The 72,089-nt window shown below is 43.7% G+C and overlaps 2 protein-coding genes across 8 annotated transcripts; both read left to right on the forward strand.

Moving 5' to 3' along the window:
* Nucleotides 1–13,748: 13,748 nt before the first annotated feature.
* PIGV (phosphatidylinositol glycan anchor biosynthesis class V) lies at nucleotides 13,749–32,336 on the forward strand. Of its 7 annotated transcripts, none has more exons than XM_063453403.1 (4): nucleotides 13,749–13,794; nucleotides 21,646–21,758; nucleotides 29,249–30,340; nucleotides 30,518–32,336. In XM_063453403.1, the coding sequence occupies exons 2-4, from the start codon at nucleotides 21,678–21,680 to the stop codon at nucleotides 30,758–30,760; spliced, it is 1,416 nt and encodes a 471-aa protein (XP_063309473.1). In that variant the 5' UTR covers nucleotides 13,749–13,794; nucleotides 21,646–21,677; the 3' UTR covers nucleotides 30,761–32,336. The 7 variants fall into 7 exon arrangements, with proteins under 7 accessions (XP_063309473.1, XP_063309488.1, XP_063309503.1 ...); XM_063453418.1 differs by lacking the exon at nucleotides 13,749–13,794 and adding an exon at nucleotides 13,795–13,823; XM_063453433.1 differs by lacking the exon at nucleotides 13,749–13,794 and adding an exon at nucleotides 13,820–13,890.
* Nucleotides 32,337–37,693: 5,357 nt separating this feature from the next.
* On the forward strand, nucleotides 37,694–40,835 carry LOC134591012 (GPI mannosyltransferase 2-like). The gene is made up of 2 exons (XM_063444439.1): nucleotides 37,694–38,839; nucleotides 39,017–40,835. Exons 1-2 carry the CDS (start codon nucleotides 37,727–37,729, stop codon nucleotides 39,257–39,259), a joined length of 1,356 nt encoding a protein of 451 aa, XP_063300509.1. The 5' UTR covers nucleotides 37,694–37,726; the 3' UTR covers nucleotides 39,260–40,835.
* The last annotated feature ends 31,254 nt before the right edge of the window (nucleotides 40,836–72,089 follow it).

Here is a 72,089-nt window from a genome sequence, read left to right on the forward strand (position 1 = left end):
CATCCCCAGGGTTACAGGGGACACACAAGATGCCGCACAAGGTGCATCGCAATATGGAACAACTTCCACACTAGTCTGCTCACGAAAATCCACCAAGTTTCACTAGCGAGCACACACAGGCATCCACTACCACATACCTGCACTAGCCTGAATTAGAATCATACCACCCACACACCTGGAGTATCCCAGGGGAGTATAAGAACACCATACCAGAATAACCACAACATTACCCACCCTGGGCGTGTCACTGTACCTAAATGCTAAAAGAAAATGTGCTTAAAAACTGAAATATGAATGCTACCGCTAACGCATGTACCTGCTTGCTCCCATATTACAACAATGTTCTGCACTGTATTATGTATTTTGTACACGTGTACTACCAAGCACAAAAAAATAAAGAATTAAAAAAAAAAAAAAAAAAGGATCAGTGAGACAGGGGTAGTAAAGGGATCGGAATCCCTTTCCACACACCAATCACTCCAGGTCGACCAGGTGGAAATATAGCATTTCTTGGTGCCGGGAGCCCATGAGTCCCATAGGAGGTCTTTAGTTGATTGTGATAGGCGGTGGACTGACCAGGATCCCCTGAAATCGTCCAGGCCACTAGCGCCAGTTGTCCTTCCAGGGCGAGGGAATGGGCTTCCCCTTGAGGTCCCGTCAGAAGTAGAGGGAAGGGAGGGAGTAGTAGGGGTTTTCGTGAGACATCTCCAGGAGATCCGGGAACCACGGTTGGCTCTCCCAGAGGGGTGTTATGAGCAGGAGCGATATCTTGTGGGTGCGTGTATTTCGAAGCACCCTTGCTATCGTGGAGAACGGCTGGGCCACGTTTGCAGGGATTCATCCACCGCTTCGCAGTTTGGATCCGGAGGAAGAGCCAAAGATCGCTTTGCCAATCCAAGCTTGTATGTGAAGTAGCCACCATCGAAATTCCATCCTCACATCTGCTGACCGTGGGATACAGTGGTCGTATGAGTGACCGGTGCGTACAGGGCCGGCCTTAGGGGTGTGCGAGCTGTGCGGCCGCACAGGGCGCCATGGCAACAGGGGCGCCGGGCGGCCGACACAGCTCGCAGTCGCTCTGTCACTGGCCGGCCCGAGATTGTGAGAACTGAGCCGCGCCCGTGGTCAGTTTCCGGAGCGTGGAGGAGGAGCTTGGGGGCGCAGATGCACAGGCGCAGCGTCCAAGTGCTGTGCCTTCACAAAGAGCCGCGGAAGGATCCGCTCAATGTGTGAGGGCGGCGCGGCGGCCGGTGCTCTGCAGACAGGGAGAGGGGGGAGCAGGCGAGCAGCAGCCTTCAAAGTAAGTACCGCTGTTCTTATTTATTTATTTCTTATTTATTCTTATTTATTTATTTTTATTAAATGGGGGCAGGGTCTAATTAAGAGGGGCAGGGGACTGGGAATGGATATGGGTGACCCTGGGCCTAATTAAGGGGGGCAGGGGACTAGGTAAGGGTGACCCTGGGTCTAATTAAGGGGGGCAGGGGACTGGGACTGGCTATGGGTGACACTGGGTATAATTAAGGGGGCAGGGGAATGGGACTGGCTATGGGTAACACTGGGTCTAATTAAGGGGGGCAGGGGACTGCGACTGGCTATGGGTGACAATGGGTCTAATTAAGGGGGGCAGGGGAATGGGACTGGCTATGGGTAACACTGGGTCTAATTAAGGGGGGCAGGGGACTGGGACTGGCTATGGGTAACACTGGGTCTAATTAAGGGGGGCAGGGGACTGGGACTGGATATGGGTGACCCTGGGTCTAATTAAGGGGGGCAGGGGACTGAGAATGGATATGGGTGACCCTGGGCCTAATTAAGGGGGGCAGGGGACTGGGAATGGATATGGGTGACCCTGGGCCTAATTAAGGGGGGCAGGGGACTAGGTAAGGGTGACCCTGGGTCTAATTAAGGGGGGCATGGGACTGGGACTGGCTATGGGTGACACTGGGTCTAAATAAGGGGGGGGGGGCAGGGGACTGGGACTGGCTATGGGTGACACTGGGTATAATTAAGGGGGGCAGGGGAATGGGACTGGCTATGGGTAACACTGGGTCTAATTAAGGGGGCAGGGGACTGCGACTGGCTATGGGTGACAATGGGTCTAATTGGGGCAGGGGAATGGGACTGGCTATGGGTAACACTGGGTCTAATTAAGGGGGGCAGGGGACTGGGACTGGATATGGGTGACCCTGGGTCTAATTAAGGGGGGCAGGGGACTAGGTAAGGGTGGGGGTGGTGGGGCGCCACAAAATTAGCTCGCACAGGGCGCCTGAACACCTAAGGCCGGCCCTGGGTGCGTAGGTATCTCGCCTTCAGTCGTTGCATGGCCCTGTAGTGTAGTGGGCCCGGGAATATCGCTTGTATGGAGGAGGAGAGGAGTCCCACAATCCGGGCGAGTATCCTGAGAGGAATCGTATCCAACCTTAGAGCGCGTCTGACATCTTTCCTTATAGAGGCGATCTTTGCAGTAGACAGACGCAGAACGCAGTTCTCCAAGTCGATGTCGAAACCGAGGAACTGGCCCGACTCGGAGGGAGAAGCGATCTTTGTCTGTGTATTACAAAACCCATGGATTCCAGAAGGTGAACAACAAATTTTGTCTGCAATCGTAGCCTGGATTCGCAAAGGATCAGCAAGTCTTCCAGGTATACGAGGCATCGCACGCCCAAATTTTCGGGTGCGTGCCCTCACTGGTTTCAGTAGCTTCATGAGCACCACAGAGTCGTAAACTGCCATGTTTGTCCTCTCTACTGAAATCGGAGGAAACGTCGGCAGTCTAGGGCAACGGATACCGACAAGCATGCGTCCTTGAGCTCCAGATGTGTAAACCAGTCGTTATCGCTTAGGTGGTCTTGTAGAAGATGAATTTCCTCCATCTTGAAGTGTTTGTATACCACGTAGGAGTTCAGTTGATGTAGTCTCCTGGCTTCTTCTTGACCAGGAAAATATTGCTGAGGAAGCCTTCCCCTCCGGTGCATATTGAATTGTGCCCTTCTTGAAGAGGGTGCGGATTTCCTTGTCCACGAGGAGTTCCTGTGCCGCCAACATGCGTGTTGGAGGTGAAGGGGCGACCTGAACGGCTGTGATAAAAAAACTCTATGACGTAGCTTTGTACTGTCTGGAGAACCCAGGCGTCTTTGGTAATTGTCTCCCAATTCTGTAAAACAGAGACAGGCTGCCGGTCATAAAATTGGAAACAGTTAGGTATGTAGGTGGACTCACTAGTAGAGAAGCAGCCGCGGCCTCGACCTCTGAAGCCTCTGGTTCTATCCGCGCCTCTGTGGGATGAGGTCCTTTGTGTAGTAGATGGGAGAAATATGAGGACAGTGTATACGATCTGGAACCTGTCGCCCAGAAGCGGCTGGTGGCTCGGTTCCGCTACCAACCAGTCCTCCCAAAAACACCTCTCCCCATAGGGGTGTGGAAGACTTGTTTTAGCGAGGATTGGGCTTAATTTAGTGTGGGAGTAGTGTTGGAGGGTCAGCACGTAGGGTTGCTAGACTCCTGGTAGAACTGGGGATCACCCAGGTTAAACGGCTTGAATTGCCTGCTTTAGATTGTCTGAGTGTATGAATACTTGTGCCAAGTGTAGAGGGGTCACCTCTATTAGTTTAATCTGGCCACTGAGAGCCGTGGTGCAGGTGTGACTGACTGGTAGTGGTGTTGGTCTGGTTAGCCGGGTTCACCACAAATGTACGCCAGAGCTGTATGCACGGTTTTTAACAATCAGGCTTATTATAGAAGCGTGTGGGGCCTGTCTCCTTAAGGTCTGAAGCCGCAGGACCCTCGTGCATTCGGCTGGGGTTCATCCCAGGTGGTGTGCCATGGTAACCCAGAGGACACCCACGTTATAATTATTGGCACCTTACAAGCATTGCATGCATATCTGGGGGTCACCCCGGGTGGTGTGCCATGAAAAATTACCCAGAGGACACCCACGTTCAATATGTACACTAGGTACAGTAAATATACATTTATGTACCCCTGTGATGGGTACTCTGCAATACACTCAGTTTCCTTAATGATCCTGCATTCAAATCATATCCAGCAAGTGGTACTGTTGCTTTAATGTAAAACTGACAGGCAGTGTTTAAACATCCATATATGTATGTGGAGATCAGTTTGAGCTGAGATGATTTACTGTGGAGGCGATCCTGAGAAAGGAAACCAATGCTAAGGTGCAGATCGGGTGGTGTGCCATGAAAAAATACCCAGAGGACACCCACGTTTAGAACGTACACTATGTACAGTAAATATATATGTATCCCTGTGCAGGGTAATCTTTAATACACTCAGTCTCCTTTAATTATTTGCATGCTCAAATATCCAGCAAGTGGATTGTTTATTAGTTCCTATATGTGAAACTGACAGGCAGTGTAAAACACTCATCAGCAGTACATGGAGCAGTTTGATATAGTGAGGGCAATCCTGAGGGAAAGTGTATTGGAAAACTGACAGATAGTATTACACATTCATCATAAGTATATTTGGTGATGTTAGATTTATAACAGTGAGTAGCAATCCTGAGGAAAAGGCAACACTACAGGTGCAGATCGAGTGATTCTCGATCTGTAAAGCAAGAGGGAAGGCGGCCGTCGTGGATCTCGCGAGACGCGAGATCCAAGATGGCCGCCGTTCGCGTGCAAATGTCCAACGGTGAAAAAAAACGCCCCGGCCTCCCTCCACCCGTCCCAACACAGTCCCAACCAGTTCTGGAAAATTAAAAACAAGGAGAACAGGTCCGCGGAGCGGGTGTGGCACGGGCAGCCGTGACGCCCGCGGACCGAGCAAGGGAAACAAAACTTCTACAGGTAATGCAACAGTATACCAGGGGACAGTGAGAAAACTGTCATGGATACAGTATAGGTCTAGGAGGGACAGGTATAGGAGAGCCAGGAGTATATTAGCAAGAAGTATGAAAGGAAAAAGAATACAAATAGTCTGTAAACATGAGGTTACACAGGAGAGGCAAAATACTCTGACCTGTTGTAGACTGGAGCAGCAAAGAAAGAGGAAGTGATGTCATAGACAGGTCCTTTTATGGGCATCATAACTTTTTTCTGATTGGTTGTTATGTTTCTATGCTGCTGGAGTTTTCAGTAAAGAAAGATATGCAAATATGAAGCCTCCTGTCATGTGGTAAAATTGTTTGTTTTTTCTCTATTTTGGCATCTACATATATGCCAAATAGAGAAATACACATTACAAAAACAAAAAGCATATGGTTTTGTAATGCGTATTTCGTAAAGCTGATATGTGCTATTCCTGCACAGAACCCCATATTGTGTTCAGCTACATCTGCTGAGTATAATCAGGACCGTACTGTCCCACCGGGAAATTTCCCGGTGGCCCACGGCACCTGGGGCTGGGCTGACAGCCCTAATCATCACTGATCATGCTCCTGTAATCCCGGCCGATCATGTACGAGTACAGGGCCCCATGGGAGTAGGAGGCCGAAACGGCCGACCGGGATTATAAAAAACAATATTGCGGAGGGGCGGACCTTAGCGTGCGATGGGGCGGGGCTTACTGTGCGACAGGGGTGAGGCTAAATGAGCAGGGTAACTGCAGCATGGGAACCAGGAAGGAGTCCCTGCTTCCTCAACAACCAGTCTCCAGGAGCTTCAAGGGATGTGGAGGTAAGAAGTGTGTGACTGTCTGCCCGTCTGCCTGTTTCTGTGTGTGTATGTCTTTGTGTGTGTGCGCATCTGCTAGTGAGTGAGCTTCTGTGTGTGTGTGTGTGTGTGTGTGTGTGTGTGTGCGCGTATCTGCTAGTGAGTGAGCTTCTGTTTGTCTGTGCACCTGCTAGTGAGGGAACTTCTGTGTGTGTTAGTGAGCTTGACTGTAGGGATCATGGGTGTGTCTGAGCCTGTCTGTGGTGAGCATGTGTGTGTGCAGTGAGCTTGTCTGTAGTGAGCATGTGTGTTAGTGAGCTCTTCTGTGGGGAGCATGTGTGTGTCAACGGGCTTGTCTGTAGGGAGTGTGTGTGCACATCAGTGAGCTTGTCTGTAGGGAGAGTGTGTGCACATCAGTGAGCTTGTCTGTAGTGAGCGTGTGTATGTGACAGTGAGCTTGTCTGTAGTAAGCTTGTGTGTATCAGAGTTTGTCTGTACTAAATTTGTATGTGTACCAGTAACCTTGTCTGTGTGTCATTGAGATTGTCTGTCTGTCTGTCTGTCTGTCAATAAGCCTATTTGTGTGCATCAGTAAGATTGTCTGTGTCTGCATGTGAGTATGCTTTACTGTATAATTTAATTACCCTTAAAGGACTAATATTTTGAATTAGAAAAAGAAATATACCAATACACTATATATATATATATATATATATACACACTACATAGCACAATGACTTATGGGGCTGGCATAGATAGTTTTTTTTTTTTTCCACGGCTGCTCCGTATCCTGATTCCAGTCCTGAGTATAATCATACCCCGATTTAAGGGGCCTTTGTCTCATTTTAGGGTATTATAGCTATTTGACTGTTCAAATAACCCCACAAAGGGATTCCATTTGATAAAGCAGACATCCCAGGGTATCTTATATGGCGTATATTGTGCCTCAACATGTCACGGCTTTTTTTTCACCAATTTATGTCAATGTTTGTGGTGGGGGGGGATGCATTATTACATATGAGCATGTTAGCCTTTTATTATTTTTCTATAGGGAAAGCATAGGGTCAGTTAATAGTTGTTGTAAATGGGCTATTTGCGGCCTCCATAGCGGAAGAGAATCCTACCTGCCTCCTCATTTGTACCTGGTCTTGAATGCTGATGGATCCTTATTCTCTCCCCCCCCCCCCATCAGTCCTATAGATCTCCTCACCCTCATCCTCTCCTTTACCACCCTCCCCCTCCAATCCATTTCTCCCGCTCTTCCTCCCTTCCGCACATCCACCACCCTGCCCACCTCCACTGCTACATCACCTGTCTGCTCCCTTACCTGCCCACCTCATCTTACTCCTTCCACCGATCCCTCCCCTTCGTCTGTCTCCCCTCCTACTGCTCCTTCTTCTCCTCCTCCCTCATCTCCTGTCCTTCCTACTCCACCTTCTTCTCCTCCTCTCTCATCTCCTGTCCTTCCTACTCCACCTTCTTCTCCTCCTCTCTCATCTCCTGTCCTTCCTACTCCACCTTCTTCTCCTCCTCTCTCATCTCCTGTCCTTCCTACTCCACCTTCTCCTCCTCCTACTCCTCCCGTCCTTCCTACTCCACCTTCTTCTCCTCCTCTCTCATCTCCTGTCCTTCCTACTCCACCTTCTCCTCCTCCTACTCCTCCCATCCTTCCTACTCCACCTTCTTCTCCTCCTCTCTCATCTCCTGTCCTTCCTACTCCACCTTCTTCTCCTCCTCTCTCATCTCCTGTCCTTCCTACTCCACCTTCTTCTCCTCCTCTCTCATCTTCTGTCCTTCCTACTCCACCTTCTCCTCCTCCTCCCTCATCTCCTGTCCTTCCTCCTCCACCTTCTTCTCCTCCTCTCTCATCTCCTGTCCTTCCTACTCCACCTTCTCCTCCTCCTACTCCTCCTGTCCTTCCTACTCCACCTTCTCCTCCTCCTCCCGTCCCTCCTACTCCACCTTCTCCTCCTCCCACTCCACCCGCTATTCATTCCTCCATCTCCCCACCACCATATCTATATCCTTTATATGCTTCCTCCCTTCTTAATCCCTACCCATCTCCTCCGCCCTTCTCCTACCCTTACCCCGCAACTCCGCCCTATTCAGCCACTTCCCATGTACCTTCCATTGCCACACCCCCTACCCCGATCACGCCTACCCTGCCTCAACCTGCTCAAGTCGTGCCCACATCCAATATGGCAGCCCCCAGTGGTGTGGCACCTCTAGTGCCGGTCCTAATAATTCTTGCTCCTCATGATATTATTTCTCTATTGTATCCAGCCAAACCACCTTACCTCTCTAAGACATTTCCGTCCACAGACAACTCTGCCTTGAAGAAATGTTACTCCGGACACTCTTTTGCCACTTCCCAGGGGGGAATACCACACTACGAAAAATAATTATTCAGACTGGTGGAGGTACACCTCATCATGACAGACCTGGTTTGGGGACTCTGGAAGTAAGACACATGTGTCATCACTGGGAGGTGGCTGTCCCTCTTTTTTTTTCTTCACTAAGTCCCCAGAAACCTAATTAAAGGAACTTGAATAGCAGCTTTCTACAGAGGGGGTGGGGGGGGGGGGAGAAGGCTAGGGGGGGGGTCAACAAGAGAACTGTGAATGGAAAGACAAATACCCTCAATCCCACACAGAAATAGGTAAGGATACCTCTCCTACTACTCCTCATGGAAACAGATGAAAGAGGAAACAAGACACCTCTCAACAGTGCATGCAGTAGCTTTGCCAGATCCTGACTCCACTCTGTTTGTGGATAGCCTTAGATTTGCGGATGAAGAGGGAAGGTACCCAACTGGATTTGCTGTTGCTACAGAAGATCAGGTACGTCAAGCATCTTCACTTTCCTCACCCACATCTGCTCAAGACACTGAATTGACGGCCTTCTCAGTGGCATACAAGATGTCTGAAGGAAGACATGCTAATATCTACACTGACTCAAGATATGCCCTGGGTGTGGCACATGATTTTGGATCAATCTGGAAGACAAGAAGATTTCACACAGCAACTGGCACGCCAGTTAAGCATAGCACGGCTATTAAGAAGTTGGTGGATGCCCTACTCCTTCCAGAAGAAGTGGCCATACTGAAGGTGAAGGCCCACGGAAAACTGAATTTAGAAGAAGCACTACTCAGCCGACCAAGCTGTCAAGCAAGCCGCAAGTGCACCAAGGGAAGTGGACAGAAGGGTGTCCGCTAAAGAAACTTCTATATTCACCATGAAGCTCCTATCTACAGATGTCAAGCTCCTGAAAGAATAACAAGCAGCTGCTGACCCTGAAGAAATACAAAGCTGGAAAACAGAAAGGGGCAACCCTTAGAGACGGGCTGTACTCCAACACTCTCAAGTTCTGTTTACCCAAAAACATGTACTGGGCAATGGTCCAGTGGGCCCATGGAGTTTTATACCTATCCAAGACCCTCATGAACTCTTTGATCTATAAATACTCTGAAGCACCTAGAATTACTCCTCTGATCAACAGTTACTGCCGATCCTGTGTCATTTGTGCCAAGGACAGCTCAGGCAGAAGAGGAGGAAAGTCCTAAGCATCTAGCTAAACTTAACTATCCCTTTCAAGAATCCAAGTGACTATATCCAGGTGCCAAAGAGTTGCCGGTTCAAATATGCAATAGTTATAATTGACATTTTGTCAGGATGACCAGAGGCCTAGCCGGTCATCAATGTGACAACCAAGACCATATACCCAGTAATTCATCGTGAAAGTTGCAGAGATCACTCAAGTGGATTCACCATTCCAGATTCAAGACTCTCTCTGCAACATGGGAAGTAACATTTGTTGATCTTGACAAACCTTTTGATTCTAAAGGAAAAGTTGCTTAAAATGATATCAACGAGTAGGTGTTTTGATGGCCATAATAACGCCTGACCACCTGCCATCGATGGAAAGCCGAGGACCCCAAAAAGGAGACCTCGTGAAGCTAAAGAGATTCAGACGCCAAGCTTTTTCAGGATTATCTGCCCATCTTGAGTTCGTGGTGATATCAATATTGACTAAATGATTTAAGTCCACCTACACTGACATAGCATGGGACAGGTTTCATACTATGATGAATAAGTAAATGTGCCCTAGCCAAGGTTATTATGTCCATACACATAATACATGACAAGGTACTCTTGACACACCACATTCATGCTTCAGAACAAAAAGGAGCACCCCTGTAAAAGACAGGTTGACCTGTACATATGTATATATTTTGATGCCATAGGTGTGCCAAGGGGGGTACCAGATGATTTCACAGTAAAAGACGAGGGTTGAGTCCACAACCATCACTGCTAATGATATTTTGTACTATATTTATTACATCCGACATCACTTTGCAATAACATCAAGTTAGCGGTCATGGGGTTTATGTGTCTTTGGGTTAACACGTCTTCTGGTATTAACAAATAAAGTTTATCTTTTAGTAACTAACATTTTAAGGGGGGACTGTTGTAGAATTATTGACTTCATAAGATTATCTTAAAAGAATGCTTTGTCAGGAGGAAATGTGCGTCAGCAGAACAATGAGTTTCTGTTGAAATGAAACATTGTAGCAACTAAGCTACATGTTGGTCTTAATAAAGCATGTGTTAGCTGAATCATAAAATGTGTATTTACTAAAAGAACCTTGAATTCTAACTTTGAAACTAATAATGCTAACTACTCAAAATTGCTGCCAAAGCCCCCCTCCCATCGAGTGGACACCTCGTGCTAACAGGATGACACCTACACCTTGTGTCTACTCTCGTGACAAGGATGTCACCACCTCTTGATGGGAGGGCATTTAACTAACCACTTAACACCTAAACCAATTATTAATGCATAAATCAATGTTATCTCTGACAATGCCTATGATGTAATTGTGCTTTATAAGGGTCTGCGCACCCACTTTTTAACAGATGCCATTAAATTTCCTGAAGTGCTTTCATTAACCTGAACCACGTGTCTCAGTGTGAATTTACTTCTGCGTGCACGCAACTTTATTATTTCTAATTTGGACAGGAACAGATAGTCATTCAAACTTATTGGTTTGCATAAAAGAATCTACTACACATGTTACATTTTTTTCTGAGTATTTCATACACTTGATATGTGCCAATGTCATAAAATTCCCCAAATTATGCTCAGTTACATCTTCTGAGTAAAACAATATGCCCAATGTATGACCTATACACTATTTTGTGAAGTTACAGTGCTCTAAAAGAGGTGTGACAAGTTCAGGTTTTTAAGTGTAATTTTTCATGGAGGGTTTTGATGCGTCCGTGTCCTACTTTGGAACACTTTAGCAGGCTACATATTCCAACTACCCCATAAAGTCATACCATTTCTTAAAGGACCACTCCACTCTTCAAACCCACCCACCCCAAAAACCCTCACAGTTTCAGGATTGAGAAGCCTCTGACTTGGTCCCCACGTGCACACACGTGACGTGCACGCACATCCCATAACTTGTGCGCTGCTGAAGTTGGTCTGTTGGGGAGGGAGGGGGAGGCAGGCACGCTCAAGTAGAAAGTCAGGGATGAGTTAATTTATCAGCACTTTTATAAACTGGGGTTAAATGAGGGTACTCGTCACTCATAAAGCACTTCAAGCTGAAGTGATTTTTGGGGTGTGGAGTGGTCCTTCAAAGAAGACATCCCAGGATATTTCAAAAGGCATATTTTGAACCTTGGCATGGGATCATTTTTTCCATCCCCAAGCCCCTAGTCACCCTCTCATCCTGTTAGGGCACTATCTACCAAAAGGCTGAAAGACCAAGATTGGTCTTTCAGCCAACTTTACTAATACTAAGTACTTAGTAATTAAGGGAGAATGCCCCTAGGGGCATGTCTACTAAACAGTGAGCATTGGTAACCTGTAAAGCTCACTATTTACCTAAATCGAGCACTCTTATTGGTTGGCTTAAACCAACCATTCAGAGTGCTCTGAGTCACATTGCAGGGTGTGGGAAGGATTTATAATTTTATATATTTATTTATTTTTCCCCTCTGGTCTTTTTTTATTTTTATATATATATATATATATATATATATATATATATATATATGTTCGATGGCTTTAATAGATTTTAATTTGGCCATTTTTGGGGCTGAAAAAAGGTTTTAGAACAAAGAAGACATCAAATGGTAATTAAAAAATAATAATAATAATTAACAGGTATTTAGTGTTATTGTACCCTTCTCACTATTTTTAGAATGAGTGGGGTAGGTAGGAGTTTATTTAATTTTTTATGGGTGAGGGGGTGACTAGTCACCTGCGGGGGTATTTTTTTATTTAGCTACCACCCTTCGCCCATGGGTGGGGGCCAGGGGGGAAACAAAAGGTCACCCCCCATTGTCTTTTAGGGTCCCCACCCGCCGCTCATGGGTGGGGGCTACGGGGCTGAGGACAATAGCTCCTCCCCTCTCATTGTCTTTTGGGGCCCCCACCGCCACTCATGGATAGGGGCAATAGCCCCCCCCCCCAATTGTTTTTTAGGGCTACCACCTGCTGCTTATGGGTGGGGGCCAGGGGGAGGACACTAGGTCCTCTCCCCATTTTCTTTTAGGGACGCTCATGGGTGGTGGCAGGGGGGAACCCTATGTCCCTCGTTTAATTAAATAGCGCCCACTTGCAGGGCACAGGTGGAGACCCGCTAGTTAATAGACGCCCCACCATGGGGCAATTTATTGGAAGAGGGGGGCTTTTTTTGTTTAATAGTGAGCAGTCACAGGTTGCTCACTGTTTAGTAGACAAGCCCCTACTCGCAGCATAGTGAGTAGGGGCAGTCTCCCTAATTTACTAATACCAAGTAATTTTTACTTAGTATTAGTAAAGTTTGCTGAAAGACCAATCTTGGTGTTTCAGCCTTTTGGTAGATAGCTCCCTAATTCCCACCGTATTAGAGAGCTATCTAATAAGATAGCTTATTAGATAAGCTATTATCTATTAGCTGCATTCAAATGAAACTTTGAACCCATCTAAAACTACCAAATGTCACCCGAACACGAATGGACAAACGGTTCTCATTCTGTTAGGCCAAAATTTGGTTTCACTGGCGTCCTGTCTAAATGACAAGACGTTCGGGAATAGTGAAAGGAGGCATCGCGAGATCACGGAGGAAAGGGTGAGTATTGTGGGAAAATGTATTTGACCCACAAGAAGTGGGTCAGCACTGGTCAAGTGTAGAAAAAATACATAAGACAAAGTAGTCCCTACTTTGTCTTATGTTTTTAAGAAAACTAGATTAGATAGGAAGAAGAAAAGAACAGAACCTAAGAGAGGGAAAGAAGAGGAAGCAATTGGAGAAAGGTAATACCGTGCCGCTTTAAGGTAGGGAAAAGGGTCCACACAACCAAATGCAAAAGAGGGAGATTAAAGCGTGTATCGCGTCTAAAACAGGCTTCCCCAAACTCCGGCCCTCCACATGTTGCTTAACTACAACTCCCATAATTTTATGGGGGAAAAAAAATAGGCTGAGAATCATGGGAGTTGTAGTTCAGCAACATCTGGAGGGCCAGAGTTTGGGAAAGCCTGGTCTAAAGTGGGATTATAGGAGCAATCCAGGTCTACACTCTGTCTGTTTCTGGCCCTCTTCTTTTGTGTTTATTGGTATAAAATGATCAACACTGATGTGGTCCGACCTCTGCCATGTGGGATTCATTTCCCATTGAATAAGTTACATTATTCAATGGAAAATAAATATCACCTTTTATATGACCTCCCTGAGTACAGTAAAAGGCTTTTAGCTTAACTCATCGACCAGTTAGTTATCTACTGGAAACTAAAATATAATCAAAACCGATATGAATTTTTTTTTTTTCTTTTCACTTTTACAAAACCGCCACGTGCCATCTCATGTAAAATGCCTATGGTATACAGAGAGTGAGCACACTGTCAGCATGGGGGGCGGGGGGAAATTACCAGGAAGCTGCACGCCGGCCACAGGATCGCCAGTTTAACCAGTGCACGGCTTGTAACCCAGGCATTAACCGCTACAATACAATTATACAGACAATGGCCGGGTTTGTATGCCAGGCGCTGGCTTGGCGCTGGGTGAGAGCGGACTAAGCGCCTGTCCCATCCAGCGCACCGAACATTGATAGTAAACAGACACACCGGAAGTCGGTGTGACCAGTATGGCATCCGGACGGATATGACGTAATGACAACAGGCCGCTCAGGTGGGTCGCTCGTCTATTATGTCTACGAGGTGGGAGTATTAAGATGGCGTCTGTTACACCGGAAATGAATGGTTACTATTATCGTGTTAGCAAAATGTATCACCCAGTGGAGGTCTTAATTAATAGTGCGATCCTGTGCTAAAGTGCGATGTTTGCAGTTTCTCTGGTTAAATAGTTGTTTATTTTTTTTGTTATTATTTAAAGGGACCCTATAGTCATCAGATCAGCTACAGCTCAATGTATTTGTTCTGGTGATTATAGTGAGTTCCTTCAGGCATTTTAATGGAAACACTGCCCTTTCAGGCAAACGGCAGGATTTACATTACTGCCTAGAAACATCTAAAATGGCAGTCACTCAGATGGCTGCTAGATTTTCAGCGTCTCCATGCGTTGCATGTAGACGCTGACCATTCCCCTTAGAGATACATTGATTCAGTGCATCTCTCTGAGGAGGTGCTGATTGGCGCAGTGTTTTGTGGTGGATACGCATTAGCCTCCTATTGCTTTCTTTTGGGAGATAAATAAAAGTAGATATCTTTTGCTGATGTGGAGTTGAACAGATATTGAGTTACTGGATGATAACACTAGAATCATATTGTGCTAATGGTATAGAAAATCATTTTATACCGATGTATTTAATTTAAACTGGTTATAGCATACAGCGCTGTGCTCCCATTATTCATTTATTTTGCTTCTCAGTGAAAGTTAAAAATTAAAATGTGATTGGCCATTTTAAAGACAGTCTTTTTAAATACACAATGGATTTACCCACATTTTGTAAACTAGGTCTTGCGTTTATATAAAGCCCCTGAAAGTCCCTCTTGCATGAAATCACTGGTCTCTCACACTCTTCATCCGTGAATTATATGTGTTTCTCCGCCATTCCTGGCTTGTCATACACAATCTACCTATTCCTAAGTAAGTAACCAGACCGGATACCCCAATCTCATACAACCCAGCTTCCCCTAGACTATATCTTTCCATTTATTTTCTCTGTAATGTAAGGTTTTCTATATTATTATTATATTATTTATATAGCGCCATCAAATTCCGCAGTGCTTTACAATTGGTGGACGAACAGACATGTAGTTGTAACCAGACAAGTTGGACACACGGAACAGAGGGGTTGAGGGCCCTGCTCAATGAGCTTTCATGCTAGAGGGAGTGGGGTAAAGTGACACAAAAGGTAAGGATAGTATTAGACTAGTGACAGTTGCAAGAGAGGAATCAGTCGGGAGCTATTAACAGTTTAATTGATACGCTTTTATGAAGAAGTCGTTTTTTAATGATTTTTTGAAGGATTGGAAACTGGGTGAGCATCTAATGGAGGAGGGAAGTGAGATCCACAAGGGTGCAGCCCTCGAGAAATCTTGAAGGCGAGCATCAGAGGTGGGAGTACGGACATTTGCAGGGTAGGCAACTTTTTTGCAGCCCTTTGCCTAAACAAGACTCTGAAGTCCCTTGGCGTGCCAGTCCTATTTTGTATTTGTAAATAAATAAATTGGAAAAATCCAGCCCTACCTTTTAGTATATGACATGATCTTTCAGCCATATGTATGCACCTTTATCCAGACAGTGTTTGAAAATGGACAGTTAGTGTCTGTGATCTTCCCTGCTTCACTCCCTGCACAGAAACAGGGAAAACCATAGACATTGTCAGATTTCAAACACTGTCTGACCCTTTGTGCATGTATATGGATCCTATCATATACTAAAATTGGGGATGTGTTTTTCCTTCTCAACCCCCTCCCCTCTCTATATTAAAGGATTGTTATATTAAAAAAAAAAATAGTTTTGATGTGAGAGTGGTCCTTTAACGTGTGTTGCTGTATGCTGCTCGCGTCATCTATTGGTGCTGCTGCTGCTTGTTGTATTTGTGCATATATCAGAACTCGACAAATCCCAGGTTGGTGACTAGGAAATTTGTCCTGGCGCCTGGGATTTGTGAACCTATTCAGCCCCTGAGGTGACCAGCTGCCTGAGATCGGAGGCGAGCAGGCAATTTATGGACAGATGAGGCGGGCAGGCAGCTGCCTGAGTGAGGAGGCGGCAAGGGAGCTGTTAGCTCCCTCATATGCCCTTGATTTATACAGGGAGCCGGTATATGACTTCACTCGGGCCACAGCATCACTAAACGGTTCACAAAAGGAGTAGAGTAGGAAGATCACTGGACCCCAGGAAAGCCGATCCACTCCAGGTAAGGAGGCTGGGTGGATTTAAATTGAGATAAAACAAATCATCCTAGGTGTATGTGAAAATGCATGTATGTTTCTGTCAATGAGTGTGTGTGTGTGTGTGTCTGTTTATGTGACCTGCCCCCTCCATTCACATGGGAAGTGTGTTATTCCCTTTTTATTTTATCAAGCTTTGCTGGTTTCACCACAGTTGACCCCTTATCCATGGCTGAGACCAGCCAATTCAATGCTTCATTATAGGAAAGCATTGGGAAACTATTGTGCATGACCCAGTCAACATCTCCTAATAGAATTGTATTTGATGTTCAAAAACCTGGCTCCTAACTTTTTTAGCTGGCTCCTAGATTCCAAGCAAATTTGTCAAGCTCTGGCATATGTGAGCATTGTTATAAAGTTTTGGTATTGGGTGCTATGTATGTATATGTGTTTTGTGTATGTACATGTTATGTGTATGAATGTGGGTAGTGTATAGGGGGCTGATTTGTGTCTGGGTATATATTGTATGTGGTAGTGCATGTGTATTTATGGGGCGGCTGCTTGTGGGGTTTTATGTAGGTTACCAGTGTTGTTTCTAGGGGCTGGATGTGAAGCTGTCTGTGTTAGCTATGGGCTGTGTGTAGTATTTTGTGTGTGCCTCCAACACACACTTCCAGACTTACACACAGAAATACATTCAAACCACACTGATGGGATACTCACAAGGACACTGATACACATTGTTAGACATACACAACCCAACACATGCTGCCAGACATACGTAGATCCCCAATACACATATCCAGAAACACACAACCCAATACACACAGCCAGATACATTGCCCACTGCCTTTGCAAACACTGGTAAGAACTTGGCCTTGATATGACTTTCGCCCAGCTCTGCTACAAATTAATTGCACCTTCAGCAATCGGGCACCAGCAGATATCTAAAGAAGTTCTACTGGGGTATTTGACCGTCCAGCTCCGCTGGAGATTCTTAATTGTCCCCAGCTTGTTTGGGTCTGGTAGCCTCATGGGCTGTGCAAAGGTACCTACCATGCCATAGGATTCTGATACTTGTTTCAGTGTGTGGTGGTGGTCTGTGTTTTTTTTTTTTCCGTCTCCTTCCTACCTTTCTGCAGGGAAGTGGGGGAGGGGGAGTTTCTATGTGACAATGTCCAAGAAAGCTGCCAGTAGGGAGTGTGGCTGGTGTAGACCATAGTGATTGCTCTTTCTGGATTGTAGATGCTGGGGAACCGGTGGCAGCGGTCCAAATAATTTGTTAAGTATCAAGATTGTGATGGAGCAACTAAGGCACTCTACACCTGCCAGAGGCTCTGACCACACTCCCCATGCCTGCTGTTTTGCAAGGGCAACACCATTACTCTTGGTGTTCTCTCCAAAGTCTTTGCTATCCCATGTATCTCCTCATGTTGTCTCCTGGTTCAATGACTTGCCCTTTCTCTTCTTGTCCTTTTTCCCCTCATATCTGTACTTTTATCTTTCCCACTCTCGCAGGCCTGAGCATGTGATTATTTGACCAAGTAGCGTCTGAGCAGGTTGCAGCTGCCTATCCAAAGGCTTTTTTTGCAGCAACTTCTACACTTGGAGGTCTCGCTATAGATGGTTTAAGGAGTGTGGAAACTTAACTTAAAGGAAAACACTCGAACAGCAAAAACAAATATATTTAATTTGAAAGGGACACTATAGGCACCGAGACCACTTCAGCTCATTGAAGTGGTCCGGGTGCCGTGTTCCATCACCCTAAAGCCTGAGAATTTAATTATTGCAGTTTTTAATAAACTGCAATAATTACCTCCTAGGGTTATCTCCTCTTAGTGGCTGTCTACCAGACAGCCACTTGAGGGACTTCTGGGTGCTTAGGTGGCTTTTGGACCTAGGTAAGTGACAGAAGGAGTTTGACAGAAGGGGAAGCTATATGTTTCCCTTTAATATTAGAGCATTCCTTAAAAGATTTAGATTGCCCCCACCCTCTCTTTAACATATAATTACCACCATTATTTTAACACTTTTTATCCAATGCCAAGCAGCTGTTACTCATTTTCTGAGATCATTGATACAGATTATCTTATAAACAAATATTGGGGACCTAATGGACATAAGTAACAATCAGCCATTTGGATACTTTTTACATAGAAGCATGCAATACAGTGCAATCACAGCATTTGGTGGCATTGTGCCAATAGGTAAGTAAGTCTTCAATGATAAAGTGCCTTTATTAGTTGAGGTGTCTTTATGGCAAAATGTACACATTACCATCTCTCTAAAGATAATTTATTAGGAGTAAGTGGTTTTGGTGCTTAGGGTCCTATTAAACTCTAGTTTCTCTTTTCAGTCACTTGAATAAGTATACAATACATGTTTGTTTACAAGGAACCTGTATCTGTTAACTTCCAAATGTAATACACTTCCTCTCCTACATGGTAAGACAAGGGCTAACTAATTGCCTAAACAGATAAAGGTGACGTTCTCATACTAACACTAATTTTAATATTTTTTTTTTTTTTACTGTTTAATATATATACTTCTGCTTGTTTTCTTTGAGAGTATATGAAAACAAAACAACGCTTGCAAAAGCTGCAAACCTGCTTTCTGAAGCTTTTGCAGTCTCTCTCCTTTTTCTGCTTCACATTCAGTCTGTGTAAGGGAATTCACCAATCAGAGGCCTCTCATTTAGAAGCCTCTGTTCTGGTTCGCATGACTGCGCATGTGTTTACAATTTAAAGGAACACTATAGTCACCAAAATTACTTTAGCTAAATAAAGCAGTTTTAGTGTATAGATCAGTGATGGTGAACCTATGGCACGCGTGCCACAGGTGGCACGCCGGGCCCTCTCTGTGGGCACGCGGCCATAGCTTTGCCATCACTGCAGAGTAGGCGCCCGCCTGCCCAAAACGGCAGGCGCCTACTCTGCTTCCGTGTCGGCAGGACCGGAAGCAGGGGGAGGGATCGAGGAAGCAGCTCTCCCGCGAGCTGTGTGGAGCGTTGCCGCGCGTTACCATGGCAACGCTCCACACAGCATCGCACGGGAGGACAGGAGAGCTGCAGGACCTGTCCTGTCCTGCATACCACCACCGGACCACCAGGGATGACTGTGTTCCCCCCCTCCCCTTCACCAAAGGTAACAAGAAGGGAAGGGAAGGGAAGGGGGGGGGGATACTGATTTAATAACCTACCCCCCTTACCCCCAGCACCCCTACTCCCATTACCCCCAGCACCCCTACTCCTTCTACTCCCACTACCCCCAGCACCCCTACTCCTTCTACTCCCACTACCCCCAGCACCCCTACTCCCACTACCCCCAGCACCCCTACTCCTACTACCCCCAGCACCCCTACTCCTTCTACTCCCAGCACCCCTACTCCCACTACCCCCAGCACCCCTACTCCCACTACCCACAGCACCCCTACTCCCAGCACCCCTACTCCCACTACCCCCAGCACCCCTACTCCCACTACCCCCAGCACCCCTACTCCCACTACCCACAGCACCCCTACTCCCACTACCCACAGCACCCCTACCCCCAGGACACCTACCCCCCCTCCACACAGCACCCCTACCCCCCCCACACACAGCACCCCTACCCCCCCACACACAGCACCCCTACCCCCCCACACACAGCACCCCTACCCCCCCCACACACAGCACCCCTACCCCCCCCACACACACAACACCCTTTCCCCCAAACACACACAGCACCCTTTCCCCCAAACACACACAGAGCACCCTTTCCCCCAAACACACACAGAGCACCCTTTCCCCCAAACACACACAGCACCCTTTCCCCCAAACACACACAGCACCCTTTCCCCCAAACACACACAGCACCCTTTCCCCCACACACACACAGCACCCTTTCCCCCACACACACACAGCACCCTACCCCCCCACACACAGCACCCTACCCCCCCACACACAGCACCCTACCCCCACACACACAGCACCCTACCCCCACACACACAGCACCCTACCCCCACACACACACACAGCACCCTACCCCCACACACACACACACAGCACCCTACCCCCCCACACACACAGCACCCTACCCCCCCACACACACAGCACCCTACCCCCCCACACACACAGCACCCTACCCCCCCACACACACAACACCCTACCCCCCCACACACACAGCACCCTACCCCCCACACACAAAGCACCCTACCCCCCACACAAAGCACCCTACCCCCCACACACTGCACCCCAACCCCCCACACACAGCACCCCACCCCCCCACACAACATTACACACAGACACATACACTGCACCCCTCAATGCAGTATATGTGTGTGTGTTCAGCAGTCTTTATGTATTCAGCAGTGTGTGTGTGTGTGTGTGTGTATTCAGCAGACTGCGTACTCAGCAGTGTGCGTGTATTTAGCGGACTGTGTGTGCATTTAGCAGTCTGTCTGTGTCTCGGTGTGTGTGTTTGTATTAAGCAGTTGGTGTGTGAATGTGTTCAGCAGTCTGTGTGTATGTATTGCATTTGTTGGAGATACTAATATAAGCTTAATTTATATCATTATTTTAAATTTTTATAATTTAACTCTCTGTTGTGTTCTTCTTTTAAAACAAAAGTTGTTAACTGTACGAGTAGTTTTTTCTAAACGTAAACCTCAGTATTCAGGTTTAATTGCCATGTTGGCACTTTGAGGGAAAAAAAGTTGGCATGTATTGCGGTTTGGGCACTCGGGCTCAAAAAGGTTCGCCATCACTGGTATAGATCATTCCCCTGCAATTGCACTGCTCAATTCACTGTCATTTAGGAGTTAAATCACTTTGTTTCTGTTTATGCAGCCCTAGCCACACCTCCCCTGGCTATGATTGACAGAGCCTGCATGGAAAAAAAAATCTGGTTTCACTTTCAAACAGATGTAATTTACCTTAAATAATTGTATCTCAATCTCTAAATTGAACTTTAATCACATACAGGAGGCTCTTGCAGGGTCTAGCAGGTTATTAACATAGCAGGGGATAAGAAAATCTTAATTAAACAGAATTTGCAATAAAGAAAGCCTAAATAGGGCTCTCTTTACAGGAAGTGTTTATGGAAGGCTGTGCAAGTCACATGCAGGGAGGTGTGACTAGGGTTGATAAACAAAGGGATTTAACTCCTAAATGGCAGAGGATTGAGCAGTGAGGCTGCAGGGGCATGTTCTATACACCAAAACTGCTTCATTAGGCTAAAGTTGTTCAGGTGACTATAGTGTCCCTTTAACAGTGTTGTAGTACAATTCCTTTAGTATTAATTTTAAATAACAGAAACTAGTGCTAGAACAAAAACATTACCCACAATACTTTGCAAGCATCAACATAACTCCCCTATGATGAACATAATTTATAGAGAAGTTAAAAACCAGAATACATTGTGGATGTGGAACTGGCACAGACAAATCACTGAGGCCTCAGCAAATTGAAAGTAAGAAACATTGTCCATATTGGCAATTGATTTTATTATTGGATTATTCACTAAAGAGAGAATTGTCAGGAATTCATAGCAAGTTTAAAATGTTAGACTAAAATAGCCAAACTGGAAACATACCTGACTAGGAGAAAATTTCCAATTTAGCTATTTTGAATTTAAATCTGAAATTCACTTTTAGTAAGTAACATTGATAGTACGCAAATTATATGCTTAATCTTGTCTCTCACCAGATTGATGTGAATTCCATTAAATCCACAGCAACATGTGGTGGACCTGGGACCCGTTCCTCAAGGAGGTATTTCACTTTTCTCTGTGTTCTCGAGGGATCACACTTGCAATGCAGGTGAGTGCTGTATTTTTTCTGTAGATTCATGTATCTTGTAAATGAATTATATATTTTTATTTGAAAGCGTGTACAGCAACATGTTGCATTTGTGAAAACATACTGAAACTACTCTGCAAAGTGCAATTACTTTACAGCGATGCACTCAATTGAAGCTGACAACTGAACTACAAATCATTTAAGCCCTCACTATCTAACAATATAAAAGATGCAATTACTATGTGATTTGCTATATATAATTGACTGTATGTGATTTGCTATATCCAATTGACTGTATATTAGTGCAGTTTTAAAGAGTTTATATAATACATTACAAAAGTAACACTGGTTTCAAGTCCAGGGTTTAAGAAAATTCCCCTAAAAGGTTACTCCAACCACCATGTCTACTTCTGCTTTTTGAAGTGGTCATGGTGGTAGGAGTCTGGTTGTGCAGGGTTTCAGCTTGAAACGCTGCACATCCAGAGGCATTGGCAATTGTGTGGCAGGAGGCTAGTTACACCCTTGGCACACGTGACTTAGGTAGTGCAGAACTGTGTTCTGGGCTGCCTATTGTCAATTCTCATTTTTTTCATCTGTTGACTGAGGCTTATCTAGGAGAATATTAAACAGGTGATTCTACTCAAAGTTCGTTAGTGTCCAGCCAGCACTAGAAGTGGCATAGGTAGGACATGACCCTTAACTAATATGGATTTGTGTGTGTGTGTAGAAAACGTTAGCCTTTTATCTACTGGGCCAGAAAGTCTAGTGAGAGTTAAGTATTAGATACACAACAAACAAAGTACAGCTGCAGATGTTCTCAAACGTTGGCATACCCTGGCAGAAATTGTGACATTTTGGCATTGGTTTTGAAAATATGACTGGTTATGCAAAACATTTTTTATTAAAGGATAGTAATCATATGAAGCCATTTATAGCTGTTTGGCTCCAATTTAAATCATGACGATAACAGAAATCAACCAAACGGCCCTGATCAAACGTTTACATACCCTTGAATGTTTGGCCTTATTACAAACACACAAGGTGACACACACAGGTTAAAATAGAAATTAAAGTTTAATTTCCCACACCTGTAGCTTTTTGAATTGCAATTTGTGTATAAATAGTCAATGAGTTTAGCTCTCACGTATATGCACTGAGCAGGCTAGATATTGAGCCATGGGGAGCAGAAAAAGAACTGTCAAAAAAACCTGCGTACCAAGGAAATGGAACTTTTATAAAGATGGAAAAGGATATAAAAAGATATCTAAAGCCTTGAAAATGCCAGTCAATACTGTTCAAATACTTAAAGGGACACTCCAGGCACCCAGACCACTTCTGCCTATTGGAGTGGTCTGGGTGCCAACTCCCACTACCCTTAACCCTGCAAGTGTAATTATTGCAGTTTTTATCAATTAGACAGCCACTAGAGGGAGGTCTGTGTTCTTAGAACATGAAAGTGTTTTAAACAACGCTGGACGTCCTCACGCTTTGTAAGGACCTCCAGAATCCCTGAAATCCCCATAGGAAAGCATTATAATGAATAATGCTTTCCTATGGGGAGGTCTAATGCGCGTGCACGGCCATTGCCGCGCATGCACATTAGGTCCCTCGGCGCTGGCTCAGGTAAGTCACTAAAGGGGTTTTAACCCGTTCAGCAACATGGGATGGGGGGTGGAGGGAAAGGGGCATTTTAAGAAGTGGAAAATTCAAAGGTCAGGTAGATCAAGAAAGATTTCAGCCTCAACGGTCAGAAGAATTGTTTGGGATACAAAGAAAAACCCACGGGTAACCTCAGGAGAAATACAAGAGGCTCTGGGAAAAGACTGTGTGGATGTTTCAAGGAGCAAAATATGATACTTGAACAAAAACGAGCTGCATGGTCGAGTTGTCAGAAAGAAGCCTTTACTGTGCCAATGCAAAAAAAAAAAATCCAGTTACAATATGCCAAACAACACCTTGAAACACCTCACAGCTTTTGGTTATTTTGAGTGACAAGATCAAAATCGAGCTTTATGGTCAACAGGTCCTATAGTGAAAAGAATACCATCCCCACTGTAAAGCATAGTGGTGGTGGCTCACTGATGTTTTGGGGGGTGGGAGCTCTAAAGGCATGGGGAATCTTGTGAAAATTGATGGCAAGATGAATGCAGCATGTTATCAGACAATTTGCATTCTTCTGCACGAAGGCTGCACATGGGATACTCTTGGTCTTTCCAGCAAGACAATGACCCCAAGGACAATGCCATGTTGACATGCCAGTGTTTACAACAGAAAAAGATGAAGGTTCTGGAGTGGCCATCACAGTCTTCTGACCTTAATATCATCGAGCCACTCTGGGGAAATCTTAAACGTGCGGTTCATGCAAGATGACCAAAGACTTTGCATGACCTGGAGGCATTTTGCCAAGACGAGTGGGCAGCTATACCACCTGCAAGAATTAGGAGCCACATAGCGTGCAGTCTTTTGTAATAGCTGTCTGTCATTGATGCTAAAGGGGGCAATACACAGTATTAAGAACTAAGGGTATGCAGACTTTTGACCAGGGGTCATTTAATTTTTTTATTTGTTTTGTTTTTTGATTGTGTCATTCTGTTATAACCTATAGTTAAATAGGAATCCCATAATAAATAAAAGAAAGGTGTTTTGCCTGCTTACTCATGTTTTCTTTAAAAATGGTACATATATTATCAATTATCCAAGGGTATGCAAACTTTCGAGCTCAACTGTATTTGCATAGTTACCATTGTAGCCAAATCCAATCCCCCTTAATAGCAGAGCCCATTAAGTCTCTAGTAACAAAAAAAAAGAATGTGGAAATAAAAGTGTATCTCCTCAAAAGCTTTATTAGTTAATTATGCTATATGAAGATCATTGGTCACCAAAAGTCTAGTTTGTTGCACTTTAAGGCAGTAAAGAATGAGGTAATATATAAAGATGTTCTACTATTCCTCCATTATTGGTAATTTGACCCCCACAGAACTGTAGTACACATTTCTATTCCTCATCATAGATTAGTAAGTAACTGAGAAATAACCAATAGAATGAAATTATAAAAGGAGCAGGGGCGGACGGTATACTAGATACCGCGGCCACTAGGGGTTAAGGCCTGGGACCTACTCTACCATACAATATTGGTTATTTAAAGAATACATAGGTTGTATTCAACTTAAACCAAATTAACTCTTGCTCTGATTATCCCTCCACAGTCTGGCCAAGGGTATCCTATAGTCCGGTAACAAAGTGTAAGAAAGGAGGGGAAAGAAATTAAAAAGTACCTAGGTCACAAGGGAATGAAGCCTGGCTCATATTTAACCCCAAAATACAAATTCTCTAGGGGAGGAACACAATCTATCACTTGCAATTACTACTTAGTCTCTGCCCCCCCCCCCCCCCCCCTCCCCTCATATTAATATCTGTCTAATAATACACCATTATAGTGCTACACAAGTGCAATAATGTGAAAAGGGGAAGAAATAAACATTCATTATGCAATCACATTTATATCGCCCCTTTAAATGTGTATAGGCCCATAGGTAGATAGATCAAATAAATTCAAATTATAAAAAACAGTTGACTTGTTCACAAGCAAATGTATTATCTTACTTGAAGAGGGTTATGTATATCTTAATATGACAAATCATCTAAACAAATTTGGACCTTATTTCTATTTCTAATAAGAATAAGTAATTGTCTTGAAATACAGGAATAATGAAAAACAAGTCTGATGCTTATATTAGGGATAGAAAAAATTACTGTGGGGTATCATATATTCAGGGAACAACATGTAAGGATGGAGGGAGAAGGGATAGAAAGTACCTAGGTCACAAGGGAATGAAACTTGGGACCAACTTAACAGCAAGGTACTAATTCATTTATTTTTATTATTTTATTTTTTTATAATTCTTTATTTTTATTGTGCAAGTATCAACATTCAAGCTTTATATGCCACAACAGCATTGTCCAACATAGTATAACAAATAAAGGGTATTATTAGTATGGCGTCAATAGAAGTTGCACATTTTTTATATTATAATGATAACAGGCGCGGAACAATAACATAACAAATGTCAAAGCAAAAGAAAAAGGACTAGAGTGAAATGGTTGTTCCACTAGAGATGGAAAAATTGGACATCCATTCCACCAAAAGATATCTCTAGATTATTAGAATAATTATTATTAGGTATAAACTTTATTAAGCCGCTTACGGACAAAACAAAATGAAGTGTAAATAACAGTGAAACACTCGTGAAAATAGTGAATTAAAAACTGGGTAGATGCAATATGGATACCCTCAGAAGGTAAAGGGAGTGGCACAAATATTCAATTTAGAGTTTAAAGTAAGCAGTACAGTATATAGTACAGTATATAATAAATCGAATGTTACACTCCTCTAGAGAGAGGTTCCCACAGACTGCGGGACTTAATAGGTATCCCGGCTATCAGAGTGAATCCACATATATTCACCTAGACTCTACTGAATTGTAGTTACAAATTAGAATAGGTAGATAGTATCCATATGTATTAGATCTGTCATATAGTATCAATCTAAATTGTTGCAAAAAAGGAGTCTAGAGTGGACAAAATGTCAGTTAGTGAGGTAAACAGTCTGGTGTGGTAAGCAATCTATATTAACTGACGTATATATTTGAGTATTTAACAAGCATGTACGTGTCTATAGCTCCTGAAGCTGTTTCAGCGCGTTTTGTGGTTATGGTATGAGAGAGCTATGGCGCCTTCTGGCGGTGTCAGTCACAGTTAAATCTGTGTGTGCCTGCCTATGTGTCTGCGATTAAGGCTAGGTTGATACCGAGGCAGCATGTGTGCATCAGTTGCTCAGTGTTTGTTTTGCTCGTGTTATCTTTTGACCCAGGTAGGTTCAGCTTGATCCACTGTAGTGGAGTAAATAAATAACAAAACATAAAGGAACTTTACATGAGAAGCGGAAAGTGCACATAGTAGCTTAAATCTTGCCGGAGGGTTTGGTCTGCATATAGGGTCTTGCCTATAAGGTCCCTTGTGATAGGTGTGGGAGTCATGTTCAAAGGGGTCTGTCCCAGCCAGGAGTGGGGGGCGTCTTGCCTCCGTGTCGGCATCAGCCGATGCCCTGTGGGGGGGTCCTCATGTCCCGAGGTGCTGTCTGTAATGTCCTCTGGGGCATATCTGGGTGGGAGTCTGCCTTTGTACGTTGCCGGCGGGCAGGGTTTGGTGCGGTCTGTTCAGGCCCCCTCAGCTGTATCCACCTTGGGGCGTTGTGCAGGCGCCGTGGAGTCGCTGTGCTTTGCCGGGTAGGTTGTTGTAATTTCGCCTGGTGATTACCGTGGCTGCTCACCGCCGACGGCCGATTCAGTCGCTTGAGTTTGTAGGCTTTTCTTCTCTGCCATTCGCTGCTTGGTTTGTGGGTTTTGGGTGCTTGTGGGGGGTGCTCTCTCCTGTCGGGAGTTTACCGGTAATTCTGCAACAGTGGTGCCTGTCCCAGTTCGTTTCTCCCTTGCTGTTATTTTCAGCCAGAACTTGGCAAATATCTCATCAAGCTTAGCCTCGAAATCAGGTTGCTTTGTGTTGCAGGCGCACATGGCGGCGGCCATGATGTCTAGCCCCGTGTTTTCCGGCTGCTCATAGGGTCTTATCTCCGGGGCACTTACAGGTAGGGTGCTTCTCCTGGTTGGACCGGGATAACCCCCGCCGGTCCTGGGAGGAGCAGGGCATCGGTGAGACCGCACCTGCAATGCGTGGGCGAGGAGAGCGGCCGCCTCTTCCATCGTCCACAGGCCGCAGTCTTCAACCAAGGGTCTCCGAACTTCCAGACTCTCGATGCGGGTAGCAGGCTTATCACCAGGTCGCCCCTGATGTAGGTGGCAGATCCCGGTATGTTTTTAATTTCGGCAAGGTACTAATTCCATAGGAGAGTAACAGTCTATCACTTACAATTTCCAATTAGAATAAGTGATTGGATTGAAATACTGGAATAATGAAAGTTGGTAAGTATGCTGCTGATATTAGGGTTAGAAATAATACTGCAATTCACACCTTACTCAAAACATGTGAAATGAGACTGATGCCTCCGCATAGAAATGTAAAGGTTTTTCTAAATGGAGGTTCTCAATTATCTCAATGGTGTCCAAGGTAGTTGTGTTGTTATTTTTTAAAACTTCTTTGATAAATGTTCAAAGATAAAATTCATCCCCAAAAGTTTAAAAATGTGTAAAGAGGAATACTTAATCAAATCGGTGGCATACAAAAAACAGATTGGAACTCCTATGGATAAAAGAAGTAAGTATCTAATTTTTTCATTTTTAGTTTACACTATTCCCACATTCTTTTTGTGTATCTAATATTCAACTCTCACCAGACGCTCTGGCACTGTAGATACATGGCTAGAATTTTCTACTCACAAATTCTGTGAGAAGCCTGTGATTGGACCACAGTGTTGCTCCTGTGATGCCAGGAGAGGGCGTGCAGAAGAGTGCCATGAGTTTTCCCTGGTGCTGAATAAAAGTAAATAAAACGTCTTTTAAAACTAACAAAACATGATACAGATACGTAAGAGATAAATCAAAGTTTTTAAACGTGAGCATATTAAAAATGTAAAATTGCTTCCTATTTACTAAACTTTTTTTTTTTTTAATAAAGCTTTTTTGCTTATGGGTATCTTCTTCCCTCATAGCAAAAAGTACAGAAAACAGAACTGTGAAATTACTATACACAATACTGCTCACTCCCTTTCATGCAGCAACTGTCTCCACAACCCTGCATAGAAGAAGTGAGAGAGTGTAATGCTGCCATGGCTTTAATAAGGCAAAGAAAATGTATTTTAAGTATAGAAACAATCTTCTATTTTAGTGATCAAGTCAAGTCTGATTAATGGGCAAGCTATACAAGTAATGGGAAACATAAGATAATTTCAAATATTGGCTAAAATGTGCAATAAAGATGACTGAGCTGCACATATGCCACATGTCAATGTTTAAGTGTAAAATTCTTAAAAAATAATAATACAGTTGTTTATTTGATCATGTGGCACTTCTACTATATCTGTCCAGACAATGGAGTGTCTTATCTTGAATAATAACATTCCAAGATCCTGAGACAAGAGGATCGCTTCCTATAATAACGTAATAACCCCAAAAAGGGTTAGCTTGGAAGCCACTCAATTGCTATACTTTTCCCTCTGTGTTCTCCCAGAATTTCTAAGCAAGGACAACAGGATAAGATGCCCTCAGATTTACACTTATCATTTAAAAAAAAGTTTATTATAATATTGAAATAGTTGCTGCTCAAAATAACTTGCCTACTACTGCAATTTCACACAGAGTAATCACTGCACCAGGCAGAAAATTCCTTGTTTGTTTAGAATTATTCAAATTTTTGTGGCAATAATTCCAGATCCCAATATGTGAATTGTACATTTTTGTTGGAGTACAAATATGGTGTTACTCAGCAATAATTAATGTAAAAACTGAAAATATACAAACAGTAATATGTAAATTGTCATGTTTCTATCTCTTCACCAGATAGTCTTCAACACTCTAATTCCAGACCATAAAGCTGATGCCTTCTCCCCTCCACATACCTCTCCAGATAGTACGGGGGATCACCTAACAGAATTTCTTCTAGGGGGGCTTGGAAGATGGGATGCTGAACATTTCCTCTTCATAGCAGAACATGGATATGTATATGAACACAATATGGCATTCTTTCCATTGCTCCCTATCTGTCTGACTGGTTTGGCCAATGGACCACTTTATCCTTTGAAATGGACGCTCACCTTACGCAGTAGACTTCTGGTATCTGCTGCTCTGCTAAACTGTTTCTGTTTCACATTAGCAGCTATTTCATTATACCTTCTGGGCTGTGTAGCTCTGCAGTCTCGCAGTACTGCCTTTTTGGCATCTCTACTCTTCTGCATGAGCCCAGCTTCAATTTTTATGACTGCTGCCTACTCAGAGAGCTTGTTTGCACTTGCCACTTTTATAGGATTGTGGCTACTGGAAAAGCACATGATCCTCCGTGGTTGTATTTTTCTATCCCTTGCTACAGCCTCTCGTTCCAATGGTATGACCAATGTGGGGTTTTTGCTGCATGCAGTGGTCCAATCAATTGTGAATGGCTCACGAAATTGCCATAGAATGGGAAGGACCTTTCTAGGGATTTTTGTGGTAATTCTTCCATTTGCACTTTTCCAGTATTTTAGTTATTCTACATTCTGCCTGGCCTCTGCAACAAAAAATAAAGTTCCTAGAGAACTAGTGAAATTAGCAATAACTAAGGAGTACCGTCTTCCAGGTGCACAATTTCCCACCTGGTGCTCAACCTACCTTCCAATGGCCTATTCCTCTATACAAAGTGAGTACTGGGGAGTTGGCTTCCTCCAGTACTTTCAGCTGCGCCAGCTTCCAAATTTTCTTCTGGCATTACCAGTGATATTATTGAGCACTAGAGCGATATGGGAGTATTTTCAGGCCAATCCATACCTATGCATAAGTTTGGGACTGAGGACAGTACAGCTGAAGTCATCCAGTGGATATTGTGGACATCGAGTTTTCCTTTATGTGGCACACATTACAGCACTTATGGTTTTTGGAGTCCTCTGTATGCATATACAGGTAAAGAAAACTTGAATAATGTATAGAGAAAATAGTAAAATAAATGTGCATTGAAGAGAATGTAAGCCAAAATGTGGATGGTGTAGGTGTGTTTAGATAGTGCTTATTATTGTGTTCAGTTTTTAAGCAAAACGTACACACTGAAAAGGTCATACATTTTGTTTCTGCTTTCCACAGGTCCTCACCCGACTGCTTTTGTCATCTTCTCCAGTACTCTTTTGGTACTGCTCTCACCAGCTCCAGAAAAATGAGCCCTGGATATGGGGTCTTGAAAGAGGGTGTGTATCATCTAACCCTGCCCTTCGTCTTCTCCGTTCATGGAAGTCACTGCAACCCCAAACACGAGTACTGCTAGGCTATTTCTTGGTATACTGGATTCTCGGGACAGCCCTGCATGTCAACTTTCTACCTTGGACATAGCCAAGAGGGAGTATCTTGTATTTACTACTCCATTTTGACTGTGGCGCAAAACATCAATAATGCATTTTGACAATTTTTTTTTTGTCATGACTGGTTTGTCTATCTGGTGCATGAAAGACCTATATTGAATTTTATTTTTATCACCTTTCATTGTATCACTGTACCATGCAAGAAAGTGGTATATTATTTGCTTTTGTGATTCAAATATACATCAATGCCATTCAAGCAAATGGGTGGGTGATGTGTTGGTGGACAGGACTACATAAAAAATACAATAGTGTTTGTGTGCGCACTGTAATCATGATGTACGTAGAAAGCTACATTGTTACAAAATTTTCATTCATTATTCACCCATTTAGAGCCAGAGTTGACTTAACAATTGTGCCCATTTAGGGACACGTTCTCTTTTCCTCTACAATACTACTTTTTTTTTTAAAGAAAATAAGAATCTACTTTTATACATGCCTAGATTGAATGATATCATCTTTGACGTTGCATTTTGTGGTTTGCAGTAAGGTGTAACTTTTTTTTTTTTGTCATTCATTTTTTTTTCCCCAGTGTTAGACAAACAAGCTTTTGATGACAGATCCACAAGAGTATAAGACACGGGAAGTTGTAAATATAAAACATGACATGTCAATATTGTTGCACGTTTTAGGAAACAAAACTAGAACAAGATGAACACCATTTCTGCAGTTATTAGGCAAAACATTTAATTTATAGTCTGAACTATGTACTGGTGTTGCTTAGATTTTAGAGCAAACACTGAAAACTGGAGCTAGCTAGATAATGGTAACTAGAAGAGCCAGTGCTCTCTAGTGATGGCTAACCTTGACACCATAAATTATTCCTGGACTACATTTCCCATGATGCTTAGCTAGCTTTTAGACCTCTGTTTTGGAGGGAAGACCCAGCTCACATTTAAAAATGGTGGATTTCCTGGACCTCATTACAGCTGACTGAGGAGACTCATGGTTTGAGTGAAATGCATTTTGGCAATTTTAAGGACCGTTTGAAGCAAGTGCAACATTCATTTTATTTTTGCTATATTTGTTTTTCATCATTGTTTTAAATTGGATTAATAAATTACACATAGCCCTTTTCTGTGGTCCTGTGGAGTTCCAGTAACCTCATTAATGGGTAAAGTGCCACCCCTCAAATTGGCTCCAAGCTTATTTACCTCAGAGCCAGGATTTTATGGCTCTAAACCGTGTGCTCAACTACTTGATTATATGGTTGAAAGTTTTAAATTATTTTTAAAATACTACACTCTTGGGTTTTCCTTTATTACCTGTGCTTTAAGTGATAGTACATTTACACCAGGAGAGGGTTATTATTTTTGTTGTTGGTATTTTTATAGCACCAACTAATTCCGCAGCACTTTGTGTTGCTACCCTGAAAGCACAGATGCGCTAATTAAGGAGCCTATAAACTTGGACTCCAGTCCGTGTGAGTGAATCAGCTTCAAGATTTTCCTAGCCTTGACCTCAGAAAATATAGATTTTATTAAAGATTTTCTTTACTTAACTCCAGCCGCAGAAACATTTCTCAAAAAAGTTTAGTAAATAAAAGACAAAAAAAATAGAGCAACTGAAATGGAACACTCGGTAGCCAATCAGCATAGTCTATATCGTGAATGATCCCCAATATTCTTCCTCTTTCGAGCTGCGAATCTAGAAGTAGTATCTAGTAGAGTGAACTCAAAGGATAAGAACGATGAAACTCCAAACAGGATTAAGCTGAAACATAAAGAACAGGGTGGGTTAATGGGAGGGATAATACTCGCCTCCTGTCTTTAATAAAATCTATATTTTCTGACGACAAGACTAGGAAAATCTTTAATTTTAGAGAAAGACAGGAGGCTCGTATTATGCATGTTGAAAGCTGAATAATCATAGAAATATATCTCAAATACATTAAGATATTACAATATTATATTTGAAACATACATGCTAGGTCTAAAATAAAACTGTTTAAATGTAGATTCGTATGACCCGAGATGAGATGCTATGAAAGGTAGTTGGCCTTGTCGTACTAGAGGATGAAGATTTCCCTCTGGATCGCGAAGAGCATCCCGATGCATCTGTATGAGTCGTGGGTAGTCTATCATAGCATGCTGAGAAGCTGAGGGAACCATGGTTGTGATGGCCAGAGAGGGGTTATTACCAGTAGGGTTGATTTCTGAGACCATGCTTTCAGAAGTACCCCGGGATATCATCGCAAATAGGGGAAATGCATAATTGACTCAGTCTTTCTAGGATTGGAGGGATGCATCCCAATCTGCTGCCTCTGGATTGGAAGTCACGTTTCCTAGTGGATTACAGCGACTGGATGTTGGTTGCCAACATCTTAAAACAACTACTTTCCTTGTGGGATCCGTTTCAATACGATCTCTTTGCATCACGACTCAATTGCCAAACTAGAAACATTGAGAATGTTTCTAGTTGGCAATTGAGTCGTGATGCAAAGAGATCGTATTGAAACGGATCCCACAAGGAAAGTAGTTGTTTTAAGATGTTGGCAACCAACATCCAGTCGCTGTAATCCACTAGGAAACGTGACTTCCAATCTTCTACTGTATTGGAAAGGCTGGGACGATATTCTGCTCGTAAAACTGTTTCGATCGAAGCAAAAGTGCCAGTTGCTTGGATTATGTACTATCCCTTATTAAGGGAGCTAAATAAATTTACATATTTATTAATGTCTTTAATAAAAGATTCTCCGAATAGGAGACCTTCAGCTGCTGGTCCAGTTTCAGAAGTGGCTAAATTCGACAACTGGGGGTCAATTTTCACTAAAATAGACCTGCGGCGTTCGCTGGTCAGAGCTGCATTAGTATTCACCAAAAAGCATACAATGTGTTGGGTCCAACCTCTCAAAATATCAATGCTGGGAGGAATTCCAGAAGCTGCAGCTTGTTCTAAAGTCTCAAACATTTTTGCCACAGGACCAGATATGTCCATTAATTTATCTTGACAAGATGTTCGTGATCTGTCAAGTCCTTTACTTGGGTTCTTCCCTGATTTTGTTAAAAATTGCACAATAGTGGGATCTAGATCGGGGTCTGTGCGACTTTCTTAGATAAAGTCGGTTTAGGGCATTCGGCTCTTAGCTTATTTCTAGCTGCTTGGTCAAGAGGCTTCCTCAACCAGCATTAAAGATATTTGGCTACATGAGCCATAGGGATACATTTGGCTGGCCTAGGGTGCTTAATATGGTCTGGGTCAAATAATGGTTTCTCATTTACATCCATTATAATATTCTCATCAGATTTAGAGAGACGCTTAGGTGCCTCTGAAACAGGTGAATAATTTGGGGCAGAATAAGATTCAGATATTTCATCTTCTGAGTTTGAAGAGGAGTCATCATTCGAGGAGGTATTATAGTAGTCACGTTTGCTCCTGTGAATGGCCTTCCGAGCTAGTCTGTCTTCCTCACAAACAGAGGGCCTTTTGAGTGATTGATTGCACTCTTCAGTTTTGCGTGAGACACGCATTTTGTTATGATCTTGGTCTTTCCCCATCTTATGTGACTTAACAGCCCGGGGATTCTAAAGGACCGTCAAAGCAGTGCTTGCGTTTCTGGGTGGCCTTCCCAGACCTCCTGAATCCTTGAGCTAAATTCCATTCTGACTCTACAGGTGACCACAACTGGTCTGAATTGAGTCTTATCACTAGGTTTTGAATTGCTTATGGTCTGAGCCACAGACTTTGCAATTGTTTCTTGCATGGAAGACATTGCAGATGAAATTGATTTGTGAACGGATAAGTCTACAATATTTTGTAAAGAATCCTCAGTGATGATTTCACAGTCATGAGTAGCACCAGGTTTTGGTGACTAAGAAGGAGTTTGTCTAATTTCTGTAGAACTCATCTTTCAATATTGCAACAAATTGTAATTACTATAGTAAATAGTAAAATAATGTTGCAAAAGATTAGGTAAAATCCTGACAGGAAAGTCATATAATTTCAAACTTATAATAATTACCAACAAAGAGCAACAAAGTTGTGGAGAAACGCGGTGCTGAGGTAAAGTGGGCAGGAAAGTTAGCTAAGAACCAACTAACTGGAGTTCCCGCCCATAATACTGTCACCGATCTATGAGGGACTAACTGAAATCGCGCGTACAGCGGTTCGCATGAAAACTGTTGAATTAAACTGAACAGTGAAATACAAGTTCGTATGCAAACGCGAGTATAATAAACGAATACAAAAACAACGAATGGCCGCTATTCGCGAGAAAACTACTGAACGCGAGTCATTCAAAATAACCGAAAAGTAACAATTCGTATGAAAATTACCGAATACTGACAAACCGCGAACTCACTTCGGATTATTTACTAAACTTTATTGAAAAAAATGTTTCTGCGGCTGGAGTTAAGTAAAGAAAGTTAATGCATAATACGAACCTCCTGTCTTGCTGTAAAATTACCATTTGTATGCACATATGTAATAATTGCAATGTGCGCTATATTGGTCTGTATTCTCTCTTTTATATATGTTTCCTACTGTGGTTGTACACTAATATAAGGGTAAGCAATTTGTTTGACTTCTATCACAATAGTGCTCCACCATTGTATACAAGATTACTACCTGTATCACTTGTAAGATAATAGATAACACACAGTGTACAGTATATATAATTTATTGTGTTTTTTGATGTAAGGATGATTTTTTTTTTATGGCCTACACAACTGCTGCTGTCTCCACTTTATTCCATCAGCAAAGGCACCAGGGTCATGAATCCTGCATAAGTGCCCGATTTATCTAAAGCTTTTAAATATTTGAATCTGATTGGTCTAATATGTATGTTGACATTCTGTAATGGGCTGTTACATGTCCTCAACCCTGTTATTTTTGTTTTTTTGCCATGCTGAATTTCAGTGTGCCGATTTTTTTTTAATTTTTTTTTTAAAAATCAAAAACAAAAAAAAAATTCAAAGAATGTGAAGATGCAAAGTGTCCCTTGTTGGTTAATTTACAGATTTTACTATTAACATGACGTAAAGTCATGATTTTATTAATGACACGGAGGCGAGTATTATGCTGCACTCTTTCTTTATTTACCTCAGCAGCAAGAAAAATAACATTAAATCAGTATAAAAGAAACCAGTAAATAACATGAGGTATATCTTCCTAGCAACAGGAACAGCCAATCAGCATCCTCTTTATAGCATAAAGACCGGTGAGACCGCACCTGCAATGCGTGGGCGAGGAGAGCGGCCGCCTCTTCCATCGTCCACAGGCCGCAGTCTTCAACCAAGGGTCTCCGAACTTCCAGACTCTCGATGCGGGTAGCAGGCTTATCACCAGGTCGCCCCTGATGTAGGTGGCAGATCCCGGTATGTTTTTAATTTCGGCAAGGTACTAATTCCATAGGAGAGTAACAGTCTATCACTTACAATTTCCAATTAGAATAAGTGATTGGATTGAAATACTGGAATAATGAAAGTTGGTAAGTATGCTGCTGATATTAGGGTTAGAAATAATACTGCAATTCACACCTTACTCAAAACATGTGAAATGAGACTGATGCCTCCGCATAGAAATGTAAAGGTTTTTCTAAATGGAGGTTCTCAATTATCTCAATGGTGTCCAAGGTAGTTGTGTTGTTATTTTTTAAAACTTCTTTGATAAATGTTCAAAGATAAAATTCATCCCCAAAAGTTTAAAAATGTGTAAAGAGGAATACTTAATCAAATCGGTGGCATACAAAAAACAGATTGGAACTCCTATGGATAAAAGAAGTAAGTATCTAATTTTTTCATTTTTAGTTTACACTATTCCCACATTCTTTTTGTGTATCTAATATTCAACTCTCACCAGACGCTCTGGCACTGTAGATACATGGCTAGAATTTTCTACTCACAAATTCTGTGAGAAGCCTGTGATTGGACCACAGTGTTGCTCCTGTGATGCCAGGAGAGGGCGTGCAGAAGAGTGCCATGAGTTTTCCCTGGTGCTGAATAAAAGTAAATAAAACGTCTTTTAAAACTAACAAAACATGATACAGATACGTAAGAGATAAATCAAAGTTTTTAAACGTGAGCATATTAAAAATGTAAAATTGCTTCCTATTTACTAAACTTTTTTTTTTTTTAATAAAGCTTTTTTGCTTATGGGTATCTTCTTCCCTCATAGCAAAAAGTACAGAAAACAGAACTGTGAAATTACTATACACAATACTGCTCACTCCCTTTCATGCAGCAACTGTCTCCACAACCCTGCATAGAAGAAGTGAGAGAGTGTAATGCTGCCATGGCTTTAATAAGGCAAAGAAAATGTATTTTAAGTATAGAAACAATCTTCTATTTTAGTGATCAAGTCAAGTCTGATTAATGGGCAAGCTATACAAGTAATGGGAAACATAAGATAATTTCAAATATTGGCTAAAATGTGCAATAAAGATGACTGAGCTGCACATATGCCACATGTCAATGTTTAAGTGTAAAATTCTTAAAAAATAATAATACAGTTGTTTATTTGATCATGTGGCACTTCTACTATATCTGTCCAGACAATGGAGTGTCTTATCTTGAATAATAACATTCCAAGATCCTGAGACAAGAGGATCGCTTCCTATAATAACGTAATAACCCCAAAAAGGGTTAGCTTGGAAGCCACTCAATTGCTATACTTTTCCCTCTGTGTTCTCCCAGAATTTCTAAGCAAGGACAACAGGATAAGATGCCCTCAGATTTACACTTATCATTTAAAAAAAAGTTTATTATAATATTGAAATAGTTGCTGCTCAAAATAACTTGCCTACTACTGCAATTTCACACAGAGTAATCACTGCACCAGGCAGAAAATTCCTTGTTTGTTTAGAATTATTCAAATTTTTGTGGCAATAATTCCAGATCCCAATATGTGAATTGTACATTTTTGTTGGAGTACAAATATGGTGTTACTCAGCAATAATTAATGTAAAAACTGAAAATATACAAACAGTAATATGTAAATTGTCATGTTTCTATCTCTTCACCAGATAGTCTTCAACACTCTAATTCCAGACCATAAAGCTGATGCCTTCTCCCCTCCACATACCTCTCCAGATAGTACGGGGGATCACCTAACAGAATTTCTTCTAGGGGGGCTTGGAAGATGGGATGCTGAACATTTCCTCTTCATAGCAGAACATGGATATGTATATGAACACAATATGGCATTCTTTCCATTGCTCCCTATCTGTCTGACTGGTTTGGCCAATGGACCACTTTATCCTTTGAAATGGACGCTCACCTTACGCAGTAGACTTCTGGTATCTGCTGCTCTGCTAAACTGTTTCTGTTTCACATTAGCAGCTATTTCATTATACCTTCTGGGCTGTGTAGCTCTGCAGTCTCGCAGTACTGCCTTTTTGGCATCTCTACTCTTCTGCATGAGCCCAGCTTCAATTTTTATGACTGCTGCCTACTCAGAGAGCTTGTTTGCACTTGCCACTTTTATAGGATTGTGGCTACTGGAAAAGCACATGATCCTCCGTGGTTGTATTTTTCTATCCCTTGCTACAGCCTCTCGTTCCAATGGTATGACCAATGTGGGGTTTTTGCTGCATGCAGTGGTCCAATCAATTGTGAATGGCTCACGAAATTGCCATAGAATGGGAAGGACCTTTCTAGGGATTTTTGTGGTAATTCTTCCATTTGCACTTTTCCAGTATTTTAGTTATTCTACATTCTGCCTGGCCTCTGCAACAAAAAATAAAGTTCCTAGAGAACTAGTGAAATTAGCAATAACTAAGGAGTACCGTCTTCCAGGTGCACAATTTCCCACCTGGTGCTCAACCTACCTTCCAATGGCCTATTCCTCTATACAAAGTGAGTACTGGGGAGTTGGCTTCCTCCAGTACTTTCAGCTGCGCCAGCTTCCAAATTTTCTTCTGGCATTACCAGTGATATTATTGAGCACTAGAGCGATATGGGAGTATTTTCAGGCCAATCCATACCTATGCATAAGTTTGGGACTGAGGACAGTACAGCTGAAGTCATCCAGTGGATATTGTGGACATCGAGTTTTCCTTTATGTGGCACACATTACAGCACTTATGGTTTTTGGAGTCCTCTGTATGCATATACAGGTAAAGAAAACTTGAATAATGTATAGAGAAAATAGTAAAATAAATGTGCATTGAAGAGAATGTAAGCCAAAATGTGGATGGTGTAGGTGTGTTTAGATAGTGCTTATTATTGTGTTCAGTTTTTAAGCAAAACGTACACACTGAAAAGGTCATACATTTTGTTTCTGCTTTCCACAGGTCCTCACCCGACTGCTTTTGTCATCTTCTCCAGTACTCTTTTGGTACTGCTCTCACCAGCTCCAGAAAAATGAGCCCTGGATATGGGGTCTTGAAAGAGGGTGTGTATCATCTAACCCTGCCCTTCGTCTTCTCCGTTCATGGAAGTCACTGCAACCCCAAACACGAGTACTGCTAGGCTATTTCTTGGTATACTGGATTCTCGGGACAGCCCTGCATGTCAACTTTCTACCTTGGACATAGCCAAGAGGGAGTATCTTGTATTTACTACTCCATTTTGACTGTGGCGCAAAACATCAATAATGCATTTTGACAATTTTTTTTTTGTCATGACTGGTTTGTCTATCTGGTGCATGAAAGACCTATATTGAATTTTATTTTTATCACCTTTCATTGTATCACTGTACCATGCAAGAAAGTGGTATATTATTTGCTTTTGTGATTCAAATATACATCAATGCCATTCAAGCAAATGGGTGGGTGATGTGTTGGTGGACAGGACTACATAAAAAATACAATAGTGTTTGTGTGCGCACTGTAATCATGATGTACGTAGAAAGCTACATTGTTACAAAATTTTCATTCATTATTCACCCATTTAGAGCCAGAGTTGACTTAACAATTGTGCCCATTTAGGGACACGTTCTCTTTTCCTCTACAATACTACTTTTTTTTTTAAAGAAAATAAGAATCTACTTTTATACATGCCTAGATTGAATGATATCATCTTTGACGTTGCATTTTGTGGTTTGCAGTAAGGTGTAACTTTTTTTTTTTTGTCATTCATTTTTTTTTCCCCAGTGTTAGACAAACAAGCTTTTGATGACAGATCCACAAGAGTATAAGACACGGGAAGTTGTAAATATAAAACATGACATGTCAATATTGTTGCACGTTTTAGGAAACAAAACTAGAACAAGATGAACACCATTTCTGCAGTTATTAGGCAAAACATTTAATTTATAGTCTGAACTATGTACTGGTGTTGCTTAGATTTTAGAGCAAACACTGAAAACTGGAGCTAGCTAGATAATGGTAACTAGAAGAGCCAGTGCTCTCTAGTGATGGCTAACCTTGACACCATAAATTATTCCTGGACTACATTTCCCATGATGCTTAGCTAGCTTTTAGACCTCTGTTTTGGAGGGAAGACCCAGCTCACATTTAAAAATGGTGGATTTCCTGGACCTCATTACAGCTGACTGAGGAGACTCATGGTTTGAGTGAAATGCATTTTGGCAATTTTAAGGACCGTTTGAAGCAAGTGCAACATTCATTTTATTTTTGCTATATTTGTTTTTCATCATTGTTTTAAATTGGATTAATAAATTACACATAGCCCTTTTCTGTGGTCCTGTGGAGTTCCAGTAACCTCATTAATGGGTAAAGTGCCACCCCTCAAATTGGCTCCAAGCTTATTTACCTCAGAGCCAGGATTTTATGGCTCTAAACCGTGTGCTCAACTACTTGATTATATGGTTGAAAGTTTTAAATTATTTTTAAAATACTACACTCTTGGGTTTTCCTTTATTACCTGTGCTTTAAGTGATAGTACATTTACACCAGGAGAGGGTTATTATTTTTGTTGTTGGTATTTTTATAGCACCAACTAATTCCGCAGCACTTTGTGTTGCTACCCTGAAAGCACAGATGCGCTAATTAAGGAGCCTATAAACTTGGACTCCAGTCCGTGTGAGTGAATCAGCTTCAAGATTTTCCTAGCCTTGACCTCAGAAAATATAGATTTTATTAAAGATTTTCTTTACTTAACTCCAGCCGCAGAAACATTTCTCAAAAAAGTTTAGTAAATAAAAGACAAAAAAAATAGAGCAACTGAAATGGAACACTCGGTAGCCAATCAGCATAGTCTATATCGTGAATGATCCCCAATATTCTTCCTCTTTCGAGCTGCGAATCTAGAAGTAGTATCTAGTAGAGTGAACTCAAAGGATAAGAACGATGAAACTCCAAACAGGATTAAGCTGAAACATAAAGAACAGGGTGGGTTAATGGGAGGGATAATACTCGCCTCCTGTCTTTAATAAAATCTATATTTTCTGACGACAAGACTAGGAAAATCTTTAATTTTAGAGAAAGACAGGAGGCTCGTATTATGCATGTTGAAAGCTGAATAATCATAGAAATATATCTCAAATACATTAAGATATTACAATATTATATTTGAAACATACATGCTAGGTCTAAAATAAAACTGTTTAAATGTAGATTCGTATGACCCGAGATGAGATGCTATGAAAGGTAGTTGGCCTTGTCGTACTAGAGGATGAAGATTTCCCTCTGGATCGCGAAGAGCATCCCGATGCATCTGTATGAGTCGTGGGTAGTCTATCATAGCATGCTGAGAAGCTGAGGGAACCATGGTTGTGATGGCCAGAGAGGGGTTATTACCAGTAGGGTTGATTTCTGAGACCATGCTTTCAGAAGTACCCCGGGATATCATCGCAAATAGGGGAAATGCATAATTGACTCAGTCTTTCTAGGATTGGAGGGATGCATCCCAATCTGCTGCCTCTGGATTGGAAGTCACGTTTCCTAGTGGATTACAGCGACTGGATGTTGGTTGCCAACATCTTAAAACAACTACTTTCCTTGTGGGATCCGTTTCAATACGATCTCTTTGCATCACGACTCAATTGCCAAACTAGAAACATTGAGAATGTTTCTAGTTGGCAATTGAGTCGTGATGCAAAGAGATCGTATTGAAACGGATCCCACAAGGAAAGTAGTTGTTTTAAGATGTTGGCAACCAACATCCAGTCGCTGTAATCCACTAGGAAACGTGACTTCCAATCTTCTACTGTATTGGAAAGGCTGGGACGATATTCTGCTCGTAAAACTGTTTCGATCGAAGCAAAAGTGCCAGTTGCTTGGATTATGTACTATCCCTTATTAAGGGAGCTAAATAAATTTACATATTTATTAATGTCTTTAATAAAAGATTCTCCGAATAGGAGACCTTCAGCTGCTGGTCCAGTTTCAGAAGTGGCTAAATTCGACAACTGGGGGTCAATTTTCACTAAAATAGACCTGCGGCGTTCGCTGGTCAGAGCTGCATTAGTATTCACCAAAAAGCATACAATGTGTTGGGTCCAACCTCTCAAAATATCAATGCTGGGAGGAATTCCAGAAGCTGCAGCTTGTTCTAAAGTCTCAAACATTTTTGCCACAGGACCAGATATGTCCATTAATTTATCTTGACAAGATGTTCGTGATCTGTCAAGTCCTTTACTTGGGTTCTTCCCTGATTTTGTTAAAAATTGCACAATAGTGGGATCTAGATCGGGGTCTGTGCGACTTTCTTAGATAAAGTCGGTTTAGGGCATTCGGCTCTTAGCTTATTTCTAGCTGCTTGGTCAAGAGGCTTCCTCAACCAGCATTAAAGATATTTGGCTACATGAGCCATAGGGATACATTTGGCTGGCCTAGGGTGCTTAATATGGTCTGGGTCAAATAATGGTTTCTCATTTACATCCATTATAATATTCTCATCAGATTTAGAGAGACGCTTAGGTGCCTCTGAAACAGGTGAATAATTTGGGGCAGAATAAGATTCAGATATTTCATCTTCTGAGTTTGAAGAGGAGTCATCATTCGAGGAGGTATTATAGTAGTCACGTTTGCTCCTGTGAATGGCCTTCCGAGCTAGTCTGTCTTCCTCACAAACAGAGGGCCTTTTGAGTGATTGATTGCACTCTTCAGTTTTGCGTGAGACACGCATTTTGTTATGATCTTGGTCTTTCCCCATCTTATGTGACTTAACAGCCCGGGGATTCTAAAGGACCGTCAAAGCAGTGCTTGCGTTTCTGGGTGGCCTTCCCAGACCTCCTGAATCCTTGAGCTAAATTCCATTCTGACTCTACAGGTGACCACAACTGGTCTGAATTGAGTCTTATCACTAGGTTTTGAATTGCTTATGGTCTGAGCCACAGACTTTGCAATTGTTTCTTGCATGGAAGACATTGCAGATGAAATTGATTTGTGAACGGATAAGTCTACAATATTTTGTAAAGAATCCTCAGTGATGATTTCACAGTCATGAGTAGCACCAGGTTTTGGTGACTAAGAAGGAGTTTGTCTAATTTCTGTAGAACTCATCTTTCAATATTGCAACAAATTGTAATTACTATAGTAAATAGTAAAATAATGTTGCAAAAGATTAGGTAAAATCCTGACAGGAAAGTCATATAATTTCAAACTTATAATAATTACCAACAAAGAGCAACAAAGTTGTGGAGAAACGCGGTGCTGAGGTAAAGTGGGCAGGAAAGTTAGCTAAGAACCAACTAACTGGAGTTCCCGCCCATAATACTGTCACCGATCTATGAGGGACTAACTGAAATCGCGCGTACAGCGGTTCGCATGAAAACTGTTGAATTAAACTGAACAGTGAAATACAAGTTCGTATGCAAACGCGAGTATAATAAACGAATACAAAAACAACGAATGGCCGCTATTCGCGAGAAAACTACTGAACGCGAGTCATTCAAAATAACCGAAAAGTAACAATTCGTATGAAAATTACCGAATACTGACAAACCGCGAACTCACTTCGGATTATTTACTAAACTTTATTGAAAAAAATGTTTCTGCGGCTGGAGTTAAGTAAAGAAAGTTAATGCATAATACGAACCTCCTGTCTTGCTGTAAAATTACCATTTGTATGCACATATGTAATAATTGCAATGTGCGCTATATTGGTCTGTATTCTCTCTTTTATATATGTTTCCTACTGTGGTTGTACACTAATATAAGGGTAAGCAATTTGTTTGACTTCTATCACAATAGTGCTCCACCATTGTATACAAGATTACTACCTGTATCACTTGTAAGATAATAGATAACACACAGTGTACAGTATATATAATTTATTGTGTTTTTTGATGTAAGGATGATTTTTTTTTTATGGCCTACACAACTGCTGCTGTCTCCACTTTATTCCATCAGCAAAGGCACCAGGGTCATGAATCCTGCATAAGTGCCCGATTTATCTAAAGCTTTTAAATATTTGAATCTGATTGGTCTAATATGTATGTTGACATTCTGTAATGGGCTGTTACATGTCCTCAACCCTGTTATTTTTGTTTTTTTGCCATGCTGAATTTCAGTGTGCCGATTTTTTTTTAATTTTTTTTTTAAAAATCAAAAACAAAAAAAAAATTCAAAGAATGTGAAGATGCAAAGTGTCCCTTGTTGGTTAATTTACAGATTTTACTATTAACATGACGTAAAGTCATGATTTTATTAATGACACGGAGGCGAGTATTATGCTGCACTCTTTCTTTATTTACCTCAGCAGCAAGAAAAATAACATTAAATCAGTATAAAAGAAACCAGTAAATAACATGAGGTATATCTTCCTAGCAACAGGAACAGCCAATCAGCATCCTCTTTATAGCATAATAGGCAGTGTCCAGTATACTACTTCCTCTTTCTTGCGATCCCGAACAAGGACAACAAATCCAAATAAAAAGTGGGCTCCAATTAGAGGGTATACGAGCCTTAAACTGGATCTCGAAGTCAAGCTGGAAGAGAAAGGAGAATATGGTAATACCCAAGTATAAAACTGGATTTATACATAATTTCGCATTACATGGAATATCAGATATATATACATAACATGAAATTCAGTTTAGTCAAACCTAAAGCTCTTGACAGTCATTAACAAGGATAAAACCCAGTAATCAAAAAAGACTTACCGTGAAGTCAACTTACCCAGAGAAGACCAAACCTCCAAGGATGGGAGGGAGGGATAATACTCGCCTCCGTGTCATTAATAAAATCATGACTTTACGTCATGTTAATAGTAAAATCTGTAAATGTTATTAAGACACAGAGGCTCCTATTATGCTAGTTCAAAGCTGTGAAATTATGTCTCCTGTGAAGTGTTGAATAGGTCTAAAGTAGAAATCATGGAATGTAGACTCCGAAGACCAGACGCTCTCATAATATCCTCCAAGCGACAACCAATCGAGGAAGCCTTAGAAGCCATTGCCCCACGAACCGAATGAGGCACAGACACATAGGTATCAATACCTGCTAGAGACATAACGTATTTGACCCACCAGGCAAGAGTAGACACCGGAAGAAGATGAAGAGTTCCTGTTTCAAAGGATTCCGTAACGTAGTGGAACGATGTTCACACACTCATTAGTATGCAACAGGGCAAAGGAGAGATCTATCAGGGAAAATTGGGTAAAATTGATTTTAGAGGAGGTGTTCGTCCTTCGTGAAATGTCAAAGAGGACACCTTCTAGAGTAAAGGAACGAGCAACCACCTCAAGAGCTCATACGTCAGAAAAACCTCTTGCAAGAAAAAATTTCAAGACAATAGAGACATCCCACAAGACAGAGTATCGTGGTAAGGGTGGATGAGCAAACCATATTCCTCAGAGAATGTCAACCGACAGGATGTCAACCGACAGGCGTCCAATCGAAAATTTGATGGCCAGCAGAAATGGACGATCGGTAACTTCCACAGTGCGATAGGCTTTACCTTCATCATAGAAGTCAGAAAAATGGAGGACAGACATAAAAGGAGCCGATATGGGATTTAAATTTAATTTCATGCACCAACTATGCCATCTGCTCCAAGCAGATTTATAAGCCTGTCTCGTGTTGGGTGCACCCTTGATAAGTTGGGGAGTTGATTGCGAAACTCCCTTGACCGACCAAGGTTCCCTGAAATACACTACACTATGAGATGCAAGAGACCTTGGAGAACAAGGGGTACACCGTCTGGATCCTGAAGAAGGCACTCGAGAGATGGAAGGTCGATAACCATCTCCTGAAGAGGAGAGAACTATGGTTTGAACGGCGATAGAGGAGCCATGATCACCAGGTGCCAGACTGGCGATGTAGATGTAAAGGCAACAGGGAATCAGTGCAAAGGGCAGAAAATCATAATTCCTTGGAGAAAACATTCATAGCCAGTGCTATCGGAATATGGTCTCCAACTAAAAAAACGGGGAAGTTGAGCATTCAAACGAGAAGCGAAAAGATCTATTTCCAATAGACCCCATAGGTTCCAGATGTCTTGGAAGACCATGGAATCCAAGTGCCAGTCGCTGGAATCTCTGAGTTGGCGTGAATACCAGTCCGCCGTAGTGTTGGAGAGACCTTGAATATATTCTGCCGTGACTGAAAGGCCGTGTCTGAGGCAAAATTGCCAGCAATCATGTAGGTCAGAATTTTGTATTTTGTGCCTCCAAGTGATTGATGTAGCGGACTGCTGACATCTTCATCTTCAGAAGGAAAGCGCATTGGGCTTGAGTTGGGGAGAAACTGTGGACTGCAAAGGAACCAGCCAGATGTTCCAAACAATTGATGTGGAGTGTCGATTCCAGGTTTGAATCGACACGAAATAGTTCCACATTGAGCACCCCAACCATGCAAACTTGCGTCGGATTTGATTATCAAATCTGGAGTTGTACAAAATATGGTGCGGTTATTCCAAGCTTCCATGTGAAGAAGCCACCATTGGAGTTCATCCTCCGCTTCTGAGTCTAGAGTTACCATATCTGTGTATGATGCGCTGTGCTTGAGATGAAGTTTGTAATCGTTGTAGATCTCGATAGCCAAGAAGACCTGGAAAAATGGCCTGTATAGATGCAGCTAAAAGGCCTAACATTCTCAACAGTTGTTTGAGAGAGAGTTGAGAGGTTGCTAGTGTTCGCCTATCTCCTTCTTGATAATGGCTAATTTTGCCACCGGACGGTGTAGAGTTTGAAGGGTAGAATCTACAATAATTCAATATAACCCAGAAATTTGATTTGTTGCGTGGGAACGATAATGGATTTCTCCCAATTGATCAGGAAGCCTAGGTTCTCTAACAGAGTCAAAGTCCATGCAAGGTATGTCCGGATTAATTGAATAGACTGAGCCAGAAGGAAAATGCCATCTAAATATATTATAAGACGTGAGCTTGGTGAAGCACCATGGAGCCGAAGACAGTCCGAATGGGAGGCACCTGAACCTCTATTTACTGCCCTACCATGTAAATTGCAGGAAGTTCTCGATCTTGATGTTGTACTGGGATAGGCACTGTGACATATGCATCCTGCAGATCCAATTTGGCCATCCAATCTGCTCGCTGGAGAAGATCCCTTAAACAGTGCCCTCCTTCCATCTTGGAAGTGCTGATATGCTCGTAACTATTGAGCTGTCTCAAATTTATCACTGGACGGATACCTTTGCCTTTTTTGGGAAACAAGAAAAGGTTGCTCACGTAACCCAGGGTATGGGCCGGAATCTCTACGATTGATTGTCCACGGAGACCAGGTCTGTGTCTCATTGGGAAAAAACTATTTCCCTTGATGGGGAACATTGAACAGGTAGAGAAAGGAAGTCTATGCAATACCCTTTCACAGTGTGAAGAACCTAAGCATCTGATGAAATGAGGGATCATACATGGGAAAAATGTGTGAGCCTGCCCCCCACTATCAGTAAGGAAGAATGGAAATTGTGAAGACTTCTTAGGAGCACCTCTTAGGCCACTAACAACCCAGGGTCGACCACTTTGTGGGAAGGAGGTTGGTATAGTGCATTGTTCAAAGAAATCGTGTTATCTGGCTCGTTCAGAGCCATAGTTAAACGTTTGGGCTCAATCTTGAGCAAGATCGATTTGTGACGTTCTGTGACAACCCGCATTGTTGACGTTGCCAACTTAAATCACTCTCTGGATCTAACCACTTAAGATGGCGCAATCTAATTCTAGATCATACTCTACTGCTTCAAAGATCTTGGCTGCTGAGCCCATGATGCCCAGGATTTTATCCCGACAGTTTTGCAATGAAAATCTAAGCCTTTAGATGGCTTCCATCCTCTTACTCAGGAACGGAATGATCTTAGGATCGACTGATAGCGTTTTACATGAGTCATCAGGGACTGTTCGGCGTGGATTCAGCCCGCAATTTATTTCACCTAGCCTTCTCAAAAGGCTTGCGTACTCTGGATGTAATATACTTGGCAACATGGTCTGAGGAGACCACTGGGTGACATAGGTCATCAGGTTCAAATAGGGGTTCACATTGAGTGTCCAAGATCCTATCGGTGTCCCTGAGTTCGAATAGGGGTTCACATTGAGTGTCCAAGATCCTATCGGTGTCCCTGAGTCCGGACTCAGGGACACCGATAGGATCTTGGACACTCAATGTGAACCCCTATTCGAACCTGATGACCTATGTCACCCAGTGGTCTCCTCAGACCATGTTGCCAAGTATATTGCATCCAGAGTATGGACTAATCTATAATCTAACAGGACGTGTATCCCAAACGGGATGAGCATCCTCTTCATCAGTAATTTCATAATCAGGATCAGAAATATCCTCTGAATCCTCCGTATAGGACTCAGGGAACTCCTCCTCAATATCACTGAGCTCAGATTCAGAATTCAGTTGGGCTTTTGCCCTTTTCCAAAGTCTAGTCGATTTTGCCCGACTAGTAGCTCTTTTGCGCGGTGGTAAATGAATCGCGCCATCCATGACAGGTATGGTACTGTCCATCTCTATTGTTTTGGAGGAGTGTTTAGCCTTATATATGAGGCCTTGCGACCAGCCTGAAGCAGAGCAGGTGTGAGTACAGGTACACCTCCATATAGAACTCGGGGAACTCCTCCTCAATATCACTGAGCTCGGATTCAGAGGTCAATTGGGCTTTTGCCCTTTTCCAAAGTCTAGTCGATTTTGCCCAACTAGTAGCTCTTTTGCGCGTTGGTAAATTAATTGCGCCATCCGTGACAGGTATGGTACTGTCCATCTCTATTGTTTTGGAGGAGTGTTTTTAGCCTTATATGAGGCATTGCGGCCTGACACCAGGGCCTTGTCATTGCTTTTGCCATGGAAGTGTCAATTAAAGCCTGCATGTCAGCAGGATCAGTAAAGCAGAAATTCAGCCTCATCTCCAGAGATACCTGGAGAGGCTTCTACATGAATCTGCATGTTTGCTGTAGACCCAGAAGGCACAGAAAGACCCGGTCAGACTGCATCATAAATATACAAACAAGGGGATGAATAAAGTAAAATAATACCAAAAGAAAAGGGTTGAGTAACCCTCAAGTAAAAAATAAATAAATAACTAAACAGGATTAAGAAATGAAAGTACTCACAATAGTGAAAAAATAGCAATTGTAATATAAAAACACAGGAGCTGCCACTATAACTAAACCCCAACTTCTTGTAGTTGGTGGCAGAGCAGCAGCCAGACAGATAAATGACGGGGAAAAAAACAGCACAATTGCCCTTTACATGGGATAAAGATCCTCAAAGACAACCCTGAGCCCCAATGGATGGTAATCTTGGGGCGAGGGAGGTCCGAGGGGAAAGAAATTATCAAAGGACATACAATAAAGCATATAACAAGCAAATTAAGTAAATAAATATATTTATAAACATGAAAATATTATAATTAAAATATAATACCTATATTAACCACAGTAATGATATGAATAAAGTAAAGTAAAAGATCCCACAGTTAAGAACCGTGGGACCCAGTGTCACTTAACTGAGGTAGCAGCAAAGAAAGAGGAAGTAGTATACTGGACACTGCCTATTATGCTATAAAGAGGATGCTGATTGGCTGTTCCTGTTGCTAGGAAGATATACCTCATGTTATTTACTGGTTTCTTTTATACTGATTTAATGTTATTTTTCTTGCTGCTGAGGTAAATAAAGAAAGAGTGCAGCATAATAGGAGCCTCCGTGTCTTAATAAAATTGCATATGGAATGCTCCTATTGGATATAAACTAATTTAAAGCCAATAACTTGCATTCAATAGCTATATCTATTTCAACTAAAACAACTGTTCTTATTAACACTTTATTGACATTAGGACGTGTCATTACATTCTAACTATGTACAGAGAAAGGATTGGGGGCACACCCGAGACCTGCGTTTTGCATGAAAGGTGCGCTAAAATGTTGGGGACAAATTAAATAGTACTAGTGTTAAAAATAAAGTGTATTATTAAATCCTTGTAAGAGCAAAGTGAGTATACAAAAATAAAGTGATGAAAGCAATTAAAAACAGTGTTAAAACTAAACAAAGTGGGGGGCGGAGCTTGACCGCCGAGCCGTGCGGACGCAGCTGAAATGGGCTCCTGCCGAGCGGGCACAACTCGGGGCAAAAACGCCGACCATTTCACCCAAAGCCACTCAGGGGTGCGCCACCCACGTAGGGGGTGCCCCCCGGAATCCAGTGATACCACTCTGGGACCCGTAGAGGCTGGGAATGCAGATACACAAATGCGGCCTACTGAGGCTGAAACCGGGGAGAGACGGGCGCTCTCTCCGAAGCAAAAGCCACAAAGCGACTTCTCTGCAACCAACCCCCCCCCCCCTTTGGACCGGCGGGGGATATCCCGGTCCACAATGGCAGCAAGCAGGCAACCCAGACACAAGCCAAAACGGGGAAACTGTCCCACAGAGCAAACCCACAATGGCAGCCCGGCGCAAACAGGGAAGGCAGAGCACACGTACCCAGCAACCCATGTCACCTTTGGAGACATTTGACCACCTCTGCGCAAAATTCAGGTATGCCCTGCAGAAGAGGGGAGCTACCTATCGTCAAGCCGAGAGAATGGTGACCTCGTGGATACGGCCCGCAGCACGACGGAGCTACTATAAGCAGACGCCACGAGGCTCCAAAATGGCCGCCCGATCGCGCAGGTACAAGCGGGCCCAGAGACGGAAAATGGCGGAAAGCCTATCGGGTGCAACCCCCTACCCGCAACGGACACCACCGCTGCAAACAGGCCAGTCACCTGATCAAAATCATGGCGTACAGCACAGCTTACACCGACCCCATGCACAGATCAAGACGACCCGAGCGACTGTGCAGATAGCGCCACTAAACACCGCCGGAGCCGACTACCGACACAACGTTAGCAAGCTAAGGGGCGACAAGGGAGAGACCCAGAATGAAAAAGCCCAGCTCTTACCGGCAATAGGCATCGGCTGAAGCACCCAACACGCTGCCCCCCACAGGTATTCTTAGCCTGGACAGTTTCATGCTAGCATATCAGCGAAGCACCCAGACTCTGATGCCCAGTGCATATAAGGGAGACTACTATCAGCACTAATCTGTGCTCCTCAGGACTTTTGTGACTACATTTGTTCCCAGCGGTTTTACCTTAAATAATGTTTGGCTCTACCCCAGGCCGCCCATGGTTGGAATGCAAGAACCCTTTTGATCAGAGGATGTTACAATCTTGTTTTGTATAAAAAGTCCTATCTAGACCTAGCTTAACCTGCAGTTACATATAATGCCACATGCCCAAACACTACATTAGATATGTGACATCGTATGGGTCAGCCTCATAACAATTAACTCATTAACTGTTTGACGCTAGGATGCAGATGCATGCCATGTTTTCCCCCTTTGTCACTCCTCTGTTTTCGACCTTATGACAGGCCCTTCCTACTATCTGTACAAGCGAGAACCTACACCGTTATATATTGTCTTTCCTAATATAAACATGTACCTATTTAGCAAACGCCAAGATGAATAATGCCATGTTTAACTATCTATACAAGCCAGAACCTACACCGTTATATATTGTCTTTCCTAATATTCACATGTACCTATTTAGCAAACGCCAAGACGAATAATGCTATGTTTAACTATCTATACAAGCGGGAACATACGCCGTTATATATTGTCTTTCCTAATATTAACATATACCTATTTAGCAAACGCCAAGACGAATAATGCTATGTTTAACTATCTATACAAGCGAGAACCCACACTGTTATATATTGTCTTTCCTACTATTAACATGTACTTAATTAGCAAATGCCAAGACGATTAATGCTATGTTTAACAAAGTTTCAAAAAAAAAAAAAATATGTGCTTTTACCTCAATGCCACATATGTATAAACCTGTGAACTTACTGTGATTATGTTTGCTGTTGTGGCAACGTACATCATTTTGTCAAACCATGCACGACAAAAATAAAGAATTAAAAAAAAAAAAAAATATACATTTAAAAAAAAGTAAGCCTGACTCTCTATATAGGAAGGAGAGTAAGCTGGACCTAATTGACACTGGGCGGGCAGAAGTCAGTATTCTAGCAATCCTGATTGACAGCTCTGAGAGGTTGTCTTAAAGATTCTTATTTTTTTACAAATTGCTACATTTGTAAGAGTAGCCTTAGGGTGCTTGAAGCCCCATGACCTTTGTGATAATGTAAATTAGTGATGGTGCTGAGAGTGACTCTTTTTTTTATGAGATTCTTTGATGATTCAGTCTCCCCTACACGAAGAATATAATTCCAATTAGAGTCATAAATATAAAACCCTATTTACTAAAAGCCCGACTGCCCAGAGCTACAGTAAAGTGTTGTTAACATCTATTTTCTTCGCTGTATAGAGCTAAACTGGCAACATTCAACCCAATCAAAAAAAAAAAAAAACTAAACAAAGTGCTAGAATGAGTATACTAACTATTGCAGATGATATCTGTGTTGAATGGAGAAAATAATAAAAGTGACCTGACTATTGAAAACTCCTCCTATATATACACACACACACACCTGTGGCCACCTCTAAAGGGGCCTCTGAAGCTGGGGGGCCTGGGCGGGGTGCTTAACCCCAAAGGAATCTGGTTTGAATTCCAAATATACCGTGTACAGAGAAAGGATTGGGGGCACACCCGAGACCTGCGTTTTGCATGAAAGGTGCTGCCGCAGTGACCAAACTACATACATGGAAAAGATAGTTGCGGCACACTCAGACTACAAAAAATACAACACAAAGAAGGCTTCTAAATTGCCTATCTAAGCATAAATATGGGGATTTTGTTCCACCATATGGCCATATGATGTTAAGCCCACCACTGCTTTCAAAGTACCCCAATGTTGGTGGGTCCTACGTTAAAATGTTGGGGACAAATTAAATAGTACTAGTATTAAAAATAAAGTGTATTTTTAAATCCTTGTAAGAGCAAAGTGAGTATACAAAAATAAAGTGATGAAAGCAAGTAAAAACAGTGTTAAAACTAAACAATTGGGGGCAGGGCCGAACGCCAAACGGATCAGACGCATCTAGTCTGAGCTCCAGCGCCTAAACTAAATTTTCGGAGCCAACTCTGTACCAACTGCACCCACTAATCCACAAAGGTGCCCAAACCACCCACAAGCTACAGGCGAACACGAAGATACCAGCATCGACCCTGCACGGTACCGGAGTAACCCGATCGAGGTTTGAGGCCTACCGGGCTTGAGCTGGGAAGAGACGGCCGCTCTCCCAGGTCTCCGAACGGTGTTCGGCTGTCCCCCCCCCCTGGACCGGTGGGGGTTATCCCGGTCCACACGGGCGACCACAATCAAAGTCCGCCAGGCCCAAACAGCGGACATCAACCAAGCTGCACAGTGCGGACAAAAAGGTTCACCACAAGATGGCGGAGCACCTATGGCCACGTGTGAGGGCAAAGACAGAGCCGACGTGCAAAACGAGCCAGTCTACCACACAGCACCGTCTCGCTAACCGTGATGGCCCCCGAGAAGGGCTAACTGATACCCCAAGGCAGAAGACACTATCAGCAGCAAGTAACAAGCAAGGAGAAGACAGGCGGGAAAAGCGTAAGTCCCCCCTGGGCACTCAAGACGTAACATGTACACAGCCTCACCAGATAGGCCCACTTGGGCTGAAGACCTCCTGGGGATTAATCCCCAAGCATCGCACACCGGTGCCGAGGATTCAGCGCCACAACCGGCAACACTCCAATGGATCCCACGGCAGAGCCCGACCAGGGAAGACTGCAGCCTCCTACGGGAAACTCCTAGTTCGTGGAACACGGATGCAGGTCTCCATGACGGCTTGGGGCTATGGGGAGGACTTTCTGGGACTGCCTCTAAATCTTTTGCTACCCCCAAGCCTATCACCTAACCAGGGAATCGGCTAGCTTGAGACTCTACACCTACACCAGTGGTGCTGGCTGACACCTGCACCCACGGGGATAGAGGCTAGCACATATGGCTACACACACAAAATCCTACACGACCACCCTCATAACGCTATCAACACCAGATATAAAGCAAGCCACAACACTCACCTGGCACAAATATCACTAGGCCCCCACACCTGCTACACTGGCTAACAGACCCGCCATGGGGAGCAATAAGCTTGAGCCCTCGCCCAATGCCCGTGGCAACCAAAACCTGCAACCCAACCAAACAACCCAATCGACACATAACTATCGCATACACAGCTGCAGTCCCACAAGGTACATGCAAAAGTGCAACCACACTATGTCAAAACAAGTGTGACCTATCTAGTATGTAATTCAGCAATTCAAGCAGTTAATTTATGATTTATCTGATACATCTGTTATGTTTGTAATACTTGATCAACCCATGCTATGACTATACAATTTCAAACGTGTTTTCCATAATATAAAATAGTGCATGTTAAATCTAATACCCTGTATGTTAAGCGAGCTAAAAAGCCAGAGGATTGCAGTCGGGGTACCTCAGGCATGTATGTACTCACTCAAAAAAAAAAAAAACTAAACAATTAAAGTGTTCGTGCTAGAATGACTTTGTCTCTTACAAGGATTTAAGAACACAAGATGTCCTGATGAAAGTTCCTATTGGGAACTGAAACGTCGACCTTTCTGACAATAACATTTCCTGACTGAAAATCCAGGAGTGCCAGCAAGTTTGGGTTGTCTACTATTGCAAATGGAATGCCATAATGGGGGTAATTCTCATTCCTGGGCTACCATACGGTCTCAAAGGCAACGTAACCAATCTGGTGAATTTCAATGTGAAAAAAATGAAAAATTTAACATAGTTACATAGCTGAAAAGAGAGTCCATCAAGTTCAGCCTTCCTCACATATGTTGTTGCTGTTGATCCAAAAGAAGGCAAAAAACCTAGTCTGAAGCGCTTCCAATTTTTGCCACAAACTAGGAAAAAATTCCTTCTTGACCCCAAAATAGCAGTCAGATGTCTCCTTGGATCAAGCAGCTGTTATATAATTAGAAATTATATCCCTGTATGTTATGTTTTTGTAAGTATTTATCCAATTGCAGTTTAAACATCTGTAGTGACTCTGAAAAAAACCACCTCTTCAGGCAGAGAATTCCATATCCTTATTGCTCTTACTGTATAAAAACCTTTTCTTTGCCTTAGATGAAATCTCCTTTCTTCCAGCCTAAATGTGTGACCTCGGGTCCTGTTTATGAATAGATTTCCAGATAAAGGTTTGTACTGGCCCCGAATATATTTGTATAAAGTTATCATATCCCCTCTCAGGCGCCGTTTTTCAAAACTAAACAGATTTAATTTTTTTAACCTTTCTTCATAACTAAAATGCTCCATTCCTTTTATCAATTTTGTAGCTCGTCTCTGGACTTTTTCTAGTGCCATGATATCTTTCTTTAGAACAGGCGCCCAAAATTGCACAGCATATTCAAGGTGTGGTCTTACCAGCGATTTATAAAGACTCAAAATTATATTTTCATCCCGAGAATTTATGCCCCTATTTATACATGACAAAACCTTACTGGCTTTAGCAACTGCAGATTGACATTGCATATTGCTGCCTAATTTCTTGTCTATAACAATTCCCAAATCCTTCTCGTGTGTGGTTATCCCTAATTCACTACCATTTAGTGTGTAAGTTGCTTGTGCATTCTTAAACATGCTCAGGGCCGGACTGGCCCACCGGGATACCAGGAAAGTTTGCGGTGGGCCGCGGCACCTGGGGCCGGTCTAACAGCCCTGTCAGTCTCCCAGCACAATTTACCTTAATTTTGGCCGCATGCCCCACCTCCTGAACATAGCTCCGCCTCCCTCGCGTAAGCCCCGCCCCCACACACGTTGCTCGCCGGAAGGAAGAGGCTACAAAATGGAAACTTCACCTACCAGGTAAGCTTCAGCCATGACAGTGATTGTGTGTGTGTGTGTGTCTGCTAGTGAGTGAGCTTGTCTGTGTGTGTGTGTCTGCTAGTGAGTGAGCTTGTCTGTGTGTGTGTGTGTGTGTCTGCTAGTGAGTGAGCTTGTCTGTGTGTGTGTCTGCTAGTGAGTGAGCTTGTGTGTGTGTGTGTGTGTGTTTGTCTGCAAGTGAGTGAGCTTGTCTGTGTGTGTGCCTGCTAGCGAGTGAGCTTGTCTGTGTGTGTGTGTGCGCGTGCCTGCTAGTGAGTGAGCGTGTCTCTGTGTGTGTGTGTGTGTAAATCAAATTGTGTGTGTGTATGCCTGCTAGTGAGTGAGCTTGTCTGTGTGCAGGGCCGGTGCAAGTATTTCTGCCGTCCAAGTAAAGATTCATTTTGCCGCCCCTTCACTTCACTCACTGACAGACACACACACGCTGACACACATACACTCACTTACTGACACAAACACACAGAAACTCACCGACAGACATACACACAGACTCACTAACATACATACACACTCACTCACTGACAGACATGCACTCACTCAATGACAGACACACACACACACTGACATGCATATACTCATTCACTGACAAACACACACACAGACACTGAGAGACATACACACACACACTCACTGACAGACATTCACTCACTGACATACACACTCACTGACAGATATACACTCACTCAGTCACTGACAGACACACACATTCACTGACAGACATATACTCACTCACTGACAGACATATACTCACTCACTGAGAGACAGACACACATACTCACTCACTGACACACTCACTGAAATACATTCACTCACTGACATACACACTCACTGACAGATATACACTCAGTCACTGACAGACACACACATTCACTGACAGACATATACTCACTCACTGAGAGACAGACACACATACTCACTGACACACTCACACTCACTGAAAGACATTCACTCACTGATATACACACTCACACAGACACTCACTGACAGACATACACTCACTTACTGACACACAGACTCACTGACAGATATACACTCACTCAGTGACAGACACACACAGTCACTGACAGACATATACTCACTCACTGAGACACACACACACTCACTGACAGACATAGACTCACTGAGAGACAGACACACACACACAGACAGACACTCAGTGACAGACATACACTCACTCACTGACAGACACACAGACACTCACTGACACACACACAGGCAGACACTCAGTGACACACACACACACACTCACTGACAAACACTTAAACACTCACCTCCCTAGGATCCAGTGTGGGGCAGCTCCTCACTCCTTCCGCCTGCCGTTTAGTATACCGGGGCCGGAATGACATCATATTATGGCTCATGGCATCACAGAGGGTGCATGAGGGAGGAGTGAGAGGCTGCAAGAACAGCCTCCCTCGCCGCCTTCTCCTTCCCCCCTCTCCTCCGGTCACCGAGATTTGATGGCAGAGCAGGCACCTGTCATCAAGGTAAGAAGGTACCTGCTCTGCCATACTGTGACAGGGCTCTTCTGGCTGCCCCCACCTTCGGGTGCCTGGAGGAGCGGCCCGGTGCTGAGGGGGGGCGGCTCTAGAGCCGCACGCCCAGCGCTGAGGCCCAAGACAGGGTGAGCCCACCAGGAAATTCCCGGTGGCCGCCCCCAGCAGGCCGGCGCCCTAGGCGAATGCCTAGTTCACCTAACAGTGGCGCCAGCCCTGTCTGTGTGTGTGTGTGAGTGAGCTTGTCTGTGTGTCTGCTAGTGAGAGAGCTTGTGTGTGTGTGTGTGTGCCTGCTAGTGAGAGCGCTTGTGTGTGTGTGTGTGTGTGTGCCTGCTAGTGAGTGAGCTTGTCTGTGTGTATATGTCGGCTAGTGAGAGAGCTTGTGTGTGTGCATTCTGGTGAGTAAACGTGTGTGTGTGTGTGAGCTTGTCTGTAGTAAGCTTGTGCGTGTCAGATCTTGTCTGTAGTAAGCTTGTGCATGTCAGTTTATCTGTACTACATTTGTGTGTGTGTATGCCAATAAGCTTGTCTGTGCATGTCAGTGAGATTGTCTGTCAGTGAGCCTATTTGTGTGCATCTATAAACTTGTGTATTTATGTCAATGAGCTTATATATATATCAGTGAGATTTTTTGTCTCTGACGCTGTGTATCAATGAGCTTGCGTATGTCAGTGAGATTGTCTGTCTGTGTCTGCATGTGAGTATGCTTACTGTATAAGTAAATGTTTGACTCTGAAAGGAATATTTTATATTAGAAAAAACAAATATATATGTTGACCAATAATATGTAAGGGGCTATGTCTTGCCACCCCAGATGATCGAGTCATATATAAATACATATTATATATATATATATATATATATATGGAACATGGGGGGGTGGTTGCACTCACCTGAACATGCTTAAATGGGGTGCTGCTGGGGGCCATATTATACAATACACAAGATCCAGCGCACTCTCCTATCTACTAAACAGCAACTTCAATGTTGACAGATTTTATTAGTTTTTAAAAAAAATTAAAAACACCTTATCTAGGCAAAAAATAATGGGGATTTAGTTACATTATATGATCATACATTGCATAAGCCTGCCACAACGTCAATGTACCCCATCTTTGGCAGGTCCTACTCTCACAGTCTAATGTCTGCTCTTATGAGATTAACCCACTTACTTGGGGAAAAAATTCCATCTGAGGCTCTCTGCAGTACAAGGCTAAATAGGGACCTGAGATGAGGCACCTGTGACAGGGAGGGGTGCAAAACCAAGGAGTTGGCTAGACTCCCAAATATATATATATATGGAACATGGGGGGGTGGTTGCACTCACCTGAACATGCTTAAATGGGGTGCTGCTGGGGGCCATATTATACAATACACAAGATCCAGCGCACTCTCCTATCTACTAAACAGCAACTTCAATGTTGACAGATTTTATTAGTTTTTAAAAAAAATTAAAAACACCTTATCTAGGCAAAAAATAATGGGGATTTAGTTACATTATATGATCATACATTGCATAAGCCTGCCACAACATCAATGTACCCCATCTTTGGCAGGTCCTACTCTCACAGTCTAATGTCTGCTCTTATGAGATTAACCCACTTACTTGGGGAAAAAATTCCATCTGAGGCTCTCTGCAGTACAAGGCTAAATAGGGACCTGAGATGAGGCACCTGTGACAGGGAGGGGTGCAAAACCAAGGAGTTGGCTAGACTCCCAAATATATATATATGGAACATGGGGGGGTGGTTGCACTCACCTGAACATGCTTAAATGGGGTGCTGCTGGGGGCCATATTTTGGTTTTGCACCCCTCCCTGTCACAGGTGCTCTAGTAACTGTAACTTCCCAAAACACCATAAAACCTGTACGTAGGGGGTACTGTTTTACATGTGAGAAATCGCTGAATACAAATGTGTATTTTATTGCAGTAAAAGCAAACAGTATTATGACATTCACAGTTACATAGTTACATAGTTACATAGTTACATAGTTACATAGTTAGATAGCTGAAAAGAGACTTGCGTCCATCAAGTTCAGCCTTCCTCACACCTGTTTTTTGCTGTTGATCCAAAAGGCAAAAAAAAAAAAAAAAAACCCCAGTTTGAAGCACAATTTTGCAACAAGCTAGGACAAAAAATTCCTTCTTGACCCCAGAATGGCAGTCAGATTTATCCTTGAATCAAGCAGTTATTACCCTACATTGAAAGATTATATCCTTGAATATTCTGTCTTTGCAAGTATGCATCTAGTAGCTGTTTGAACATCTGTATGGACTCTGATAAAACCACTTCTTCAGGCAGAGAATTCCACATCCTGATTGTTCTTACAGTAAAAAAACCTTTCCTTTGCCTTAGACGAAATCTTCTTTCTTCCAGTCTAAACGCATGGCCTCGTGTCCTATGTAAAGTCCGGTTTGTGAATAGATTTCCACACAATGGTTTGTATTGGCCCCGAATATATTTGTATAATGTTATCATATCCCCTCTCAGGCGACGTTTTTCTAAACTAAATAGGTTTAAATTTGTTAAAGAAGATGGCGGCGTAAACCCTGAGCTCCTGACAAGGCACCGCACATTTCCTCGCCTACAGCACCTTATTACCCCGAAAATGGGTAAATCTCACAGGGCATCTAATACCCCCAAACCTGCTGACAATCCCAGAGGCTCCACGCACCCATCCATGCGGCAATTCCTGGTCCCCCCGCCGGACTTAGAATCACAAGCCTCCACAGACTCGGCGGCCTCAGAAGGCCTCCTCCGACCAGCACCGTATACAGCCGACACCCAGCCGGAGTCACAGACAACTGGCCCCGAGACAATGCATCCTACACAATCTGCCCACTAAACAAGATCTAAAAGCAGCTAACGACGAACTCCGACACTCTATCACCGCGGAGCTCCAGGCCATGCGAGAAGAATGCAGCGGCCTCCGCCAGAGGGTGTCGCATCTCGAAGCAGAATGCGACCACATGGCGTCGGCGCAATCTGCCAACACGGACATCCTAAAGACCAGAACGCTCCAATTACAACAAATCGCAATCCATCTGGAAGACTTAGACAATCGGGGCAGAAGAAATAACATTAGGATTCGAGGGGTGCCGGAGGAACATGATGATACCACCCCGGTAATGCAAACTATCACAGGTATATTCAATACCCTCCTAGGCCGCTCCGCAAAGCTCCCCATAGACATGGCCAGGGCCCACAGAGCTCTCAGACCACGGGGCCCAGCTGGGAGCACACCTAGAGACATTATTTGCTGCGTAACCAACTTTCAACTAAAAGAGGACATTCTCCGGAAAGCGCGGGAGGCTGGTAAGGTGCACGTGGAGGGATCGGAGGTGCAACTGTACCCAGACCTCTCGCCCGCCACGTTGGCATACAGACGGGCCTTACGCCCCTTCACAAGGCAACTACAGGCAAACAAGATACGCTACCGCTGGCGTTTTCCAACCGGGCTCCAGGTCCACACACCTAGAGGCCCGCTAGACATCAGAGAGAAAGCAGACCTAGACGAGGTGGCAAAGGAACTCCAAATAACACCGGCACAACTACAATGGCCGGACCCACTGGCACTATACTCAGTAACACGAGGCCAGGAAAGCCAGGCCGAAGAGAGGCCCACACCGAGAAACACCCGCCAACGAGCGCTAGGCCCACGGGGCCAATAACCAAGTGACACTAAGGCACAGAACCCCTACTACCGCATGAACATGTCACGAGACATTATAACAAGAGACATTGCATCCTGAAACCACACTTTTGCAAGTACCGAACTAGCTCACGGAACCTGACCCACGAGACGACCAAGCTATGGCAAATACACTGCCCGGACTTCGACCTACGCTTGCACATCCAAGATGGACCCCACAAGCCAACCACCTTGTTAACAACCCCGCTGGGACAGGGCAATCCACTATGGACTCAGCACCCGAGGACTTTGCCCCAACCCCAGTGGACACCCCTGCCTGCCCAAGCTGTGGACTGTCCAGCGGTGTCCGGAGAAACTGCTCCTAGATCGAGCCACAGAACTGATCGCGCCAGAGCGCAATAGACTGCCGTAAACACTAATAAACGCAAGTACACAGCCTTAACGGCTATACCAATATATGGGAGACTTAGAGGGAGGAACGGGTTGGGATACCGGTTACTCCAAGGCCACACCAGCTCACTTGAATGGGGAACGGAGGGCAGTAGTGGGGGGACAGACCGACCCGGGCAACCGCACCCCCAACGGACCTGTGACGACCTACCCAGGAGCAGGCGGGGAGGCGGGGGCCCGGCTCGCTCGGAAACCCCACAGGGAACACACACACAGGACCACACGCCTTCACCCCACCTATACCTGACCGCGACAAAGGGACAGTGGGCAATATACAAGCGGGCTGGGGAGACACGTATAGACTAACCACCCCCACACCAAGCTGCAACACCACAGACATAACGGGAAGCGAAGACTAGACACAACGACAACATACCACGGTCACAGAACCGCTTTCGGAAAGCGGAGCGTAACTCCTGACCACCGATCACGACACACATAGACACAGGGGACTTTGCCACTCCGTGATGCCGATTGGAGATAAAAGGTTGCACTAGGCAAGTTGATAACTGTCGTATGTTGATAGAAATGCAATGTTGTATGTATGTTAAAATTGCTCGGCGGAAGCCCTGACACCATGCATGATACACCTAAACAGAGGGTACTGATACCGCCTATGTGTCTCATCTATAGGGGATTGCAAGTTATTCTTAGTAAATTGTTACTTGTTAGAAGATATATGCTAAGCAATGTTAAACGAGTTCAATGTTATAAATGTTATAAATGTTATACAGATGCTCAGACGTCCTAGGCGAGGACACATCACACCCGACCAAACACCAGACCGAGCCTTGAAGGGAAGACCCAGGGGACTGTCGTGACTGGACCACCCAGACCCGAAAGTAACGACAGGACAGGTAACCCAGGACTGACGGCCTAGGGAAACCACGACCCGCTGAGAAACTTCAGCCTTCCTCCTACTACCCCAAGGGACTGGCGACGTGCCCAAGTGACCGAGACCCAGAGCCGGTACCAGGCTCACACCTCGGATCCACTTGTTCGCCTATACCCTACCGCCACTGAGCGAAGTACCCCCCCCCTCCCCCACTGACCCCACCCCCCCACCCCCACCCCACGCACAGTTCAGACCGCGACAACCCGCAACCCACACTGACTAACCGGACCGACGACTCACGGACAGATAGGCATGTCACTCACGCCAGCCGATCTCAAAATCCTATCCATAAATGCCAGAGGGCTAAACAAGCCCGAAAAGAGATCGACAGCACTCAAAGAATTCCACACCTCTAGGGCCTCCATAGTCTACATACAGGAAACTCACTTTAGGGAAGGGGCAAGACCTAAACTACAAGATCACCGATACCCCATGGGCTATTTCAGTAACTATCACGGCAGCAAAACAAGGGGGGTAGCGATCCTACTCCACAAAGGTCTCCCCTTCCAAGAAAAGGAGACTAGGACTGACCCGGAAGGAAGGTTCGTCTTCCTGAAAGGCACGATAGCGGGACAAACATACACCCTAGCTAACGTCTACGCCCCGAATAGGAGACACCATCAGTTCCTTGCGAAAATCCTACGCACACTCACAAAATTCGCCGAAGGCATACTGATCCTAGGAGGCGACTTCAACTTAGCCCTTGACCCGAGATGGGACACGTCATCGGGAACTTCGCACATACCAACACAACAACTGACAGCACTCAGATCACAGCTCACCAAACACAAACTGGTAGACTGCTGGAGGGCCTACCACCCGGATGAGAGGGACTACACCTTCCATTCCCACCGACACAACTCATACACTAGAATAGATTACTTTTTCATGCAGCAATACCACCTCCCACTCACCAAACACACTGAAATAGGCACGGCGACATGGTCAGATCACGCCCCAATCACACTCACGATGACATCACCCCTATTTAGACCCAAGGAAGCCAGGTGGCGCCTGAATGAACACCTCCTCACGGTTCCAGACATTAAGTCAGACATTGGGAAAGTCCTGCGAGAATATTTCACCCTCAACGTGCCGTCCCAAACGACCCCCACGATCACCTGGGAAGCCCATAAAAGCGTAGTAAGGGGCCACTTCATCCAGAAAAGCGCCCACCTTAAAAGACAAAGAGAGGCCGCCATGACATCGATACTAACAGACATACATAAGCTGGACACCTTAAATAAAAACAACCAGACGGACGAACAGCTAAGCGACCTACTCAAACTACGCAGGGAACTGTCCACACTACTACAAGCGAAGCACCATAGAGACGCGAGACGCCACAAACTGTTCTTCTCCCTACACGGTAACAAAAGCGGCAGGCTTCTGGCCCGCATGCTGACGAAACGCAGACAAATGACCTACATAGACCGAATTAGAGATACCAATGACACGCTCCAACGCCACCCCTCAAAGATCCAAGAAGCAATAAGAGCTTACTATGCGAAACTCTATACGCTCCCGAGACCACAGACACAACCAGCACACAAACGCCTCCTGGACACCATAAACGAATACTTGGACACACACACACTACCCACACTAGATAAGACAACAGCGGACCACCTAGACGACGAAATCACCCCAGAGGAACTGGCCATGGCCGTTAAGCAGACAAAACCAGGTAGAAGCCCGGGCCCAGACGGCCTACCCTTATGCTACTACAAGACATTTGCAGAAATACTGTACACCCCTCTCCTAGACACGTTCAACGCAATAAAAGAGGGACACCAGTTTACCAAACAATCCTTAGAGGCACATATCACCATCATCCCCAAAGAAGGGAAAGACAGCGAACACTGCAGTAATTATCGACCCATCTCGCTCATAAACAGCGATCTGAAACTACTGGCCAAAATATTGGCTACTAGATTACAAACCCACATACCCATACTGGTACATCCGGACCAAGTGGGGTTTGTGGGGGGGAGAGAAGCCCGAGATAACACCATCCGCACCCTCTCCCTGATACACGCTCACAATCGGCGACCAGAGGGCCTTCTCCTGCTGTCTACGGACGCGGAGAAGGCCTTCGACAGAGTGAACTGGACCTACCTCTTCCAAACCCTCACACGCACTGGACTAGGCCCGGGCATTATGGGGTGGATAAGAGCGCTATACACGCAACCGTCGGCCCGAGTAGTGGTCAATGGAGCGCTAACAGCACCTTTTGACATACACAATGGCACCCGCCAGGGCTGCCCCCTATCGCCAATGCTCTTTGTCCTCGCCCTCGAGCCGTTCTTGGTAGCCATCAGAAACAACCCGGACATTAGCGGAATACCCTTAGGAAAAACACACCACAAAATAGCCGCATATGCCGACGACCTACTATTCTATGTAACCAATCCCGAAATAACACTCCCTAATATCCTTAAGGCCTTCCAAGAATTTGGCAGAATCTCCAACCTAAAGATCAATCTTACAAAATCCTCAATACTAAACATTTCGGTACCCGCACAGAGGGAACGGCCACTACGCCAACACTTTACACTACAATGGGCGAACCAAAAGATCAAATATTTAGGAATCTGGTTAACGCGAACTAGCGGAGACATGTACAGGGAAAACTTTGTCCCCATCCACACTAAATTCCGGGAGGAAATGCGAGAATGGGCATACCCACATATCTCATGGTTGGGGAGAATTCAGGTAGTCAAGATGAACTTCCTTCCCCGGCTACTATACCTATTTCAGACCATCCCCATGTTGATCCCACGCACATTCTTCGCGTCACTGCGGACAGCCGTGGGTCAATATGTGTGGAATGGTAAAAGACCCAGACTCAAGCATACACTTTTGACACAGCCCAAGAACAAAGGGGGACTAGCCCTACCAGACTTCTCCCTCTATTACAAGGCATGCCACCTCTTACGGATCATTGAGTGGACTAAAACTGGGACACGAAAACTGTGGAAACAGGTGGAGACACAAATGATAGGGACTCCCGTCGAGGCCCTACCGTGGCTACCCCCAAGACCACAGACGAAAGGGACGGAAGACCCCACATACACAAGAGCCACTCTCCAGGAATGGCATCACGCCAAAGGTAGGCACAGCCTAACGACATATCCATCACCCCTACTCCCACTGACACACAACCCAGCTTTCCCCCCTGGAGCGGACCCGAAAGCATTTCGACCGCTGATCCAGGACCCCACACCTAGACTCCGACATGTTTACTCAGCCAGGGGCCTCAGCTCACTCAACGAACTGAGAGCGACCACGGAACACACACTCCTCATGCGCCTGAAACACAGACAAATACAGAGCTATATAGCCACTCTCCCACAAGGGGAGATACTAACGCGCCCCCTCACAGCCTTCGAAGAAATCAGCCTAAACCCAGACCCAATAGCCCATGGGGTATCTGTCATCTACACTATGCTCCTGACACAAACACCAGTGACACAACCGAACTTCAAAGGGAAATGGGAACATGATCTAAACCGCACCTTTACCGAGACTGAATGGGAAAAAATCTGCTATCTGACACACCACTGCTCCACCTACAGCAGAACACAAGAGACGGCATATAAGCTACTGACTAGATGGTACCGCACCCCAACGACACTAAACGCTATAACACCAGATCATTCCCCATTATGTTGGAGATGTGGTAGGGCAAGGGGTACACTGCTACATATTTGGTGGGAGTGTGACAAAATAACCCCGTTTTGGCAGGGCATACACGCAATGACGAAACAATTTTCCGACAACCCCCCCCCCATGAACCCGGCTGAAATGCTACTACACCACACTAGAGTACCCCAATCCAAATACAAAAAAGCAATGACTATACGCATCCTCAACACGGCCAAAGCAATCATCCCACAATACTGGAAAACACCAGTGACACCATCACTAGAGGTATGGTTCACACAGATGGAAGAACTGAGGTCCCAGGAAGACCTCTATCACTCAGCCAAAGACACGCACCAATCATATCTCAACACTTGGACCCACTGGCTATTGTCGACAGCAACTCCGGACTTTAGAGACCGGCTGAGACGCTAGTGAAACTAGGACAGAAAGAGACGGACGCCTACCGACGACCTGACGGCAGACAGACAACAGACGACCCGACGACCTAAACCCTCCCCCTCCCCCCCCTCCCCCCCCCCCCCCCAAGCCCCTGAAGGGACCACAACCAGAGAAGTAAGGACGTACCGCACGCAGAAGACCAGCTAACGGACCACCCTGAGTAAACCACCGACATGGGTATCGCACCTACCGACGCACTAGGCATAGTAGGGCCACAAACCAGTACACAGATAGAACTAGACATACAGAAACCCTACTACAAGAGAGACAGGGAACCCAACACAGGACCGTAAGGAAATACCAGAACTACATCACTCCTTCCCCCCCCCTCCCCCACACGGTAATCAGACAATCGAATTAGAGCATCAAGAGGATCTGCGAATCCGTTTACAACAGGGGGCCTGCGAGCCCGTATATCGACTATATGTGTTAACGTTGACTACTTTACAACCGGCCGCCACAAGGCACGGTACCTACTTACTAATAAGACATGCCTGTATTCGGAGACCTGCGAGTCCCACACTGTTACCTTATGCTACTTTCTAATATTGTAATACCACTCCATATTTTGAAAAACCAATAAAAATATATTTACAAAAAAAAAATTTGTTAACCTTTCTTCATAGCTGATATGTTCCATTCCTTTTATTAATTTTGTAGCCCGCCTCTGCACTTTTTCTAGTGCCATGATATCCTTTTTTAGAACAGGTGCCCAAAATTGCACAGCATATTCAATATGTGGTCTTACCAGTGATTTATAGAGAGGCAAAATGATATTCTCGTCCCGAGAATGAATGCCCTTTTTCATGCATGACAATACCTTACTGGCCTTGGCCACTGCTGATTGACATTGCACATTGTTGCATAGTTTGTTGTCTATAACAATTCCCAAGTCCTTTTCGTGTGTTGTTATCCCTAATTCACTTCCATTAAGGGTATACGTTGCTTGTGTATTCTTTACGCCGAAGTGCATAACTTTGCATTTTTCAACATTAAATTTCATCTGCCATTTGAGTGCCCAGTCCTCCAGTCTATCTAAATCCTTCTGCAGCAAAGTAATATCTTGCTCACATTGTATTATTTTACAAAGTTTTGTGTCATCTGCAAACACTGAAACATGACTTTCAATGCTGTCTTCAAGATCATTTATAAAAATGTTAAATAGAAGGGGTCCCAGAACAGACCCCTGAGGGACACCACTTGCCACCTCTGTCCAGCTTGAAAATTTACCATTAACGACAACTCTTTGTATTCTGTTTTTAAGCCAATGTTCTACCCAAGAACAAGCATTTTCATCGAGACCGATTTCCTTGAGTTTGAACACTAATCTTTTGTGTGGAACTGTATCAAATGCCTTGGCAAAATCCAAATAGATCACATCCACTGCAACACCCTGATCTATACTTCTACTTACTTCTTCGTAGAACGCAATCAAGTTAGTTTGACATGACCTGTGCTTCATAAAACCGTGCTGATTTTTGCTGATAACCATATTCTTCTCAAGGAATTCTTGAATATTATCCCTTAATAACCTTTCAAATATTTTACCAGCCACAAAAGTTAAGCTCACAGGTCTATAATTTCCAGGCAAGGATTTTGAACCCTTTTTGATATAGTTAAAATGAAAGAGGTGAATTACGGTTGAACAGACAAATAGTCAAATTCCAGGTTTTGTTTACGTTTTGTTTTGATCACAACGAGTACATTTGGCTCAGTCCTTAAGGGGTTAAATTAAAATACATTAAGAATGACGTTATAAATATATATCGACCACAGATGTACAAGGTACATCCGACAAAAAACGGTTGTTACGACAAATAGAAGCCCTGGACTTAACTGTCGAACAGTCTATCTGCGGCGATAATGGACAGGGGGGACTGCCGAAGACCCCAGCAGTCCCCCTGCAGCAGCTCTGGCCAACCCGACCCTCCAGGGCTATGTGATCATCATGATCACATCGCCGCAATAGGAGTCTATGCAGCTGCCAGCAGGGGGACTGTCTGAGCTGCCAGCAGGGGGACTGTCTGAGGTATTATATAAAAATTATATTATAAATTAATTAAGGCATTTTATAATATATTATGCATACATATGATTGCATTATAAGTGTACTTTGAGATATATACACATATATCTCAAAATACACGTATAATGAAATCATATGTATTAAGGCCGTTTGGCCTGTATTTGTGGGAGGGGCTTAAATTAATTAACTCCCCTATATAAGGGACACCCCTTACCTGACTCCATATCGCTTGAGGTCAGCATCAGAATGATTTCCATATTACCTGATTTCACCATGAGGTTTTCTAAGCTGAGCTGTGTCAGGAATCCAGCCACAGGCTTTTCCGGCCTACCACCTTCCTTCTTCAATCCATCGATATGGATGGTGTCCAAGTGACTCACAAACCGTAAGTCGACCTACCCGTTACGCCAGGCATCAGTCCCATGGCACCATGCACGGGTCAGGTCATCACTTTGCAGCTGCATTTTGTCTAAATCTGTTCATGCATATCATTAGTTTAAACTCACTTGATTATATCTGTCACTGGCTCATTTCGAGCATTAGCATACGCCCGAATGGGAACACATTCTGTTTCAATTGCCTAAACATACTAGGCAATTCTGTGCGTGCATTTCAAATCTCACTGCTCGTTTCGTTTTGTTTCCCTGACCTACCAGGCTCACGGTTCGTGCAATTTTCTACCAAACGGGAACTAGTTCATGCATTTACTATTGTACTACACACACGTTTTGTGCGTTTACAACCCACGAACAGAACTTTGGTTTGTTACAATGACTGTTATTAAGCTATTATGTTCACATATTGTATATTGTCAAACGGGCACTGTTCGTTTCCCTGTCATTCAACTATAATGCTGGGGCATAGCTCCCGAACAATGTTTCACATAAACCACACTGACCCCTACAGGTCACTCTCAAAATCTCACGTTAACCTTGCATTTGGATTAAAGGGTATTTTAACATACAATCAGCATTTCTGACCTGTATTGGTCAACAGCAAAACTGTCTTCACATGTCATATACAATTTACCAGCCAATATAAATTACACATAAAATTGTTTTAAACATAACCATAAACCATAAATTAAACTGCAGCAGGGGCTCAACTTCAGGTTTAATTCACATTAATTTACATTTCACATCAAGACCAACAGTGGTTCTATCAACACTGCCACCTACAGGCCTGTCAAGTACATTTTTCATGGGGTTTTACAAACACCAAAACACTGACCCCTATAGGTCAACAGACAAACAACATTTCACATACCAATCAGTATCCAACTACACTGCCACCTATAGGGCACTCTGCAGATCTCCAGTGCACTTGCATTTTGCAACAACATGTTCACTGACCCCTACCATTCAATAAGACATACAACGATTCACATAGCAAGTAGTATATCAACATCTGGTAATAATACACATAATATTACACAGTAGCAGACGCATCAGTATATACGTCACTGGTAATATACTTCACATACATTTTTCACAGCACGTTGCTCACACAACAGACTTTCCCCTAGCAAGGGGACATACAATATACAAGGTGGGGACAGACCACTTTTTCACTTGTACATACGGCACTTAAGGGGTTAAGATTGATACATATTTAACCAGTATGGCTACGATGTTTAATATTTACACATCACAGCCCTTTACTTTTCACATATACTGTACGTATTAAGATATAATACTGTACGTAATAAGATATAATTTCCTTATGCCATATGGTTTTATCCATTCAGGTTACAGTTACTACTAAAAAACCTATATGGATTGTCAGGTTCAATACCATACTACCAGGTACATACACCTGCTCACGTATTTATCTATCTCTTACCTTCCCTGGAATAGTAATAGTGTACTGGCAATTAGGGTTCTAGGGCCCAATAGGTATTACCCCCTTTTTTTTCTCTGCATTACGCTTCTGTTAGTGGTCCCGCGAGGCCAACACCCCGCCTCACACTCTGAGGCATACAAGCCTCGGACCACTCGCGAGCTAGCCGCCTCGCATTTTATCATAGAGAGGGCCTCACCTGTCACTCCCCTTCCTATTTTCTGGTTACTGTCACCGAGAGGCCAACATCCTGCCACAACGTTCGGTGGCCACACGAAATCCCCTCGCGCCAAGCATAGATAGAGCCTCTCAAGCCACTTGGCAATTAGCCGGGCCTCACCAGTCACCAAAAAACACCAAGCCCAATGGTTTCGCCTCACGGCTTAGCTAGCAAGCTAGTACAAGACCCCTCGGTACAAATAATAATTGCAATCTTTATTGTTATATAAGTATTTCTCAAAAAGATGGTGAAGAATCACCTCTTCCTAGCACCCCGGCTAGAATTGATACACCTTCAAGCAGAGGAGATGTTGCTAGTCCAGCAGCAATCAGATCCTGGACGATCCCACACATAACCACTTACCTAAGGAGGCGACAAATCCCCTACCCTGCCACAGCAAGGAAAGCAGAGTTATTCAAACTCCTCCATACATCAACGGACAACACGGAGGCAGGGGAAGGCCCAGCAACACCAACTCAGGTGACACCCAGGCCATGCTAGCCTCACTCATAAACTCATGAGCCAAAAAATTTACGACAAACTGGCAATCTCGAGTCGGTCACCACAGCCCTCACAAGGCTGGGCCTCACGCTATTGTACAACCAGCACCAACCGAAACTCGGTTACATGGTACAATCAATTCTTATGACACACAAGACGTTAACCCTGCACATATGATCCCAGCACATTGGGGAAACAAGGCATATATATGTATGATGACGTATCTGTGATGGTCAGATCCAGGAATTCCAGGTAAATCGGGAACTGACCATCCCTTGGTTGTGTTGGCATTTGGAATATGTAGAGATGTTTATTTGTGCAGGTACCCATACAGAAGGGATTTGTCCCAAACAAACGGACGAGCACTCTCAGGCTCCAGGTACCAGCACCTCTGAACTACAAGATACAATTGGTATGAGTAGTTGCATTGCATATAGACTGTTGCATATATGTTCAAATGGTTCAGGGCACATGACAAACCATGTGTCCCAATACAACTTACAAATTACGTACTCACCATCTGTACACACCAATGCATTTTCAACACTACTGACTCAACACCCTTCCAGACTTGTAGTAGATTTACTAAAGCTCTGGAGCTTCAAAGGGCTCCTATACAGGTATCATAAATACACCTTCAAGGAATATAGCATGCCCTCACTTACAGTCAGCACAACAGAACCATCGGCTGTAAACACACTCATAGCCAAGATTTGCAGAGGGGTTTTTACTTGGGTTTTCCAATCTCCACCAGTTGGTTTGGCATGGAGCCAAACACAAACACATTGGTATTGTCACAAAAAAATCTTCCCTTAAATAAAGACTAACCATAGACTTATTGGCACCACACGTCTCAACTCCCTCATACCCTCCGAGGAGTTTCCTTACTATATAACACCATTGATCTACCTTTACAGCTATCACTCAAGCATGGGTTGAAGCTTGGTTAAGTAAGACCAATATCATCAACGCAGTAAACGGCCAC

The sequence above is a fragment of the Pelobates fuscus genome, chromosome 1, assembly GCF_036172605.1.
Source record: "Pelobates fuscus isolate aPelFus1 chromosome 1, aPelFus1.pri, whole genome shotgun sequence".
Lineage (NCBI taxonomy): Eukaryota > Metazoa > Chordata > Amphibia > Anura > Pelobatidae > Pelobates > Pelobates fuscus.

Bases quoted from the DNA above. Each gene is read 5' to 3' on its own strand.
- PIGV (XM_063453403.1), top strand. From the start codon at position 21,678: ATGTGGTGGACCTGGGACCCGTTCCTCAAGGAGGTATTTCACTTTTCT. The intron at 21,759-29,248 runs GTGAGTGCTGTA...TCTCTTCACCAG, and splicing joins GGATCACACTTGCAATGCAG to ATAGTCTTCAACACTCTAAT. The intron at 30,341-30,517 runs GTAAAGAAAACT...TGCTTTCCACAG, and splicing joins TCCTCTGTATGCATATACAG to GTCCTCACCCGACTGCTTTT.
- LOC134591012 (XM_063444439.1), top strand. From the start codon at position 37,727: ATGTTTCTATCTCTTCACCAGATAGTCTTCAACACTCTAATTCCAGAC. The intron at 38,840-39,016 runs GTAAAGAAAACT...TGCTTTCCACAG, and splicing joins TCCTCTGTATGCATATACAG to GTCCTCACCCGACTGCTTTT.